Below are 72,089 nucleotides of genomic sequence, written 5' to 3'. Positions count from 1 at the left end.
CTTACCTTAAATGGTCCTACTTAATACACTTAGAGTGCACTAGTGTAATTTATTAGTCAAGATAAACTAATACATAATTACACTATGACTATTCTAATGGTTTGTTCCTTTCCATCTTAGTCGCGAGCAACTGTTTATAATTTATAAAGAACTGATAACATGATCTTCTGTGTGTGACACCACACACCATGTTATCTACAATATAAATTAATTGAACAACTACACTTAACAAATAAATGTAGACATTTGACCAATGTGATCCTTTATTTCAAAATAAATGTTTACAAAAGCTAGGCTTTTAGTATACACTCTAACAATAGCAAGCCGCTCGGCGAGGCGTACGAGAGCTACTTGGTGAAGCATGTGCTAACACTTGTGGGGACTTGTTGCTCTCCGTCCTGGTCTTCGGGTGGTTAAAGTTGACGTCATCCGAATCTCTTCGGCCGTCGTGCAAATCACCGTCATCAAAGCTGAGCACGCGACCACGCTGGGTAATGGCTCGCATTAAATGCGTTTCAATAAACGGGCACCACGTGGCACGAGCGCTGTCATCGTACGACCGAGGCCTCAAGTCTAATGGGACATGCGGCGGTTCGAATTCGACGGTCGGATGCGCGCCTCGACTTCTGCGACCTAAATCGGACGACTCTCCTTGGTCGAGCCCATCCTTATAAATCTAAGAGGCGGCTCCTGTGGCATCGCTTCCATCCTCTGCGAGCTTTGGTGACTTTATGTGCTTGTGCTCCTCCGGCGGCTTTGCGTCTTCGTGCTCCCCTGTTCTGTAAGCTCCTCCTTCTCTCGCTGCATCATTTTGCTTGGCGAGCCAGCTTTCTATTGACCCTACTTTCTACTTTTGCCGACGATTTCCTTGGTCGAACCTTCCATCTTTGTTTTCTGACGATGGCCAGTTCCTTGCAACCAGTTCGACGCAAGTGATGCGGCGAGCTTGGTTGGTGCATTTGACATCCCTTCTAATCATGAGATAGTTTTGGTCTCACCTTCCGACCGGCCACATAGCCCGCCGCGTGGCACAATCTGCTTTTTTCGTGACCAATTCGTGGCCGGTCTGCGGTTCCCCATCCATCCGTTTATTATCGAAGTTTGTAACTTTTTTCGCCTTCCGCTTGCCCCCAACTCTTTCCGCCTTCTGTGCTGGGTTGTCGTACTTTTCACAGTCCACAACATTTCTCTTAGGCCCCAGATATTCCATTATTTCTATTACCCCAAGCGATCCGAGCTGGGCACCTATCTCTTCTAGTCTCGGATCAGCCTAGTCTTCTTTACTAAGATGCCCACCTCCAATAAACATTGCAAAGACTACTTCTTTTGCGTAAGACTCCCGAGTTGTTGCCTTTTTGAACCAAGTGGCAGGTCGGACTTCTAACTCCTCCCGAGCTGAAGAGATACAAGACCCAGCCAAAGTACCTCCATGCGACCAATATGCTAGCCGGCCTGAAGCTCGACATCAACAAGTTGTAGCTTGAAGGTGTGCTGTACATGTTCGGGTTGAGTCCGACCCGGATATATCTCCTGGGCGACATAGGCGAGAAATTTCCTTAGGCTTTTTCCTTTAGGTCTAACTGATTTTCCCTCCTTTTTCCTGCAGCTAATACAATGATGAAATCGGTGGCGCTCGGCCTGCTGAAACTTAAGGCTGCCGAGGCCGAGGTAGCTGCTGCTAAGGAGATGGAGAGGCTCGGGCTTATGCCGGTCGGCTCTCACGAGGGTGAGGGCGAAGAGGCTCAAACTGTTGCTGAAGAATCTGCCGTGTGGACCATCACTACTGAGGCTGCGGGAGAGACTGCTCCAACTGGCGTGCAACCTGTCATTCGGTCTGAGGGAATCGAGTCCTATGGTAATAGAGTCCCCTGAACGGGTGCAAACGAGGCCGAACGGACACACCCACCCGTCCGACCACATCGGCGGTGCGAGTGCCTGAGGAGACGGGTGTTCCTCCAGCTACTCCTGATACCGTGGAGGCCATATCCTCCGATCGGATGCCTTCGCAGTGCGACCTCCCATCTAATCTGGTCGTCATTCCGCCAATTAGGGTTGTAAACAAGCCGAGCCGAGCCGAGCTTTGAGGTGTTCAAGCTTGTTTGATAAGATAACCGAGCCGAGCCGAGCCGAGCTTAAAATGAACCAAGCTTTTGAAATGAGTGTTCAAGCTTGGCTTGGTTTATTTTTTATGAGCTTGAGCTTGTTTAAAGCTTGGCTTGAGCTTGGTTCAAGCTTGGCTTGAGCTTGGTTCGTTTAGATGTTATCAAGCTATCAATTCAAGCTTGTTTGAAACTTTTAATTATTCGATTAGTTATTAAGATTGATAATTTAAATTTATTTTATTTTATTATTTATTTAGCATATTGAAAAGAGTTTTATTAATAAATATGATTCGTGAACATTGTTCACGAACGTTGTTCACGAACATTGTTCACGAACGCTGTTCACGAACGTTAACGAGCTGAACACATATGTGTTCAAGCTTGTTTGTTTAGCTTAACGAGCTGTTCAAGCTTGTTTGTTTAATTAATCTAATGTATATTAAACGAACATAAACGAGCTCTTACCAAGCCGAACGCCAAGCTTGTTCACGAACGCTTAGTTCATTTACAGCCCTACCGCCAATCAGCGTCTTGCCCCCCGCCCGCAAGAAGATCCTTCAGTCAGTGATCCGCTCTACTCCGACCGACCCCTCCTTCGGTCCGGCGGTATCTGCTCTGTCAACCCAATGCGGTCGGTGGTCAATAAAGGCAACTTTGCACCTCCCGACAGAGGAGCTTCTGGCGACTGCCGATCAACCGACTTCTCCTGAACATCATATAGTTATCCGGGGGTCGTTGGCCAAAATTTGGGAGGAAGCCCGAGCCCGGGTTGCGACCATGCCTCCGGGGTTGCTCGGCAATAGTCACCTATCCCACGCCACAGGGGTAAGTTTTATACACCCCGACTTATTTTAGCTTTACCGTCATTCAATCTTTGACATTTCCCCGCCCGACTGCAGTACTGGGTGGAGAGCGTGGCAGTAAGCAGCCACCTAACGATATTGGAGGAGGAGAAGCTCAAAATTTCTGGTGGAGCTCCTTCTCAGGGCCCCACATATGTCGAGCTGCAAGCGAACCTGGCTAAGACCCAGAAGTTATTGGTGGAGGAGCAAAGGAACTCCTCCAGTCTGCAGACTATGGTGGGTCAGCTCGAGGCCCAGGTCAAGTTGTATGACCAGAAGATCGATCTGGCCACCACCAGAAAGAATAGGGTCATCACCGACCTGGTGGCAAAGAACGTGGAGGCCCGAGCCTTGGAGCAAAGGGTCAAGGAGTTGGCGGACTTGCTAACCACTGAGAAGGTTGGTCGTTCGGCGGATGTTACTGCTCTTTGGGAGGAATTGAAGACCTTCCAGGACGCGCTGGAGGCCTCGCGTGTTGCCTTGAAGGAATATCAAGAGGTCGAACCGAGCCGATTTGCCATTCTGAAGCAAAACCACATCCGCTCGAATGAGTTTGTCACGAAAGCCTGTGAGCGACTTGTCCATGCCTTCGATCTGTCTCTCACTGCGACAGTCACTTATCTCAAAGGCAAGGGTCACCTTCTCGAAGCCTATGCCATCCCTGACATGGACCATGCGGAGCTCCTCACCACTATCCCCGATGATATCTTCGACTACTTGGAGTGAGGAGTGTTCTTGTGGGAGGGCTTCGACTGTGTGTATGAATCCTTTTGAGGTTATATATGTATGCATGTCACTCGGCGGGGCTTTCTCTTTAATGTGATGCTTTTTTATCTTGGTGCCAACTTTTTCTTTAGTCAAGCTTGATTTTTTCGGTCGACGTTTGTTACTAGAGAGGCCGGACGAACACCGTACGTGAGGGTTCGGGTCGCCCTTCCGCCTTTGCTCGAAGGTGTATGTTTAAGATCGAATTGACCCTTGGGCTTGTAGTAGCCGCTCGGCGGTCTCCCATGTGGGTTATTTATGGTCGCCGCTCGATGGTCTTCAGCGCGGGGTGTTTATGGTCGTTGCTCCGACCCTGGGGTTTAACATCGCCGCTCGACGGTCTTCAGTGTAGGACATTTATGATCGCCGCTCCGACCCTGGGGTTTAACGTCACCGCTCAACGGTCTTTAGCGCGAGGTATTTATGGTCGCCGCTCCGATCCTGTGGTTTAATGTCGCCGCTCGACGGTCTTCGAGGCAGGGTTTTTATAGTCGCCGCTCCGACTCTGGGGTTTAACATCGCCACTCGACGGTCTTCAGCGCGGGGTATTTATGGTCGTCGCTCCGACCCTAGGATTTAACGTCGTCGCTCGACGGCCTTCAGCGCGGGGTATTTATGGTCGTCGCTCCAACCCTGGAGTTTAACATCGTCGCTTGACGGTCTTCAGCGCGGGGTATTTATGGTTGCCGCTCGACGGTCTTCAGCGCGAGATATTTATGGTCATCGCTCCGACCCTGGAGTTTAACGTCGCCGCTCGACGGTCTTCAGCGCGAGGTATTTATAGTCGCCGCTTCGATCCTGGGGTTTAACGTCGCCGCTCGATGGTCTTCAAGACGGGTTGGCCGCTCGGCATAGCTTTGTAAACCTTTGCTTTAGATTTTAATCCTGCAGCTGAAGGACACAGAAAAAATAGGGATTTACATGGTATAAATTACATCAGTGCACCTTTTACCCATCTCGGTATGACTGGAGGTGGTTTGCACTCCAGGGACGCTCAGCCTTCGCCCATCCTCGTCCTCGAGGTAATAAGCACCCGACTGGAGCTTTTCCACGATCTTGAAGGGTCCGACCCAAGGAGCTTCTAGTTTGGTGGCATCCCCGACTGGCTTCACCTTCTTCCATACGAAGTCGCCGACCTAAAAAGATCTAGGTATTACTCGTCGGTTGTAATTCTGACGCATTCGTTGCCGGTAAGCCATCAGCCGGGCAACTGCTTTAGCACGTGCCTCGTCCACTAAGTCCAGCTCCAAGAGTCTCCGCTCGGTGTTGTCTTCGTCATACTGTTGCACCCGATCGGACCCAATCCTGACTTCAACGGGGATGACTGCTTTGCCTCCATAGACCAAGTGGAATGGGGTTACTCCCGTCCCCTCCTTTGGAGTTGTACGGATCACCTATAGCACGCCTGAAAGCCCGTCCGCCCAGCTGCCACCGACATGATCAAGCCGAACTCGAAGAATTCGCAGAATCTCCTGATTGGCGACTTCAGCTTGTCCGTTGCTTTGGGGATAAGCTACGGAGGTGAAGGCCTGCTGAATCCTGTAGCCTTCGCACCATTCTCTAAGACGTTGTCCGGCGAACTGTCTTCCGTTGTCGAAGACGAGCCGACGCGGAATTCCTAACCGACATATGATGTGCTACCAGATGAACTTCTGAACCATTTGCTCGGTTATTCGGGCGAGCGGCTCAGCCTCGACCCATTTAGAGAAGTAGTCTACTGCGACGAGTAAGAACTTTCATTGGTCGATCGCCATGGGGAAGGGCCCCACTATATCCATTCCCCACTGATCGAACGGGCAGGATACTGTGGAAGCTGTCATCTCTTCTGTGGGTCGGTGCGAGAGATTGTGGTACTTCTGACAAGACAGGTAGGTAGACATTGTCCGAGCTGCGTCTGCTTGGAGGGTTAACCAAAAATTCCGGTCAACAATATCTTTCTCGCTAACGACCGCCCGCCGGGGTGTCCTCCACAAGTTCCTTGATGCACTTCTTGTAGAATGCAATCGATACCCTCGGGTCCGATGCATCTGAGTAGGGGTCGGGAGAAAGCTTTTTTGTACAGTTGATTTCCAATCATCGTGAACCTCCCTACTCTCCTTCGCAACAGGTGGGCTTCCTCCTGATCAGACGGCATAATTCCTTACCGCAGAAACTCTATCAACGTTGTCCTCCAATCATTCGGGAAAGTGAGCCCTTCCATACGATCGATGTGCGCCACTAGAGATACCTGCTCGATCAACTGTGATATAACAATTGGCGAGATGGAGCTGGCTAGCTTAGCCAGTTCATCTCCCACTTGGTTTTCCGCTCGAGGTATCTTCTGAATAACTTCCTCCCAGAAGTTGACTTTTAGCTTTTCAAAGGCCTCGGCGTAGAGCTTGAGTCGAGTGTTTCTTATCTCGAATGTCCCAATGAGTTGCTGGGCGGCTAACTGGGAATCCGAGTGAATCAAGACTCTGATCGCTCCGACATGCCGAGCGGCTTGTAGGCCTGCTATGAGCGCCTCGTACTCGACTTCATTATTAGTTGCCCGGTATTCTAGCCGAATGGATAGATGCATCTGTTCTTCCTGAGGAGAGACCATTAGTACACCGACTCCGCTTCCCTACTGAGTGGACGATCCGTCCACATATATTCTCCAAGTGGCTTCTGGCTCGGGATTATGTACTTTGGTGATGAAATCCGCCAAGGATTGCACCTTGATGGTCGTTCGGGGCTGATACTGTATGTCAAACTCACTAAGTTCCATTGTCCATTTGATCAGCCACCCGAATGCTTCTGGATTGAGGAGGACTCGACCCAAAGGGTTGTTTGTCATTACGATGATTGTATGCGCGAGGATGTATGGTCGAAGCCTCCAAGCGACGAGCACCAGCGCAAAAGCAAGTTTCTTGAGACTAGTGTAGCGGGACTCAACATCTTTTAAGATATGGCTCAGGAAGTACACTGGTTGTTCCTCGCCGTTCGGTCGCACCAACGCTGAGCCGACAGTATGCTCGGTCGAGGATAAATAAATGCGAAGCGGCTCGTCGACAGCTGGCTTAACCAATACAGGCAGAGAATTAAGATATGCTTTCAGTTCTTCAAATGCCTTGTCGCACTCTTCGTCCCATTGAACCTTGGTAGCTCAACGCAAAATTTTAAAGAAAGGGAGGCTCCGGTCGGCAGACTTGGAGATGAATCAAGATAGAGCAGTTATCTAGCCGGTGAGGCGCTAAACTTCCTTCAAATTCCTTGGAGGCAGCATATCTTGCAGCGCTTTTACCTTACTAGGGTTCGCCTTGATGCCCTGCTCGGTGACGATATAGCCGAGGAATTTTCCACCCTTCGTGCCGAACAGACACTTGCTCGGGTTTAGCTTAATTCCATATGTGCGGAGTGTCTAGCAAGTTTCTTCTATATCCGCACAGACGTCAGTGGCTCGGAGGGATTTGATGAGTATATCGTCAACATACACCTCCATGTTTCATCCGATCTGCTGCTGGAACACTTTATTCGAGCCTTTGGTAGGTAGCCCCAACATTCTTCAATCTGAACAGCATTACGTTGTAGCAGTAGGTGTCGTCCGCTGTTATGAAACTCACCTTCTCTTGATCCTACCGTGCGAGCAACACCTGATGATACCCCTGATATGCATCCATCATACATATCATATCACACCCAGCTGTGGAGTCCACCATCTGGTCGATCCTCGGTAGCGGGTAGAAGTCTTTTGGGCAGGCCTTGTTGAGGTCTCGAAAGTCGATGCAGACCCTCCACTTGTTGCCAGGCTTGGAGACCAGGACTACATTCGTGAGCCAGCTCGGGAACTGGACCTCTCTGATGTGGTCGGCCTTCAATAGTTTCTCTACTTCAGCTCAGATGATCTGATTTTACTCAGCGCTGAAGTCCCTCTTTCTTTACTTCACCAGCCTAGCATCCGGTCGGACGTGAAGCTCATGCTGCGTCACGCTCGGGGAAATGCCGGGTAGTTCATGGGTGGACTAGGCGAAGACATCATGATTTCTCTGAAGACATCTTATTAGCTTGGCATTCTGTTCAGTTTGCAGATCGACCGCTATGAAAGTCGTTGCCTCCACCCGGCTGGGATGTATCTGCACCTCCTCTTTTTCTTCATATATCAGAGTAGGAGGTTTTTCAGTTATGGTGTTTACCTCGTGTCGGGGCACTTTCCAAGCGGGCTTAGCCTCCGCCTTTACCATTTCGACGTAGCAATGCCGAACAGCCAGTTGATCTCCTTTGACTTCTCCGACCTGGTTCTCTACGGGGAACTTGATCTTTTGGCAATAGATCGAGACTACTGCCCAGAATTCGTTTACGGATGGCCTGCCTAGGATGGCATTATAGGTTGACAGGGTGTCTACAACGATGAAGGTGGTGGTCCTGGTCCTTCGGAGCAGCTCCTCTCCAAGTGATATGGCCAACCTTGTTTGACCGATCGGCTGGACCGCGTTGTCAGTGAACCCATACAAAGGTGTTGTCATCGGTAACAACTCGGCTCAGTCGATCTGGAATTGGTCGAAAGCCTTCTTGAAGATAATGTTGATCGAGCTCCCTGTGTCAATAAACATGCGATGAACAGTGTAGTTGGCAATTATCGCACGGATGATGAGGGTGTTGTCGTGCGGCACTTCGATCCCGTCAAGATCCTTAGGACCAAAGCTGATCTCAGACCCGTTCACCCTCTCTTGGCTGCATCCTACAACATGGATCTCCAGTCGTCTAGCATACGACTTCTAAGCTCGGTTGGAATCTCCGCTGGTCGGTCCACCAGCTATGATGTTGATTTCACCCCGAGCTGCGTTGCTTCAATTTTCCTCCTCCCGAGCGAAGTTTCCAACTTGCCCATGCGATGCTGGGGTGTGGTCGTCACTCCTTATTTGAGGATGATGTCGTCGCTCGGGTGACTGCCTGTTTTCCTCTCGCTGTCCGGTACTAGGCCGCCTATATTACAGTTCGGGGGAAGGTGACTGTCGTCTATAACTCCTAGGAGTTGGCTAAGTGGCTGCGAGGGCTCCGCAGCAGTCGCGAGTGTTGTGGGTGGCAGATTGATGAAAAGAACAGAACATCGGAGTCCATACCTTCCCCTTGGATCTAGGGCGTTCGACTGCCATGTGCTGGACGACGTGTGGCCTTATTTCTTGATGTGGTCGTGCCACATCGGCTCGGGGCCCTCTCGGAGGCTGGTGGCTAGTCGGTGTCCTCCGTTCGGCGTGCACCATTGGTTCCGATGAAGCTTCTTTCCTTCGGGCCGCCTGAGCTTCTTCGACGTTGATGTACTCGTTGGCCTTCTTTAACATATGGTCTTAATCGCGGGGCGGGTTCTTGATGAGCGAGCAGAAGAAGTCTCCATCGATGAGCCCTTGGGTGAATTCATGCATCATTGTTTCGGACGAGATCGTGGGGATGTCCATGGCCGCCTGGTTAAAGCGTTGAATGTAGGCCCGAAGAGTCTCTCTCGGCCCTTGCTTCATAGAGAACAGACTGACGCTGGTCTTCTGATAGCGCTTGCTGCTCGCGAAGTGGTGGGGGAAGGCTGTCCTGAAGTCCTTGAAGCTCTGAATCGAGCCGTCTGACAACCTTCGAAACCAACGCTGGGTTGAGCCGGACAACGTAGTGAGGAAGACCTGACACTTAACTCCATCCATGTACTGATGAAGGGTTGCAACATTGTCGAATTTGTCGAGGTGGTCGTCTGGGTCAGTCGACCCATTGTACTCGCTGATCGCCAAGGTCGCGTAGTGTCTAGGCAGAGGATCTTGCAAAATTGCCTCAGAGAATTGGCGATTAATCCGCTCGAGGGATGAGTCGGCTTGGGGCGCATTGCCCTTTCTTGCATCCCGAGCGAGAGCTTCGTCTGAGGAAGACCGACCTCTATTCGCTTGCACAATCTCAGAGGGCGTCTGGAACAAGGCCCGATGGAATGGAATCGGCACGGGCGGCGCTTCTGCTTGTGTACCGGTCGGACCTTTGTTTTGACCCCATATGGAGAGCTTCTCCGGTCGGTCCTCGTGCGTCGCTCGACCTCCAGATGCTGAAGTTGCTTGTTGCGCCAGCTGCTCGGCTAGCGCCTTCTGTTGCTGCTCTATCATCTTGGCCGCTCGCGCCTGTATGAGCGCGTCGAGCTCCTCTTGAGAGAGCATCACAGTGTGTTAGCGTCCAACTTCTTCCATCTTCTTGACTCAGATTCAGGTGCGTTCCCACAGATGACGCCAATTTGATCCTGTCCGAGAGCTGAGTCGATGGACGCTGGGGATGTGGCGCTCCTGTTGACTGGTCAAAGACTCCGAAGACGTAGATCTTTTGCTGCCGGGAACCTGCAAACACAGCGCCAAACTGGGGAGGGGTTCCCCGGCGATGGTCCTCCGACGCTCAAGTCAAATCCCCGGCAGAAAGAAGTAGACAAAGAAGAAACGAGAACTGTAGCCACAGTAAAATAGTGAGCATACCTCCGTCGAAGTCTGGGGGTCCTTATATAGGGCTCCCCAGGGGTGTGTGCACGCTTCCCTAGGCATGCACGCTCCTCAAAGCATACTTGGAATGGACGTGTCAAAAAAGCATGCCCGACACCCTACCTTAACAACACGAGCATATCTCTGACGTGACAGTGGAAGCTTCCACCGTACGATTCTCTGTTCGACCAGGCTGCTGACCATGCCTCTTGTCGGCGACACTGGTTCCTAGGAAGATCTTGCCACCTGCTCCCTCTATCCTTTATCGGGTCGAGCAGAGGAATCGCTCGGCTAATGACTTTCCCGGGTCGAGCGGAGGTCACATCGGCTAACCCCCTCTAGGCGGGTGCCCACTCGACCGAATGCCGTGTCTACTGTTAGCCGAGCGTGATAGCCGCTCAGCTTCCATTTCTTCTTGTTTTTTGCCTTATGAGCGTCGGAAACTCGACGTCAGGCCGAGCTATCGAAATGTCGGGTCAGCTATCCTTCCCACCGCTCATGAAGGTAGCTTGCCTGATCGGCCGCCTGCCCTGGATGTTGACTACTTTGACTTCCTACCGGGCAAGCCCCGTCCTCTCACCAGATCACATACTATGGACCATCCACTCTAGTCTACAATTCCATCCTCATAAGAGCAGAGAGAAAAATGAGAGAGAGACAAGTTTTTAATCAAAAACTATTCACCATCTTCGTGGTTTTTTTCTTCTCATCAATATATATATATATATACACACACACACACACTATTGGATTTGAATCAAATCCAAAACCATATTCTTTAACTATAATTCATACCAATAGTCTTAAGTTTAGTTCAAGACCAAATCAGATTTGGTTTAAAACTAAATCATCTTAGTTCAAAACAAAGAAACCCTTTTAATTAAACCAAACCAATTTGGTTTATAATTAAACCAAATTGTTTTCAAAAGACATGATTCATCCTCGCTTCTGTTGCGTCATTCTGATTCTATGTTTGCCCTTCGTCTGGTCCAACCAGACTCAATCTCTCTCAATCTAAGAATCAAATTCTCAAACTCATTTTATGTCTCTTAGATAAACTAACCATTAATTATGAAATGATAATGAGTGACACCTTGTAGTACGTCATGATCCCCAATTAATCGAAAAATCATAAGTTGATCTCGGAACCATTTCTAAACCCTTTAGTAGTTACAGTAAGTCGTGTCATATTTCTTTCACTCGTCTTATACCCATTTGGTTCAGGACATGGTCTATGTGTCAGTCCTCACTAGGCTGATTATGTCACACCTAGCCTAAGTAATACTTCCTCGTTCTGCAGATTCAAATTACTCTGACATGTGTCTAAGAGTCTTGTACTTTTAACATGTGATGCTTTGGCCAAAGACTTTGAGTAATAATCCTAACGAGTGGCCATAGGATATATGTCTCCTTGTAAAGAGCGGTGAATCCTCTGTGGGCTATTCAAACATCTTCGGGTATTTTAACTTATACCTAATCATCCCGGGTCCACATCTCTAAGGAGATGCTTGCTTAAGATGTCAAAGTATAAGCCTCCATAACCAAAGTGACTTGTATACCTCAAGTTAAAGGAAACTTGCACTCAAGCTGCAGTAAGAGCTTCATTGACATATCTACATATGAAGAGAACCATATAAAGTCTTATAGTAGGTCACTTCAATGAACTAGTTACCATAACTAGCATCCACATTTAACTCTCGACATCCCAATGTCTCCAGCTAGTGAGAAACCGCTGCTTGGTTAGATCAAGGAGTATAACTCATGCTAGTCTATCAGAATCGATGATGTCCGAACTCATCAATTCATTGACTAAAGAATATTCCAATACATTCATAATTGTACATGTAGAGATACTCATAACTTGTGATCCAATCACAAGTCCTCTCATGCTATGAATCATATCCCGAACATTTAGTACATGAGTTTAAGATCCAATCATACACATAGAGAATGTGCACTCAAATAGTTAATCTATATTTATCAAATAAATAGGAAAACCATAAGGGCTCACCCGAACCCATCTTCCGGTCTTTTGCTCGAGTAATCTTTCGCTCCAACTTCTCGTCCCTTGTAAATGTCGCGCGCTTCCTTCTCGTCTACCAGCGTACTCTTCCGCAACACCTTGGACGCACCGAGCTTGTCGACTCTTTCCCGTACCATCTTTTTCGCTAGCTGCGTCTTTCGCTCGACTTCTTGTGCTCCTAAGTTCCTGCATAGTTAGACACAAGGATCAAACATAATAGAACCTAACTTGACTTGGTTGATTACACCAAAACTACTATGGGGTAGCTTCAATTAGTTGCACTAAGCCAAATGCACCAGGTCGAAGTCATATCTTCCTAGACATGCATAGACAGAGTTTTCCTAACCTATTATCATCCAAAACTTCACCATTACTTTTGTCAAGTTAAACTATTGTCCCTATTTTAGCTAGTCCTAATTACCCTACTGGGTAAATTATTATTTTGGAGGTGCCAACTAATTTGGAGTCTCCTCCTGAATTATTGAATATTTTGAGTTTAAGTTTTGGGTTTATGTCGATTACTTTTATAGTGTTAGGTTACTTGGTTATAGTTTTTGTTTATATTGTATTTATTTAAGTTAGGTTTAAATAACTTAAGATTTTTCTTTTGTTTTGTATTTATTTTTGAAGATTTAACTTTAGATTTTAAGAGAGAATCTTTTGATTTATTTTGATTTATATAGTAAATTTTATCTTTAGATATATAATATTGATTGAGTCCTACTTATGTGGTTAGACATGCTTTTGGAACTCAAACTTTCCTTTGATTTTTATTTTGGTTAACTAAATATGTAAAGGATTTGTTGGTTGAGCTGGGCTTATATCCGAGTCTGAAATTGTTGTACATAGCTCTTTGTGATCCAAGTATCATATCGAGGTACTTGGATCTAGTTATGAATTTTTGTAGTAACTCTTTTAGTTTAATTATTTCATTTTTTTAATCTGAAATTATCTTCCTCAAGTTTTGCAACTTGAGTTAGAATTTCAGCTTGAATTGGTTCATTCGTTGCACTCAATTTTAATTGTTCATTAAGTTTGTTATTTTCTTTTGTTAGTTCGTTTATTTATTATCAGATATAGTTAATTTTTTATTCAAGCATGCAATAACTTTAAAGAATTTTCTGATTAAACCAAGGTATACCTCATCAGAACCTTCAAAAATGAGTACGGACTCATGGCTTGATTCGGGTTCGGACCCATCTTCTGATTCGTTCTTCGAATCTATTTCGTAAGCCATCAGTGCAAGGTAGTTGGAGTGCTTCGTTTCTCCGTTGTCTGATTCATCTCCGGACTATTCATCCCACGTCTCTTTGAGGGCCTTCTTCTTCTTTAGATTCGGGCAGTCAGTTTTGTAGTGCCCCTTCTTGTTACATCCAAAGCAGGTCACATTTTTGTTGTTAGAGTTGGAGGTGGAATTGATCTCCTGCAAGTCCTTGCTGATAAAGTTCTTCTTTCTCCTGGTGAACATTTGTCTTACTAAGTTCACTAGGTGTTCTTCATCATCTGAGTCTAGGTCAGACTCGACTTCAGGTTCCGGCTTGGTTTTGGACTTGTCTTTTGATGACCTTGCAATAAGAGCAAGACCTTTCTCGAATTTGGTGTTAGTATGTTTGTGTAGTTCTAGTTCACAAAATAATTCATCTAGTTTTAACTTTGACAAGTTCATCAAAATCTTATAGGCATTCATGATGGATGCCCACAGTGGATTTCGAGGAAATGTGTTTAAGGCATACCTTATCAGATCTCGGTTCTCTAATTAGTGGTCGATTGTGTGGAGTCCGTTGAGGATGCCCTTTATCCTCACGTGCAGCTAACTAGCAATCTCACCTTCCTGTATTTTGACATTAAATAATTTATTTAAAAATAAATCTCTCTTTATTACCTTTTCATCGTTGGTTCCCTCGTGTAGTTCTATGAGCTTGTCCCAAAGTTCCTTTGTGTTTTCATATGGGCCAACGCAGTTCAGCTCTTCTTTTGTTAGCTCACACTAAATTGTGTTGAGGGCTTTGAAGTCAATTTGTGTTTTTTTTCTTCATTTTCGGATTCCAATTTTTCGGGTCTATTGGAATTCCGGTGTTGTGGTCGACTGGAGCCTTGTACCATTTGACGATGTTGAACCATTGGTTATAGTATGTTTTTAGGTACACTTCCATCTGCTTCTTCCAGTACGGGAAGTCATCACCTTTGAATAGGGGAGGACAAACAGTGATGTGCCCTTCAAGTTGTGTCATTTCACAACTGTAGAAAAAAAACTTAAACGGGGTACCAAGACTTGGTCTTGGATTAGTAGTGTTTGAGATATATTTAAAAATATAGAAAAATTTGAGAGGTGTTGTACCAATCTCAAATTAAAACCGAACGAAAAAAATTATCTGAACAGGTAAAGTTTTACCAATTCAAATAGAATGCGAAAAACAAAGAAATCTAAAAATGATTCCCTCGACTTGATTGGTGGTTGCACCAATTCAGAGCAGAACATGCTCTAATACCACTTGTTGGATCGATCACACATGAGGGGGGGGTGAATCACGTGGTTTTCAAAAACTCGTCTATTCTGTTTTAAAATCAAAGTACGAACACAGTGGAAAACTAAGAAGAATGATAACACAAGAAGACATGAACGGTTTACTTGGTTCAGAGCCTTTGGCGACTCTTACTCCAAGACCCATGTCCTATAGACCTATCAACAGGTAATCCACTAAAGGCCTCTTCTGGTACCTCCAGAAGAGGAAATCGAGTGCAAAGAAAGTTGAACAAGTGCAACACACTACACTTGTCATTTTTATGTAATTCATTACAAAAGAAAATTATTGACACTTAAATATTAAAGTGGGAGCGCTCGTGTTGATGTCAGTCTGTGGACTACGATTGGGAGTCCTCGGAGTAGTCATCGGGCACAGCAACTTTACAGCAGAGCCGTCGCAGGAGCCCGGAGCAATCGAAACTTCAAATGAACGCACAGTAACTCGTTTAAGTGTTGTTGTCCAATGATTTCTTGATACAGCCTTATAAAAGGTATGGAGGGCACCTTTTATAGCCATGGAAGGTGCCTCCAATGAGGCAAGTTCGATCCCGAACAGCCCGGTGCTTATCCACGACTTTTGCTAAAATTTATCCCGCGGAAGGCGTCTTCTATAGCCATGGAAGGCGCCTTCAGACACTGTTCATCCAAAGACAAATTTACTCCTTTGTCCTACAAAACAACATTAGTCCAATAAACAAAATAATAATATGCAAGACAAATGTGACAGGAACTAGTCAAGGTCTCAACTTAGGGATCCCAAATAGACCTAAACTAGACTGACACTTACTGCCCCTTCAATCGGGGCGCGCCCTCGCTTGGTCACTCTCCTCCAGTGACTTATCTTAACTTACCAGTTTGCGAGACATCCGATCAGCTCGTCGACCTGTCTGACTTTATGCCGGCTATCCAGTCATCACGTTGACCTAGCTGGACTTCTTACCAGATATCTAGTCAGCCCGTCGACCTATCTGGATTTCGTATCAGCTATCCGGTCGGCCTGTTGACCTAGCTGGATTTCGTACTAGCTATCAGGTCGGCCCGTCGATCTAGCTGGATTTCATACCAACTATCCGGTCGGCCCGTTGACCTAGCTGGATTTCCTACACACTTAATCAAGTGGTTAGATCACAATAAAACCTAACTTAACTTACTTGTCATTCATCAAAACCTGAGTTTAACCGTTAGTGCAAAACTGCACCAATATATTTGACCAGAGTTTTGTATTAGGTTCAGTGGATAAAACTATTTGAAAATTTTCGAAGGCGTGGTTACTCTAATGATGTCCAGGTTGTTAATACAGTCTGACCTGGCTGTTGTTTTGATGTTGACACTAATTTAAGTTTGTATCAGATATTAATTAAACTTAGACTGATTAATGATCAAGGTTGATCATGTGGAGAGGAAAAGTCCAAGTACGGATACTTGGCACGCGAAGTCGGAGAGGGCTCGGTAGCTCGTTCTCCGGACTAGGTCAGAGAGGGCTCGGTAGCTCGTTCTCTGCACCAGACAAAGTCGGAGAGGGCTCGGTAGCTCGTTATCTGGGCTAGGTCAGAGAGGGCTCGGTAGCTCGTTCTCTGGACCAGACGAAGTCGGAGAGGGCTCGGCATCTCGTTCTCCAGACTAGGTCAGAGAGGGCTCGGTAGCTCGTTCTCTGACCCGGACATGGAAGTCGGAGAGGGCTCGGTAGCTTGTTCTCCAGACTAGGTCAGAGAGGGCTCGGTAGCTCGTTCTCTGGACCAGGAAAACGTTAGAGTTTAGGGCTGGGAAGCGCTAAAACCAACAGAGGCATTGGATCGGTTTGTTGACCGATCCAGTGATACTTTGGCTGTCTGGATCGGTCTGTCGACCGATCCAGTGACACCTTAGTTATCTGATCGGTCTCATGACCGATCAGTAACCACACAGTAGCTTTCTGTGGGTTATCTGATCGGTCTGGTGATCGATCAGTAACCAAACAGTACTTCATTGTATGTTATCTGATCGGTCTGTAAACCGATCAGAAGGAAGAGAAGGATTCAGAGGACTATAGGGGATCGGTTTGTGGACCGATCCACCTATAGGCTGATCGGTCCACAGACCGATCAGAAGCCTCCCAGACCGATCAGGATATGTCTTGATCGGTCCAGAGAGCTATGGATCGGTCTGTTGACCAATCCACAACGATGTCGTTTATCTTCTGATATTTCTCTACGATTTCTGATTCATCTGATCTAACCATCTGCTGTAAGCTTTTTGAGTTACAGATTGCAGGTGTCGTGCCAATGCTTGAATTCAATCTAAGCACCATCAGAAGAATAAGACCAAGTGCTCTTTCTACTGTGTTTCGCTGCAAATTGTGCAATTGAAGTGTCAACGTTCACTGGCTGCGATCAGTTGACAACAGCTTGACTCTTGCTTATTGGTTCGAGCTCAGAAACACCAGTGAAGACCATGGATGGTATTGGTGTGAGTTCAGAGAACCAGATAAGGAGGAAGAGTGATTGGCAACGCCTGAGTTGGTCGCAGTGATTCGATACAGGTGACAGTGATTCGGCTCTGGCTAAAGACAGTGAGAAAGTAGAGCAATAAGAAGAAGGAAGAAGAGAGGTTTGAAGCAGATTTTTTGAAAAACTCTCTGTCGATCAAGCAAGAGGCTGTGTGTTTGAGCTCTTGGCTGAGGAAATTCTTCTATCTCTGCGTTTTGATTTCATCGTGGTTGTAAGTTGATTGTTCATTCCTTTTGGCCACTAAACTCTGTAAGTCTTGTGCTTCATTTCAATCTTTTCTGAGACTTTGTGGAGAGGTTACTCCACCGAGAAGGAGAAATACTTAGCCGGAATTTGTCTGGGGTGTGATCTACCGAAAGATCAAGGGATCGTCCACCTTACGGACACGCCGAGGAGTAGGGGCAAGTTATCCCCGAACCTCGTACATCCTTGTTGTGTTAGTGGTGGGTTGTTTCTTTTCCTTGCATCAGTTTTCTTTTTGCTTATTTCCGCTGTGCTAACAAGTTTTTGTGAGGAATTAATTGAGTTTTTAGTGGAGGCTATTCACACCCCCTAACAAGTGGTATCAGAGCAAGGCGCTCTTCATCCAGATTAACACCCTAAAGAGCAAGAAGATGGCTATGAAGGAAGGTTTTAGCACCAATCGTCCACCCTACTTCGACGGAGCGGACTTCCAATATTGGAAGAGCCGTATGGAGTATTATCTCAAGACCGACATCTCCATGTGGTTCTCGGTCAAGGAAGGGTTCACACCTCCGAAGGACGAAGAAGGTAAGGAACTAGAGTCGTCAAGGTGGTCCGCCGAGCAAACTCGCAAAGGACAAGCCGATGCCAAGGCGGTGGTCACTCTACAATGTGGGATAGCCAAAGATCAACTTGTCAAGGTAGGTCCATTTGTGAGTGCAAAAGATTTGTGGAACAAGCTCATGGAGCTCCAAGAAGGAACTCGAGACTCTCAGATCGCCAAGAGAGACTTGTTCCTAAACCAACTACAGAATCTCACCATGAAGGAGAACGAAACGGTAAGTGAACTACACGGGAGATTCAAAGAGATCATCAATGGTCTTCATTCCGTAGATGAAGGCGTAGAGAAACGCGATCTTGTAAGGTACGCTCTCAAAGCCTTCCCGAGGAATGCCTTGTGGTCATCTATGGTAGATGCCTACAAGGTCTCCAAGGACCTTTCAATTGTTAAATTAGATGAATTCTTTTGTTAAATGGAACTTCATGAACTTGCTAACAAGGGTCAAAAAGAGAAAGGTATTGCCTTAGTTGCAGGAGAAAAGAGCAAGGATGGAAGAAGGAAGAAAGAAAAGAAGAAGGAGAAAGAGATTCCTACATCCTCATCCTCCTCCGAGTCCGATGATGAAGGTGGATCATCATTGAGCGAGATGGCCAATTTCGTAAGGAGAATCATGAGAAGGAGCCGGAGATACAAAGGGAAAGGTAAGTCTATTGATCAAAATGTTGATAAGACTAACGTTACGTGTTATGAGTGTAGCAAGAAAGGACACTATCCGAGCGAGTGTCCAAAACTCAAGAAGAAGGAGGAAAGGGCCAAGAAGAAGAAAGCTCTCAAAGCTACTTGGGATGAATCATCCTCAAGCTCATCGGAGGAAGAGAAGAAGGAGAAAAGCACTCGTCAATTAGCGCTCATGGCAAAGGAGGAATCGGATTCCGGAAGTGATACATCAGCCGCGGCTTCATCATCTTCAGATGATGAAGAGATAACTTCTCCTCACTTAGAAAAATGCTATAAAACTATTGCACATTTATCTACTTTGCTTAAGAAATCAAAAACTGAAATCAAATCACTAAAAGATGAAGTAGAACACTTGAAGACTCTTAGGGAAGATGAGGTTGATGACCTACATCAAGAGCTTCTTGAGGATGAAAACAAAGCCTTAAAGAGTGAAGTTGAGAAACTCAAGAAAATGCTTGAGAAATTCTCAACTAGCTCTAAGACCTTAGATATGATTCTAAATGCCCAAAGGGCGGTCTACAACAAGGCTGGGTTAGGATATCAACCTAAGGAGTCTAGTTTCATTTCCCTAGTGTCTAGAACCTAATTTCATAGATCACATGCTTCTAGGGTTCATGAGACTAGGAAGGGTGTGACCAAGGCATGGGTTCCTAGGTCTTTCATTGTAGATGCATTAGGTCCCAAGATTTGGGTACCTAAAACATCTATCTTTCATGTCTTGTAGGCATTTGTCAAGGGGGAGCTTCTATCAACTTGGTTTGTTGATAGTGGATGCTCTAAGCACATGACCGGGGACAAGTCACTCTTTACTACCCTTCAAAATAAAAATAGAGGTAATGTGTCCTTTGGTAATAATGGTAGCCTTAAGGTTATAGGAGTTGGAGATATTCATATATCCGAATGTCTCCAAATCAAAAATGTCCTTCTAGTCAAGGGGATGACCTTTAATCTCCTAAGTGTCAGCCAATTGTGTGATACGGGTTACACAATTGAGTTTCATTCAAGTCAATGTCTGGTCAAACACATTGACACACTTGACACGGTACTAGTAGGCACAAGGGTAGATAACATTTATCGAGTATTTTTTAAAAGTACTACTAATGCCTCTGCTAAGTGTTTCATGTCAAAAGAAGAAGAATCATGGCTGTGGCATAGGAGGTTGGCCCATGTGAACATGAAGAATATTCGAAAGCTGGCCAACAAAAGATTAGTGCGAGACTTACCAAGCATCAAGTACCAAAAGATAAAATTATGTGATGCATGTCAAAAGGGTAAGCAAACAAAAGCGTCTCATAAAGGTAAAAGCGCTGTAAGTGCATCTACTGCTTTAGATTTATTGCATATGGATTTGTTTGATTGTAGTAATATCATTTCATTGAATGGAAGTAGATATTGCTTAGTGATCATTGATGACTTTACTAGATATACATGGACTTTCTTTTTGAAAAATAAGGATCAAACCATAGATATTTTTGTTTCCTTTTGTAGAAGAACTGAAAATAAAAAATCAACAACAATTAAAACAATTAGAAGTGATCATGGTGGAGAATTTCAAAACCATAGATTTTTAGAATTTTGTCAAGAAAAAGGATATAGGCATGAGTTCTCTACTCCAAGGACCCCACAGCAAAATGGGGTTGTGGAGAGAAAGAATCGAGTCTTGCAAGAAGCTGCACGAAGCATGCTGAGTTACTTATGGGCTGAAGCTGTAAATACAGCTTGCTATATGCAAAACCGAGTTTTGATACATAGGTTTTTAGGAAAGACCCCCCATGAACTTTGGTTTGGAAAACCCCCTACAATTAAACATCTTAGGGTGTTTGGTTGTAAGGTGTTTATCTTGAACACCAAGGATCATCTTGGAAAGTTCACGGCTAAGGCTGACGAAGGGATACTAGTCGGGTACTCTCTCATCAGCAAAGCCTATTGAGTCTACAACAATAGGACTAAATTGATTGAAGAGTCCTCGGATGTAGCATTTGAAGAAATTCCTAAATCAAATGATCAATCAAGGGATGTAGGAGAAATTCAATTTGGACTTAGAAATCTAAGTTTAAATGATCAAAACATGAAAAGAGTCGAAATTGACTCCGATGATGATGAGCAAAGGCAAGAGAGGGCTCAGTCTGATCCTCTGCCTGATACTGAGCCCTTGCCTGTGTCTAGTGAGACCACTCATGAGGCACCGCCAACACCAAGGCAATCTATGATAGCCTCTAGTCATCCCCAAGACCAGATTGTGGGAGACATTCAACAAGGGGTTAGGACTAGATCATTCTTTAGAAATGAGTCTAATGAGGTCGCCTTGATCTCATAAATCGAACCAAAATTAGTTGATGAGGCATTGCACGATCCTGATTGGATCTTAGCTATGCAAGATAAGTTAGGTCAATTTGAAAGGAGCCAAGTATGGGACTTAGTTCCTAGACCTAAGAAGACCACCATTATTGGAACCAAATGGGTCTTCAAAAATAAGTTAAACCAAAAGGGAGAAGTCGTAAGAAACAAGGAAAGACTTGTAGCCAAGGGCTATAGTCAAGTCGAAGGGCTCGATTATGATGAGACTTATGCTCCCGTGGCTCGATTAGAGTCCATTCGTTTGATACTAGCTTTTGCTGCACATAGAGGTTTCAAACTCTATCAAATGGACGTTAAATCGGCTTTCTTAAATGGTTTCATTAAAGAAGAGGTCTATGTTGAACAACCACCGGGGTTTGTGAATACCGAAGCTCCAAACCACGTGTACAAGCTCAAGAAAGCTCTTTATGGGCTTAAACAAGCACCTTGAGCATGGTACGAAAGGTTGTCAACTTACTTACTAGAAAAGGGTTTTGTAAGAGGTCAAATAGACCCAACACTATTTCTGCGTAGAGATGGTGAAAACATATTTGTAGCCCAGGTGTATGTCGATGACATAATTTGTGGCTCAAATAACAAGGGCTATTTGAATGAATTTATCAATCACATGGAAAGTGAGTTTGAGATGAGTCTGGTGGGAGAATTGACATTCTTCCTTGGACTTGAAATCAAACAAACTCGAGATGGCATCTATGTCCATCAGATGAAATACACTCAAGAGATGCTCAAGAAATTCAAAATGAGTGACTCTAAGGAAGTATCCACTCCAATGGCGACGAACACTCACCTTGACAATGATGAAAATGGAAAACCAGTTGATCTAACGCAATATAGAAGCATGATCGGTAGTCTTCTATATCTCACAGCTAGTCAACCAGACATACTTTTTACTGTGGGCATGTGCGCTAGATATCAAGTATGTGCCAAGGAATCTCATTTAATTGCAGTTAAGAGAATTTTGAGATACCTTAAGGGCACAATTAGAGTAGGCCTCTGGTACCCTCGTACTGAGTCTTTTAATTTGATAGGTTATACCGACTCCGATTATGCTGGGTGCAAATTGGATCGGAAAAGCACTAGTGGGGGTTGCCAATTTTTAGGTCCATCATTGGTTAGTTGGTCAAGTCGGAAGCAACATTGCGTTGCTCTCTCCACAACCGAGACTGAATACATTGCCATGGGAGAGAGTGTATCACAATTGTTGTGGATGATCCACACCCTAGAAGATTATGGATTTTCGTATAAGGGAGTGCAAGTGCTGTGTGACAACATCAGCACAATAAACCTAACGAAAAATCCAGTCCATCATTCAAGGACCAAACACATTGAAGTGCGTCATCACTTCATTAGAGATCACGTAGCTAGGGGAGACATTACGCTCACATATGTTGAGTCAAAATCAAACCTAGCTGATATTTTTACCAAACCTCTTCCGGAAAATGAATTTAGTCATTTAAGGAGAGAATTGGGAATGTGTTTGGCTCAATAGGCCATTAGGACTTCATCATGATCGATAAGGACATTAAAACGACAAGAGGAATTGGGAAATTAACTTGGGCAACTTGGGGACATCTCACACAAACTATAAGGTTTAACAAATTATTTTTGTTTGCTAGAAATGGGGTGAGATGCTAGGATCAGCCGAATTATTCAAAATGTATCATGCATCCCTTGAATAATTAGGTCGAAGAGACATAAATTGAGTATGGGGAAGACCATTACATAATTCATATGTATTTGGTTCCTAGATCTTACTCATATATTCCAACCAAGGAAACTTGGTTGGACCTTTACCTAGAAATTATGTAACTTTGGTTGATGGACTGTTTGATACCTTTGATCGATACTTTTCATGATTTTGATTGAAACTAGGACAAGTCCTTGAAATAATGATAGCAATTTGGTTATATTTTGACAAACTTGAAACTGAACATAACAAGGTCGAAAATCTCAGTTTTCAAGCCTTGAGTTGTCTGTTTTTCTAAATGTCTGAAACTTTCGGACTATAAACAATTTCAGACCATAATCTTTAGGAAATAGTTATGCTTGTAGATTCTTCAGGCTCTAGGTACTGAATTTGGAAGTTTTACTAGAAAAACTTCTACGAATTATCGAACACCTCTACGAATTTCAGTTACTGAAATTACTGGAGAAACTTCAGTATCAGACACTGATCGGTCTACAGCCCGATCAGGAGAAGGTGGATCGGTCTGTCGACCGATCCAAAATCTCTCCAGACCATTCTGTTTGTAATCTGATCGGTCCAGGGACCGATCAGGTTCGTTTTGTATGCCAGGAAGCCTACTGATCGGTCTACAGACCGATTAGGAGTTCCCTGATCGGTCCGGGGACCGATCAGGTCAGTCTGGCACGCAGAGAGGCTACTGATCATTTTCTGATCGGTCTACAGACCGATCAGGAGGTTTCCTGATCGGTCCAGAGACCGATTAGGAGGTTCACTGAACGGTCCGGGGACCGATCAGGAAGTTTCTGATATCTCCTGATCGGACAGTCGTCCGATCATTTCGACACCTGGACACCGATCTCTCTTAAATCTTCCCGATCCTTTCTCTTCTCCTTTCACGCTGAAGCCCTAGCCGACACTTTTCTACACCTCAACTCTTCTCTTCTCTTTGCACGCCGAAACCCTAGCCAAAGCCCTAGCCAAAAGATACTTCAATGGCACCAAGGTAACTCCATACTTCTCTAGAACTACTCACCTTGGCATTTCAGTTTCATTTCTCACCATATCTGTGCATTTTGTTTTGACTTTTGGTTGTTGGTGGCTCCGGTGCTCACTTATTTGCCCCATTGTATCACATTGTTATACCTTAGGAAGAAACAAGTGGGTGAAGGGACCTCTAAGTCGCCTGAGAAGTCTAAGACTAAGGCTCCCTCCCGACCTCAACCATATGTCACCGGGAGATTCCCAAACCACCATTTTGAACAAGCCTTTAAACAACGGACTTTCAAATTGCTCCCTTGTAGGTTTGTGGATCGAAAATTCATGGACGAATTTTGTCCATCTGTGTCAGAAATCATTGCCTATTACAAACTCGATTCACTTGTCTATTTAGAACGAGATATCAATTATGACTTAGTATCTGAGTTTTATAACAACCTTCATCAAACTAATGATGTAAGTTATAAAACAAAAGTTGCTAAGAAGACTCTTGATTTCAGTTTCTCAGCCTTCTTTGATTATCTAGATTGCCGGAGGTGTTCAGGAAATGTCTTTTCTATATATCCTGATCTACCAGACCCCTTACCTTCACCCTTTGATATCTCATCTGACTCTATCTATGAGTATTTCTTCGGACATCCTAGACCGGGTGGGCTAGATGAATTAGATGATGATTTTCCTACTTTTGAAGCCTTGAGATTATCTGCCCCAGATTACATTCTTTTTAAGATTGTCACAAACTGTCTTCTGCCAATCACATCTAAACCCTTGTCTGAGATCCGACCATATCATTGTCTGATGCTTTATGGATTGCGTCGGCGTCTCGACTTTGACATCATGTCTAGCATCTATTCTTCGATCATCTCCTATAGTGAGCCAAACAGCTTCACTGTTTATATGTCTTATGGGCATATAATTACAGATTGGCTCGAGACCCTTCAGATTGATGTCTCCAAGGGTAGAATAGTCAAGATGGTCAGGCAGGACTGCAGACTTGGGAAACGGGCATTTTCCAAGTCTGGAATCATAGGACAGGATGGGGAGGTTCGGTGGAAGGATGGGAGAGCACTAGGTGAGCTACCACGGGCACCTCCACGACAGGTTGCGGCTGTTCCTGTTGCTCCTCCTCCTGCTGCTGCTGCTGACGATGGAGAGGCAGATCCTGATCTGCGCTGGCAGATCACCGAGATGGAGAGCCGCATTGATCGGCACGATGAGCTGCTGGTTGCTGAGCTCCACGGGTTGCGTGTTCGGATTGACCAGCGCTACGATGATCTACGCAGTCAGCAGTTGGCGACACATCAGGCGATTATGGGATGGATGGCCAGATACCCACCTCCGCAGTATTTCCCGGGCTATCCATCCTCGAGCAGCGGCATGCCACCTCAGGGACCCACTCCTCCAGCTGATGATGCTGATGCTCCTCATGATGAGGAGGCTGATTGATACACATTGTTCTATACTGTCATTTTGATTATCTATGTTCTGGATGTTGTTTGTTGGATACTTATGTCTGACATGGATACTTGCTGATTTTATATATTTATGCTGCTCATTTTCTTGCTTATGTTTCACTTCCTATTGGCTATTAGTATGCTGTTCATATGCCATGTCTTGTATGTCTCTTATTTCTTTATCACTGTCTTATAATACACTTAGAGGGCATTCTAGGTGGATTAAGAAAAAGACAGTATGGGTTAAGGGGGAGTCCTTTAACGTTTTCTTACCTAATTCGCACCTTTTCGGTGTTTGACAAAGGGGGAGAAGATAACTAAGTTTAGAGATAAATGAAAGTTTGGCTTTAGGGGGAGGATCTTGATTCCCCTATCCTTATATGGTGTTGTATCTGTCTTAGGGGGAGGATCTTGATTCCCCTAAAATTAGGGAAATATGAACATTTCTGATCTAAACTTAAATCGTGTTGTCAAACAACAAAAAGGGGGAGATTGTTAATACAGTCTGACCTAGCTGTTGTTTTGATGTTGACACTGATTTAAGTTTGTATCAGATATTAATTAAACTTAGACTAATTAATGATCAAGGTTGATCATGTGGAGAGGAAAAGTCCAAGTACGGATACTTGGCACGCGAAGTCAGAGAGGGCTCGGTAGCTCGTTCTCCGGACTAGGTCAGAGAGGGCTCGGTAGCTCGTTCTCTGGACCGGACGAAGTCGGAGAGAGCTCGGTAGCTCGTTCTCCGGACTAGGTCAGAGAGGGCTCGGTAGCTCGTTCTCTGCACCAGACGAAGTCGGAGAGGGCTCGGCAGCTCGTTCTCCAGATTAGGTCAGAGAGGGCTCGGTAGCTTGTTCTCCAGACTAGGTCAGAGAGGGCTCGGTAGCTCGTTCTCTGGACCAGGAAAACGTTAGGGTTTAGGGCTGGGAAGCGCTAAAACCAACAGAGGCATTGGATCAGTCTGTTGACCGATCCAGTGATACTTTGGCTGTCTGGATCAGTCTGTTGACCGATCCAGTGACACTTTAGTTATTTGATCGGTCTCGTGACCGATCAGTAACCACACAGTAGCTTTCTGTGGGTTATCTGATCGGTCTGGTGACCGATCAGTAACCAAACAGTACTTCACTGTATGTTATCTGATCGGTCTGTAGACCGATCAGAAGGAAGCGAAGGATTCAGAGGACTATAGGGGATCGGTCTGTGGACCGATCCACCTATAGGCTGATCGGTCCACAGACTAATCAGAAGCCTCCCAGACCGATCAGGATATGTCCTGATCGGTCCAGAGAGCTATGGATCGGTTTGTTGACCGATCCACAACGATGTCATTTATCTTCTGATATTTCTCTGCGATTTCTGATTCATCTGATCTAACCATCTGCTATAAGCTTTTTGAGTTACAGATTGCAGGTGTTGTGCCAATGCTTGAATTCAAACTAAGCACCATCAGAAGAATAAGACCAAGTGCTCTTTCTGCTGTGTTTCGCTGCAAATTGTGCAATTGGAGCGTCAACGTTCACTGGCTACAATCAGTTGACAACAGCTTGACTCTTGCTTATTGGTTCGAGCTCAGAAACACCAGTGAAGACCATGGATGGTATTGGTGTGAGTTCAGAGAACCAGATGAGGAGGAAGAGTGATTGGCGACGCCTGAGTTGGTCGTAGTGATTCGATACAGGTGACAGTGATTCGGCTCTGGCTGAAGACAGTGAGAAAGCAGAGCAATAAGAAGAAGGAAGAAGAGAGGTTTGAAGCAGATTTTTTGAAAAACTCTCTGTCGATCAAGCAAGAGGCTGTGTGTTTGAGCTCTTGGCTGAGGAACTTCTTCTGTCTCTGCGTTTTGATTTCATCGTGGTTGTAAGTTGATTGTTCATTCCTTTTGGCCACTAAACTCTGTAAGTCTTGTGCTTCATTTCAAATCTTTTCTGAGACTTTATGGAGAGGTTACTCCACCGAAAAGGAGAAATACTTAGCCGGAATTTGTCTGGGGTGTGATCTACCGAAAGATCAAGGGATCGTCCACCTTACGGACACGCCGAGGAGTCGGGGCAAGTTATCCCCGAACCTCGTACATCCTTGTTGTGTTAGTGGTGGGTTGTTTCTTTTCCTTGCATCAGTTTTCTTTTTGCTTATTTCCGCTGTGCTAACAAGTTTTTGTGAGGAATTAATTGAGTTTTTAGTGGAGGCTATTCACACCCCCCTCTCTAGCCATCCGAAGGTCCTAACACAGGTGACTCACCACAACTCAGAAGTTTATCCAAAGAATACCTATTTGTTCAACCCAAAGCTAAACTTGAATCTAACACAAAGTTAAACTAAATCCTGAAATCCAACTTAACTCATCTCACAAAATCATAGGATTCCCTAATTGAAAATATAGATCGGGTGAGATGACAAAGGATCAAATTAAAATTCAAAATTTAAATTTAAATTTAAATTTAAATTAAAAATAAAAATTAAAATTAAAAATTAAAACTCTAAATTTAAATTTAAATCAAAATTAAATAAGATTAACCTCCTAAATTATTTTCTAACTTAACTAATTATTAACTTAAATTAATTTAGAACTTAAACTTGTATCTTAAATTAATTTCTTAACCTAAATTAATTTTTTACTCAAATTAATTCTTAAATAACTTAATTAATTTTTTACTTAAATCAGTATAGTTAATAATGACTCCCACTTTATATAGGAAATCAAGTGAATATTGGATAGTAGTTGTTCAGACACATGACTGGGGATCACACTAAGTTCACTCAATAAATATAAAAAAGCCTAAGAACAGTTGTCTTTGGAAACAACGACAAACTTAAGGTAATTGGGATAGATGGCATCAAAATCAAAACTGACTTTATTGTAAAAAAAAAGTATTACTTGTTGATAATTTTAAATACAATCTACTTAGCATTAGTCAGTTGTGTGATTTTGGATATAAGGTGAGGTTTTTATCCTCTGAATGCTTAATCAAGAACATAGATAACCCTAACATAAACCTAAAAGGGTTTAGGAAGGACAATATCAATGCAATTAACCTAACCATCTCTTCACTTAGGTGTTACTTGACACAGAAAGAAGAAACCTAGTTATGACATAGAAAAATATCTCATAAAAATTTTAGAAACTTAATAAAATTAAATGACTTAGTTAGAGGCTTATCGAAATTATCTGACTTAGATTTAACAATCTATAATGCTTGTCAATAAGGAAAACAAACCAATCAACTCACAAATCAACAAATTAAACTCAAACAAATTCATTACTAGAATTATTACACCTAAACCTATTTGATTCCCATGGAATAAAATCAATAAATGGGAGTATCTATTGTCTAGTAATAATAGATGATTACTTGAAATTTACCTAGGTAAAGTTTTTAAAAAATAAATATGAAACATTTGAAGCCTTCAACAATTTCTACAAACAAATTGAAAATAAAAAAGATCAAAAAATCAAATGAATTAGAAGTGATAATAGAGGTGAATTTAGGAATCCTAATTCTAATACATTTTGACTAAAAAATGACTACCATCACGAATTTTCGTGCCCTAAAACACCCCAACAAAATGAAATAGTTGAAAGAAAAAATAGAACCCTACTTGAAGCCTCCAGGACAATGCTAAATGAATATCAACTTCCTAAATACTTTTGAGCAGAAGTTGTTAGCACAACCTGCTATGTACAAAATAGAACAATAATAAATAAAAATTACTTCATTTAAACTCTAGTATAATAAAATAACCAATATCAAATACTTTCAAGTGTTTGGATGCCCAGTTTATATACTAAATATAACAGAATACTTAGGAAAATTACCTCAAAAGTAGGAAATGGAATTTTTATATGTTACTCATTAAACAGTAGAAGTTACAGAGTATATAACAAAAATACACTAAGAATTGAAGAAATCACAAATGTAAAGTTTAAAGAATTTAACCTTAACTTAGAATAGACTCAGATTAAACCAATTGATTTTATTAGAGATAGCACTAGTCAAGAGAGAGCAAGTGAAAACCTAAGTTAAGAACACGAAGAAGAACATCAATCACAAGAAATGAACACACTATAACTATAAGGGTCAACCCAAATAATCCACTTGAATAAATAATTGGTGACCCAGATCTAGGAGTCCAAAATAGGTCATGCTTTAGAAACCTAAGCCAAATAGCCTCAATTTCTAACATCGAACCCAAAACAATAGAAGAATCATTAAGTGACCCAGAATGGATCTTAGCCATGCAAGAGGAAATGACCCAATTTGAAAGAAATAAAGTGTGGGATCTAGTTCCATTACTAGAATGTAAAAAAGTATTAAAAACGAAGTGGCTCTTTAGAAACAAACTAAATGAAAAATGGGAAGTTATTAGAAACAAGGCTAGATTAGTAGAAAAAGGGTTTAGCCAGATTGGGGGACTTGACTACGATGAAATTTATGCCCTTGTTTCCAGACTCGAATAAATTAGAATGTTGTTGAACTATGTGACCCATAAGGGTTTCAAATTATATCAAATGGATGTAAAGTCGGCCTTTCTCAGTGGATTAATTAAAGAAGAGATATATGTAAGTCAACTCCTAGGGTTTGAAAACTTAGAACACCCTAATCATGTGTTCAAACTATAGAAAGCCCTTTATGGTTTAAAACAAGCTCCCAGAGCTTGGTATGAAAGGTTAACCACATATTTAATCTCAAACAACTTCAAACAAGGTCAAGTAGACCCAACTTTCTTCGTAAAAACAATTGATCAAGGTTTTTTTATAGCTCAAGTCTATATAGATGATATAATATTCGGGTCAACTAACTCAAAACTTCTACAATAATTTATAACATTGATGGAATAAGAATTTAAAATGAGTCTAGTAAGACAACTAATATTTTTCCTAGGTTTACAAATTAAACAAACAAATGAAGGAAACTATGTTTATCAACAAAAATATGCACTTAAATTACTCAAGAAATTTGGAATGGAAAACTCCAAAGATATTAAAACTCCAATGGCCACCAATGTAACCCTAGACAGTGAGCCAAATAGAAAACTTACAAACCTCAAATATTACAGAAGTGTTATAGGTAGCCTACTATGCCTAACTACAAGTCGACCTAATATTTTATTTGCAATCAGTATGTGTGCTAAGTACCAAACTTGCACCAAGGAATCACATTTGGCTAATGTTAAAAGAATTTTTAGATACTTAAAAGGAATATCCAAAGTAGGAATATGGTACCCTAGAATAGCCAACTTCAAACTTATAGGTTTCTCTGACTCATATTTTGCCGGTTGTAAAATAGATAGAAAGAATACAAGTGGTGGTTGTCAACTACTTCGGCCATTGCTTGTTAGTTGGTTTAGTAGAAAGCAATACTATATATATTACTTTATCTACTACTGAGGTAGAATATATAGCAATAGGAGAATGTGTTGCATAACTACTATGGTTGATACACACCCTAAAATACTTCAATCTAAACTTTAAAAATACAAAAGTGTTAATTGATAACATTATCTCAATCAACTTAACAACAAATCTAGTGCATCATTCAAGAACTAAACGCATTGAAGTTAAGCACCACTTTATCAAGGATCATGTCACAAAAGGAGATATTGAACTCAATTACATTGAGTTCAAGTCAAACTTAGCTGATATATTTATCAAATCACTCCTTGGCAGTGAATTTAGCAATTTACATTGATAATTAGGAATGTGTTTCATAGATTAGGACTAATACTTTTAAAAAATATTAAATGGTTTGCAAATTCTAGAAAAAAGTCTTTACTTCTATTTTCTAAAATTCTCATTTCCTTAGATTTTCAAATTTGATTTTAGCCTTAGTCTAGATCAAATTCATAAAATGTATGATCCTATAGATTTAGGACTTAAGCATCTTACAAACACACTAGGTCTCCCTTGATTGTGTATCTAAAAACCTAAAACAGTGTAAGATGTATAGGAAAATTATTTGGACTTAAGATGCTTGTATCAGTGATCAGGTTAAGTAATTCATCTTACTCAAATAATAACTGGATACATGTACTTAGCTTGACTAACTAAGTGAACACTGCTATCTTCTGATAGTTAGTTAGTGGTTAGACATTTAAGGACAATTTCTAGATGACTATTTTTCTTAAATAATATCATGTTCAGGGGGAGAACACTTTTAAAAATATTTTTTTAACTTTCACTATTGAAAACAAAAATTATGTTTTGTTTTGATTTCTTTTACCCAAAATAACTTAAAATCATTTTAAATTCTCTCGAAAGGATTTTTTGAAAATATTTTTTTATTTTGTTAAAGGATCTTTTGCAAAAGTCTTTCGAATTTTTAAAAATTTCCTATAACAAAGGCCTATTTTGAAAATTATTTTGGAAATCTTTACTTAAATTTTTTCCCAAAATAACTTAGGATATTCTTGTTTAAAGCTTTTAAAAATATTTCTAATTTACAAATTCTTATTTAAATTACTTTGAAAATATTTCTAAGTTAAAAATTCTTGTTTCAAAAATATTTTGTAATTATTTCATAGTTCAGAATTTGTGCTTAAAATTCATAGTTTAAGATTATTTTAAAAGTATCGAAAATGCATTTTTGTGGAAAATTATTTGCCTTGAAAACTTTAAATTTGTGATAGTTTTGAAAAATAAGATCACTTTTAAAACTTGAATAATTATTTTAAAAATTCCTTTGAAAATATCATAGAAGCTACTCAAAATTTAAATCTTATCAGTTATTTTGCAAAAGCTAGCTTTCAAAACTTGTTATAAACGGTTAGACTTCTTCCAAATTAAGTGAATTTTCTTTAACATGAAAGTTAAGTGAAATTTTCTAATAAACCTAAAAATTTTGTACTTATTTTTACCAAAGTCTTATTACTTTCCATACTTACTTTGTAAGACTTATTATATTTTTTTCTGTGTATTTTTTGATGAATGTTAAAGGGGGGGGGGGGGTTAGAGTTTAAGTTAGAAAACCAAAGAAAATCAGAAGAACTTAATCCTAAAAAATGATCAAGAGAACAAAACTAACTGTCATATTTTAGATTTCTCTTAAAATCATTTTTTATATATATTTTGCATATTTTTTTCCTAACTTTAACTCAGGTTGTCATTGCATCAAAAAGTGGAAGATTATTGATGTAGTTTACACTAACGGTCTAACTCAAGTTTTGATGAATGACAAGTGAGTTAAGTTAGGTGTTGTTGTGATATAATTGCTTAACCAAGTATGCAGGAGTTGACCGGTCTGAAGGACCTAACGCCAGGCTGAAATCCAGCTAGGTCCATGGGACCCAATAGTTAGTACAAAGTCCAGATAGGTCAAAGGGTCGACTTGATATCTGGTAGGGAGTCCAATTGGGTCCACGGGACCTGAGGACCGGCAGAGGTCTGGTCGGATGAGCCTCCGGGTCGTACCCTAATACTAGGCCCTCATTTTACTAGTGGACGGCCATGTCTGATAGGATCCTTTAAGTCCGATCATCCTGTTGCCACTCACTCGGCCTGTAAGGAAATATGTTGCTAAACATGCAAACGCGCAGCGGTAAAACATATTTCCTCCAAAAGATCCATGCGAAGGGAAAGAGAAATTCTTACATATACTAAGTTTTCTAACATTGCATGAGAGATTATACCTTTGTAGCGTGCTCATGGACTCTCGACAGCTCGGATCACAGCACGATCTCGCGTTCGCGCCTCTACGGTATTCACATGAACAAGCGTTCGTTTGTCTCACAAACTCACAAAAGGAGAAAGGTTGTGCTAGCAACCTTGAAAGTGGATTTCGGCCAAGAGGAGAGGAGCAAGGAGAATGAAGAGAATTCATCCCAAAAATGAAGAGCAAAAAGCTTAAGTATTTTCATCTAATGAAAATACTTAATTAGCATTAATAGCCTTAATGAGCATTTACACTCCATTAAGGACCAAACTTGTAACTCCTCATTTCAAATGAGTGTAACTCTTCATTTAAAATTCAATTTCAAAAATTGAATGAAATGAATAATTGAATTTCGAAATTCAATAATTATCTTCATTAAATCTCACTTGAGTCTAACTCAAGTCTCCGTACTTGAATCTAACTCAAGTCTAATTCACTTGAGTCTAACTCAAGTCTAATTCAATCGAGTCTTACTCAGTTAATCCTCATGCAATTCAAATTCAATGAATCACTATTTCATTAATTCAAATTGACTCCTTGAGTCTAATTTGAATTTGACTTAATCCAACAATTAGATCCAATGGAGTCCAACTCAATAACTCCAATTCGGATTAGACTTAATCCAATGATTCATCATATGAACTCATCTTCAAATCTACTTGTTCTTTATGTGTGACCCAATATGTTCTCGTAACGTTGGCAATCTATCCAAATCGACATTTAGATACATAAGCAACGAGTGACATCTAGCAAAGCATCATTGCTACCCAAATGACGAGAAGGTCAAGATCCAACCTAACTTGTCCGTGGCTATTATCTTGTATGACTTTGTCCCTCTATCCTTGATATTTAGGTTGATCAATGAGGCATAGACCGTGTCATCCTCTTATCAACCTTTGTGTTTCTTGATCTCTAAGTAGACACACTCAATCAAATAAGCTCAATATCTCATATTGACTCATTTGTGCATGGTCATACTTTCTTGTATCCTACTAATCAAGGGGCTCATAGATATCTCTTTCGTTATATGGAAGGGATATATCCCATCTACATCACTCACATCCCTCCGCATAATTCATTCCATACCCAGTGATCGATTTTATTGTCCACCTTGTTACAAGTGACGTTTGCCGATATCAAAGTACACAACTCCTTATATAGGGAACCGTAGTGACTTCAGGTCTAAGGACTATTCATACCAATAGTCACATGAGAATATTTATGACACTCATATAACGATCCATGAAACATTCTCATGGTGGGTCATTCAGTATATATTCTCTAATATATACTCATGTGTCAACCTGATATCTCATATCCATGACTTGTAAGATCAAGTCATTTGTTGACTTACATGCTAGTCTCAACGCATTAATATTGTCCTTGTATATTAATGCTCGACTAGGAACAGTTAAGAGTAGTGTTCTCTACAATATCTCACTATCAATTCAACCAATTGATATATTATAGATAAGAACCTACTACCCAAAGACATTATTATACTTATTCAATTGACACTGAATTGAAATAAATATAATAACCAACTTTGTCTTTTATTAATAATGATATATGATACAAAATGAGCTCTTTACAATCATCTCATAATTGATACTAGGACTAATACTAACACGACCAACTTTAATGATTCGACGATTTCATGCCTTTAATCATCTTAACTTTAATCTCCACATTAACTATTTTTTTACCTTTCACTCGTCCTTAACGGGCTCCTAATACCGCCGCATCACAATATCCTATATTTAGCCAAAGGCTTTGTTCTCGATCGGTTTATTTGGCAAATTCAATCAATTAAAATGAAGGCGCTTAATGCGTGCCTCTCAAAGTTGGATTTCATGGAGGGCATGCCCCCACTTTTTGCTGCAATCTTTTAAAGATATATTCTCTATGATAGAAAATCTTGAAATTACTTGAATCTTCTTCCACTGAACTGGAAAGCGGCCTATCCGGTTTGGATGCATACAATGGTAGGAGGATGAACACTGACAAGAATTTTTTTTTCATCCATTTTTGGATTCAATTTGGTCACGGAAAATTAAAAGATGTTATGCACATGATTGAAATAAAAAATTATATTAAAAAAAGAGGATACCACCTTCTCTTGGTGAAAGTACCACTGCCACAAGACTCTTTGTGATAATATCCAACTTTTAAGTTCCAAGGTGAGTTTAGGTTAATAATATTCTATGCAATTGAAATAGCCTAAATTATATTTAATAGAGATAAATTTAGTGATATAAAAAGATCTAAAAATATATATGAATGGCACAGATCAGATTTATCCACGTTGAGTTAGTTTAATAAAAAATTATTATTTTTTAAATGATTTTATGGACAAGAAAGAATATATCAGTTCTTCAAATAAATATGTTATTTTTATTATTTCATCTGTAATATTTTATTATGTCGATTTAATTGAATTAAATTTTTATTCTTAAATTAATTTATTGGCATGTACAAATGATTCGATTTTAACAACACAGACGGTATCACCGAGTCTTGGAGATGCTTCCTAACCACTATTATTTTTAGTCTTAGAAGCCGCTATTCCACTTCAAATCCGATGTTGAGTTATCAATAAAGAATATATTGCTTTAAAATTGGCCCTACTTCTTAGATTTTTCTCTTCAATAATAACCCCGTTGACAAATTGGATGAGATTATATTTGGGCAAAAATTAAAATTTGCAAAATCGTAAGATGGTACTTCATTGCCAAGTAAAATTAAATGAGCATCTTATTTAATATGAACTGTCTAAAATAATCATTCGGCTTTATAGAAGGTAACAATTAGATTATATGATTATAGAAGCTAGTTGCTATAAAAATTGGATGCTAATTTCTATAATAGTAAATTTATATTATTTTAATTTTATTTTTTTTAGTAATAAATTAGTTAAAACTATATTTAAATGAGTAAAATAAGCATGTAGACTTTTGACATTCATTACATTTCAAATGAATATAATTTAATCATGATTAAATATTTAATTAGGTAGAAACTAGTATATAATTAGTACAACATACAATAGTTAGATACTAATTTTTACAAATTCTAGAAGCCACTTAGTGATAACTTTTTGAATCCATGGATATTTTTGGGATACAAATATACAATCATATAGGGACACTCATTTATTTATTTTTTATTTTTAAAAACAAGGTGCTTAAATAACTTTTATATATATATATATATATATATATATATATATATACGAAAATATTATCCTATAGTATGAATAGTACATTTGCGTGCGGTTTGATTGATCTAGACATGCCACGTCAAAGAGAAAACATGTTAAAGAAAAAAAATGTGAAATCTAGTTTCGCGAGCTCTAGTTCCATCGCTACAAATCTGGACATCGACAAATTGTCCCCTGCCGGATCGAGACCGAATTCTGACCGGATCACGGCCAAAATCTGATTATTTTGTGGTCAAAATCGGCCACAACACTAGGGACGCAACACTGTCAAATCCGGACTTGATCAGATAGGAATTGCCTCGGAACCCCCTAGGACTCAGATTCCCTCAGGGTATAATTTCAGTTTGTGGCGACCGGGTGTTGAGTAAAAGGCCTACGGGCAAGCGGCGATCGATGGTTCTAGAGCTCACGACGAGGTCGGCGAAAAAAATCAGAGTTTTTTTTATAAAAAAAATACATGACATTTTCACGAGGAATGCACCGCACCAAACCATATTTAGAGAACCACAGGATAAATACTATATATATATATATATATATATATATATATATATATATATATATATATATATATATATCTTTTTTATCTTATAAATATATTTAATTGAATTTTTTTCTGTTAGTATCAAAGTTGGAAAAAAATAAATTTTAATTAAATAATTGATAAGATAAAAAAATATAAAAAATTTATAATTTATACACGAGTTAATTTGGACAGTGATTTTTTTAAAATGAATTTATTAAATGGAAGACATCCGAAATATATAGAGATCCTGAAAAAATTCAGGGATAAAGGAATTGAGAATTTGAACAGATAGAAATGCACTTTGTAAGGCCACTTAAACTTTATTTTGATGAGTTATGATCCTTATTAATTATTAATTGTATTTGAAAAATTATTGATAGAATTTTGCACTATAAAATGAAAGCTCCCACTCACTACTCTCCCCCAAGCTCTTCTCTTACATTTCTCGCATTTTGATTGACGACGGTATGTTTCTCCGGCGAGGTTCCTCCTCTCGGAAGCGGAAACTCCGCGCTCCCTCCCCTTCGACTCTGACGTCGCCATCATCCTGGCCGTCCCCCTCTGCACCATAGTATGCATCGTCAGCCTCGCCCTCGTTGCCCATTGCGTATGGCTCCATCCCGCCGCCGCCTCATTCGCCCTCGCCCCCATCCCTGCTCCGCCAAACAAAGGCCTCAAGAAGAAGGCCATACGCGTTCTCCCCATGCTCTCTTTCAACTCCTCCGCCTCCTCCATCACGGACAGCGTCGTTCTGCTCGAGTGCATCATCTGCCTCGCCGAGTTCGCCGACGGCGAGGTGCTCCGCGTCTTGCCACAGTGCGGCCACAGCTTCCATTCCGAGTGCGTCGACACCTGGCTGCGTTCCCACTCCTGCCCCTCCTGCCGCCTGAACTTGGCAGACCCCGCCCCGCAGCAGTGCCCAGCAGTGCGGCTCGAGCTCCGGCGCCAAGGAACACGACGGCAGCGCTTCCAGTGCGTTCTTGCCGTGAGACGCAAAACCCACTAAACAAATTACTCATTTACCGGCGCCAAGGTGCACAACGGCATTTGTTGCTTTGCATGTAGTCGAAGTATTCATTTGTTGTAGACAAATAATATTTTAATTTTATCTTTATTACTCATCAATTAGTTAGCTTCCACTTTAACAGAAGCATGGTAGACTTGTGATTGGGTTATCTATTGTAGAATGAATAAACTTTTTGACCAAACTCACAGTTAAACCCAACCTAGAAAGCATTCAAGGTGCTATGTTTCTTTCTATGTACATAACTATGAAAGATTTGGGGGGCAGGATTGTTACAAAATCCTATTGCAGAGTAACAATCCAAAGTCCTATTGCAGAGTAGCTATGTCAATGGCTCGTTTATGAGGAAAGAAAAAAAGCAATAATTTTTCAACCATACTAAACAAAAATGTCGAACAAAACAAATCGCATGATTAACCAAAACAAAGCAACAACTAAGGATGAACACAGACTCAATTGGTACTAAATTAGATTAATCTGGGCCAAGATAAGTACACTAAATGAGCAGCGAACATCCAAACTATGGCTATTACCATTACAGGCGATGATGATAGCTTATAGGAATCTTCCAACATCAAATAGAAACAAGAACAAAGAAAATGAACAAGGAGAACACAGCATAGATCATCTTTCCTAACGATTTCCTCAGTCATCATCCTCTTCATCCTGTTACAATCAGAATATTAAATGGAATTTGTCAGCTTAGTTTTTTTTTAAAGTCATTACAGTTCTACAAACCTCTTCCTCTTCATCATCTTCGTCATCGTTCACCTCAGACTTGGATTTGTCGGATTCTTCGTCGTCATCTGCTGAAGCAGCAGCGGCAGGGGCAGGACGACTTCCTCCGCCAGACTGTTTTCCCGGCAAAGACGAAGATTTAGATGATCCAGCGCAGGAATTATTGGAGTAACAAAACAAAAGACTTCAAACTCAAGATCGCTACTTACTTGAGCCTTATTGTAGGCGGCCATAGTCTTTGTGTAATCTGATTTCAGCCTGGCTGCCTTGGCGACGTAGGGAGCTTTCTCCTGTAACGAAAGCAGATAAGTTTGATGTTTCTAAAGAATTGTCAATCTGATTGAGAGAAAGGCTACTCACATCCTCTGACAAGGATTTCCATTTGTCTCCTCCTGCTTTACCAACCTATTTGAATCGAAGTAATTAAAGGAAATATAACATCACTAAAAGGGAAGAAAAAAACGAAACTTTTGAACGAGAAACACTGCAGAAAGAAAGAGGAATCTTACTGCCGCAACCGACTTGTTATTCGGGTGTTTTTCCTTGTAAATCTTCCTGAATTCCTCCCTGCGCGTCCAATAAGTAGAATAAACCAACAAATCGATCAAAAAAAATGGAAACAAAACTTCGAAATCAATCAACGACCGAGAGCAATTGATCTCACATAAAGACGAAAAAGGCACTGGGAGGCCTCTTGGGCTTGTTGGGATCCTTGTCGGCCTTCGTCTTCCGAGGCTTCTTCGCCGCCCGTTCCGCTCCCTTCTTCACCGCAAGCCTTTCAGAAATCAGCGTTAGATTATTTATTTTTAATTTGTTAAAAAAACACTATCTTCCGCAATCAATCATCCGCAAAACACTCAAAAGAGGGAAATCGATACTCACTTGGTATCGGCCTTCTTGGGGGCGTCGGCCTTCGATTTTCCCCTCGTCATGGCGAGATCTGCAGCAAAAAAAATCGATCAGATCTGGCGAAAACCGACGGAAATCGCCAATAAAAACCAAAAAAAAAAAACGTAAAAGGAGGAAACTTCACCTTGAGATTAGGGATTCGAGACGGCGTCAATCGACAAGAGGGAGGCAAGAGGATGTTGTAGTGTAGGAAAAGGGGATAAGAAGGGGCAAGGAGTGGGTACGGGGTGAAGAAGCGAGGGCTCGAATCCGACGGCCCGCGATCGAACCGCGGAGACGATGTCGAAGCGAAGGGATTTGGAGGCCCGTGCTTTCGTATTATGACACGTCACCGATCCTTGTGATCGTCGCTAATTGGGTTTCTGCGGTGTGTTTTTGCCACCTCCGTTCCAATCCGAAAACTGCTTCCGGTGGGGCCTGGGGTAACGTTATGTATGTTCTTTTGTTTAATTCGGGTTTGGTTTAGATATTTTTGGTGGATATGATTATGGCGTTCGTTCTTAGCCGCAGTGGTAGGTGCTGAGTAAGGTTTCAACCGTTAGATTTGCATCGGACGGGAAGGAGAGAGACACGTAGAGGAAGTGATGTGTTTCGGGTAGATGAATACGCATGGGCTTAGCAAATGCGCGCTTCGGAGACGTCGGAGGAAAATACCCACGTTGTAATTGGATTGTAGGTTGGAATTCGTGGTTTAGATTCTTGCAGGATCAATAAGGGAAGGATGGGTCCAATTGAAGACAAGGGAAGTAGTTATTGCGAAAATTTAAAGCACATTTATTATTATTTATTTATTTATTTATTTATTATTATTATTATTATTATTATATATAAAATGTCTCATATTATGTGTCATTGGCATTAGCATGCCCCACATGCCCACTAAATGGCGTAGCCAGACTAAGCTTTACCTTGCTCTAGTCCAATGTAGGGGAGCAGCCGAATAATTATTAAATTTAGATGTTGAGATTGAATCTAGCAATTTAATAATTTTAAGATTTTCATCTTAGTTAAATTTAATAGTCCAATAATTTTTAAGCTTATATATTCAATTCAAATTTAACTATCTAGTAATTGTTAGACTTACATATTGAGTCCAAATTTAAAAAGAATTTTCTTTTATTTGTTGTTAGACGTATTTCTAAATCATAAAAAAATACACATAGAATAATAATAGTCCAAGACAGTTGAAATCCTGACTAAGTATTATGCCCATTTTGATCTGGCATTAGCATCAACCTTTGTCTATCATCTGCTACTGCCACGTAGTGAAATCTGGATTCACAAAAATCTAAAGTTTTATATGTTAGGTTTTGGCCTTCCAAGTCCTCGTGAATTGTTTGTACAGGTGACCGTGACACTAACGTATCGATAAGAAATGTTATACCTTCATCAAAATTTAGGCACGGTATTAAATAGATAAACAAATTATATCATACATTGAATAAAAATAAAGGCTAAATAACTTTAAACTTTCTTATGTTTTCCTTTCAAAAGTAGTTTATCCTCCTATATTTAAAAAATGACACTTAGTCTCCCTATGTTTTAAAAAAAAATGACAAAAAAACAATAAATAACCAAAATAACCCTTACCTAAATTATGGCTAAATAACTTTAAGTCTCTTTTATTTTTCATCCAAAAGTAGTTTTTCTTGTATTTAAAAAATGACACTTAGCCCTTATGTTTTAAAGAAAAAAAGGAAAAAAATAGTAAATGATCAAAATAACTCCTTTACTATTCTACATGTTAAAATTATTCTAACTGAAATGTCCTTATTCAAGGTAACCTTAGATTTTTAGACAAAAAGAAAAGTAAAAATAAAAAATCTCACATAATCATTGAAAGCTTAATCTTAACCAAACCTGATTGATATATAGGTAAAAAATTTCACTTATTCATAAAAATACTCTCACAAAATTTTTACTGGTGCATGTATAAATTTTGTGAGAGTTTTTTTAGGAACAAGTGAAATTTTTGACTTATATATAAATCAGTTTTGATTAAAATTAAGCTTTCAATGATTATATGAGATTTTTTATTTTTTTACTTTTCTTTTTGTCTAAAAATCTAAGGTTATCTTAAATAAGGATGTTTCAGTTAGAATAATTTTAACATTTAGAATAATAAATAAGTTATTTTGGTCATTTACTATTTTTTTTCTTTTTTTCTTTAAAACATAGGGGGCTAAGTGTCATTTTTTCAATACAGGAGGGAAACTGCTTTTGGATGGAAAATAAAAGGGGCTTAAAGTTATTTAGCCATAATTTTAACATTTAAATAAAAATAAGGGTTATTTTAGTCATTTATTATTTTTTTTCCTTTTTTCTTTAAAACATAGGGGGGCTAAGTGTCAATTTTTAAATATAAGGGGGCAAACTGCTTTTAGATGGAAAACACAGGGGGGTTGAAAGTTATATAGCCAAAAATAAATATGAATAAAAAATCAATAGTCTAAAATTTATAATAGAGAATATAAGAATTTTTATTGATAAATCAATAAAGATAATAGATATAATAATTAGAGAAAAAATTAGTATTTTGTATTTATAAAAGATAAAATAGATAAACGAGAAGGTAAAGATTATAAAAAAAAATCAGATTTTAAGTTATGGTATACAAGAAAAAATAAAATAAGAAATGAAGTGAGTATTATTGTAGACAGTTTGTTAAAGAATAAAGTTATCGGAGCAGTTAGAAAACGGGACCGAATTATGGCCCTTAAAATATTAGTGACAAAAGAAATTATGAATATAATTAGCGTATATACACTGCAAGTAGGATTAGATAAAGTTATCAAATTAGGGTTTTGGGATGACTTAGATGAAGTATTACAAAATATTTCATCAAATAAAATGATTTTAATATAAAGCGATCTAAATGAGCATGTTGGAGTAAAAATGAGGAATATAAGAGGGTGCATGGGGGTTATGGGTTTGGAACGAGAAATGAAGAAGAGAAACTATATTAAGTTTTACAATAGCATATGACCTTATATTAATACATTTTTATGAAAAGAAGGAACACTTAGTCACATTCAAAAATGGAAATAATAAATCGTAAATTAATTTTCTTATGGTTAGGAAGAATGATAGAAAGATTTGAAAGATTGTAAGGTCATCCTTAGAAAAAGCTTAACTACCCAACATAGGTTAGTAGTGTTAAAACTACATGAAAAAAATATATTAATAGAAAGTTAAAAATTAATGTGTGTTTTTGGAGAAGATTGTTGGAACTTTAATGCACGATTAGAGGGGGTGAATACTAGATCACCCACCTCGATCGCTTCCTATACTTATTAGTGCAGCGAAAATACAAAACAACAAGTATAACAAAAGCTTAACCCTAAAGACTATAACAACAAGAAAAACAAACCACAATACACGTCGATTTATTCCACGGTTGTCCGTAAGATGGATGATCTCTATCCATCGGTGGATTAGTTTCCGGAAACTCCGGCTAGCACAATCCTCCTTGTCGGTGGAAAAACCTCGCCACAAACTCGATCAAGACCTTGGATTTGCTATCAAGATTTGGAGACTTTAATTAGGCTTTAACTAAGTCTAATTTTGTCATCAAGGTCAGCCACTCCAAGCTCCATTATATAGAGTTTAGGAGAATCAGCAAGCTAATTTTACCATTACCAGTCGACGAGCCCTTATACCAATCAATTAGTGCTTGCCAACGTCACTCCACAGAATCCACAATTTTGCCAACGGCTCTTTACCAGTCGACTACTACAGTGTATCAGTCAACTTGCTATAGTACTAGACAACTAGCAACATTGTCAGTTAGCTGGCTACAGTACTAGTCAGCTGGCTACAGTACTAGTTAGCTGGTTACAGTACCAGTCAGTTGGCTACAGTACTAGTAGACTGGTTTTCACAATCGTCGAATATAGAAACATTCTGTGTCCTACCCTAGTCGACTGATAAAACCCTAAACTTAGGATTTTATCCTAAGTATAATCTCTCATACACTCGTCCTCACCCGCACAACCTCGACCTTGCTTCTAACCTCTTCCATCAGTCTTGCATCTCTCGGATGTTTCCCCATCCTTCAAGCCTTGCCTTCAAGAGCTTCTTTCGGCCTTGTCCTTTATTGTCGGGTATTCCATTGCTAAGAGCTCCTTACTCCGAGACTTCAATCTTGCCAAGTCACACTTGGACTTACGTTACCAGGACTACACACTTGGACTTACACCACCAAGATTCCCCCTTAAACTTTGCCTTTGCTAAGATCCCACTTGAACTTTTCTTATTGTACATGTATCCTGCATATTCACAAGCACATATTAAATACAACAATAAACCTAACTTAAACCTTTGCCAAATATCAAAATCTAAGATCACACTGATTGCTTCAATAATTTTCCTCTTTTTGATATTTGATAACCAGTTTAAGTTAGAGAAACATATAACACAATAAACATGCAAACAAAATATGTAATAACTCATGCATAAGCAATAGAATCCAAACCTAGGCTCCCCCTTGAGCTAGAATTTCCCGCAAAGGTATTTAGGTTTTTTACTTAAACCTAAACTTCTCCCCTCTTTGCTACACATCAAAAAAAGCTTCAACAATATCCTAATTATTGGACTCTTATATCTCTAATGATCATATTTATCATGTATTAATCCCCCATAAAATTATATACATGTATATCCCCTATTTGGTCATTTTCTATGGCTGAAAAACAATATCCAGTCGATTGCCCTCGTCGAAAAACCTCACAGAACCATTTTATACTCCATAAACACTGTTACCAGTCGACTGGTACCTGAGCCAGTCGACTGACACCTATTTTTAGCTAAAAATAATATTTCTAACTTAATTCATAAATACACCAGAAAGTCCATAGACCTCCAAAAATGTCTAACTTTTGTGGAGAGGTCTATTTTACCCTTATCGACTTGGGAAAATATATTTAAAAATATTTTTATAAAATATTCTAAGATTGACATAAAATCCAAAACTATTTAAATGATTCAATTAAATCTTAACCTAAAATCCTAGTTTTGACTTCCTCTTGATGTATCTGCCTATACTAAACTATAATGCATCCCTAACATTAATTTATATAACATCTATATATCCAAAATAAATTTTCATACAATTTAACCCAATGTCATATTTTTATGTATGAAACACATCCCATATATGCCAATTCTCTAAGTTTGAGACTCAAGTCCGTCTCTAAACCACTTTGGTACATTTCATAACCCATTTAGAATCCCAAGCAATTCCCACTTGAGATTCATTGACCATAAGTCCCAACTTGACTTTTTGAGCTCCCCCTAGAGCTTTTAACCTTAGTCACCTCCCTAAGTGACTCATCCACTATAGTTAGGCCACATCAGTATACCTCAGGTGACACTTGGTCTACAAACTTGACTTTTTTAACCTTAGACACCTTGTCTTTGGTTAATTTCTTCTTATCCTTAAATGACTTTCCCTTGTCATTTCTTGGCCTCTCATTGCTATAGTCATATGTCACCCTAGCATATGATTCTTTTCTAGCCTTGGATGATTCCTCCTTGCCATTTGCACTTGCAATCATTGCATGTGACTTTCTTTTAGCCTTAGGGAACTCTATTATAGCATACCCACCAAAGTGCTTCATGGGTAACTTCCCCTTACCCTTGTTTGATGAAGATCGATATTCCAAATTAGATCTATCACCATTGGGTCTTTGACTACCCAACATCCTATCATGTCCTTTAGATCCATTAATGAATCTACCTAGGACTTTTTCTACCTTATCAAGCTTCTCCCTCAAAGCTTGATTTTCCAATTCTAGGTTTCTAACCCTAGAATCCACTTGTCCACCATGTACACTCCTAGACCTACCGACCTTTCTAGGCATATGTCTCTCCTTCTTGGAATTAATGTCTTGGTTTTCAGCTACTTTCCTCTCCCTAGGCAAAGTAGTTTGATTTTTGTTAGGTCTAACCTTTGCATATGATTTCCTAAGGTTATCAATCATGTTAGCCATATTCCTATCATTATACCTAAATCCATAATTATGCATGGGCAAATAATCTACATTATTTCTAGCATGCATATCCCTAGAGCTTGAATTAATATCTAAATTAAAGTTTAAGTTATGGTATACCTTTCTACCTACCATTGGAGCTCTCCCTTGACATGAGCATCCACATGACTTCATCCTCTTCCATTGCTTCAATTGCTCCATCTCCATGAGTTCTGCTTTCCTTAGCACTTTGTGTAGTAGTGCCCCCACTTACCACATATGAAAAATCAAATGTATTTCTTCTCCTTGACACCATCCCTATAACCTACATTAGTTTTCAAAAGAACTTTACCGGGTTTAGGGTTTACCTCCTTTACCTTCTTGAGCAATGGACAGCTACTCTTATAGTGTCTCATCTCACCACATTCAAAGTACTTGATGTATGATTTCTCGCTTTTCTCGGTAGTTGAGATTGAGGGTTGAACTTTCAAGACTTCTTCCTCTCTTGTCTTTGACTTTTCTTCCTCACTTGAAGATGTGGATGATTCCACTTCTTCTTCCTCTTTGGATGTTGAGCACGTTTCCACATCTGAATAGTCCTTCTCCTATTCTTGGACCAATAAGCCCTTCTCCTTGGGCTCCTCTCCTCCATGGACTTGTGTAGGGTTTTCATGTAGAGCAACCACCTTGCTCCATAAATCATGGACACACTTGTACTCACCTACACGCGCCATAATATTAGAAGGTAATAAATTCAATGCAATTCTAGTTACCTCCTTATCCGTATTCGATTATTGTCTTTGCTCTTCGGTCCAATACCGAGGTCGGAGATGTTTTCCTTTCTTGTCCGTTGGAGTTTCGAAAGGAACTTCTAATGTGGTCCAATGGTCTCAATCCATTTAGAACCATGTCTCCAATCGCTTCCTCCAATACTTAAAATCATCTCAATCGTATGGAGATGAGATTCGGATATCACATCCTAATGGTCCTTCCGACTCTATCTTCTTCCTCTAGCATTTGCTCCTTTAGGCGATTACTCCTTCAAGAGCGCTCCTTGCTCTGATATCAATTGTTGGTACCTTGATGCCCAGTTAGAGAGGAGTGAATAGCCAATCACCCACTTCGATCGCTTCCTACACTTGTTAGCGCAATGAAAATACAAAACAACAAGTATAACAAAAGCTTAACCCTAAAGACTATAATGAAAAGAAGAACAAACCACAATACACGTCGATTTATGTCTGATGCGGTGATGAAAAGTGGCCCCACCAAAGGTGAGTTAAAGCAAGAAAGAATGGTTGATGTGGAGGTCAAAGTCAAAAAGATATGGTTCATAGATCAGGCGAAGTTGGCCGAGCAAAGCAGCAAGGTCGGACGAACGACATGCCTTGTCCAAGCGAGCTAGAAAGGTCGGATGGTGTGCCTTGTCTCGGAATGTCTGCGATGGAACGATTGAACAATGATAAAATTCTCGGACCATCAGTCCGGCTAATCAGACGACATGACCGGTCGGATGAAAGCCTGCGATGGAGCGAACTTAAGGAAAAGTGCTAGGAACACTTTTTGACATGTATTTTCGTAGGAAATTTTGGAAAATATGCACACACTTTGAGATGCATGCACAAATACTACAGTGACACTATAAAAGGGGAGTTCCTGTCTACAGGTGGAGGGATGCAGAATTTTGTTATTCTACATTCTCTTTGCTACAACATTCTTACTATTCTCCACTTTGTCGGGAACTGACTTGAGCGTTGGAGGGTCAATGCCGAGAATTCCTTCTTGGCCTGGCACTAACGCCTTTGTGTTGCAGGACCACGTGGAGTCTTTACTCTGTCTTTACCACGTTTGTCATCTTCTCTATTTTTAGATAGGATAATATTTGACACTATCTGTGGGAAGTTATCTGTAACCGAAATATGAAGATGAAGGACACTGGACGACTTACTACAGTAATGCTAACATAAGAAGACTTGGAGATGTTGATACAAGCCCAAGCTGTGAAGACGGTATAGCAGCAGTAGACAACAGCTAACTACTGAGCGAAGTCGATAACTAGCCAACAAGTTAAGCCCAGAGCTCAAGCGGAAAACCCCGTCACTTGCAAGCCAAACAATAGGCCGACCGACGCATTTGGAGAGGCATCGAATGCGTTGATCCCTTATCATTGGGCATTATTCCGCACCCCTTTAGAAGAATAAGGCCGAGTGGAGAGGACATAGGGATCCTCTTTAGAAGACGCGCCTGCTTGGGATGAGTGCAAAGGTAAAGCACCCCAGCTTGACGACTCTCCTGAGCACTACAACAAAAATGTTAAAAGACAACATCACAAATACAACAATTTTGGAAGAAACTGTTGTGAATTTGATAAAAGACAACGGTTTTTGATAAAACCGTTGTCTTTGAGCTCCCATAAAATACAAAAGACAACAGTTTTATGAAAACTATTGTCGTTGAACAATTTTATTTTAAATCAACAACGCATTTTACAATAGTTATCTAAAATCGTTGTCTTTAAATATTTTTTAGAGGTTACGACAACAATTTTGTAAACCGTTGTGTTTTTTATATTGTTTTATATAGTCAAAGATAACGGTTTTAATAAACCGTTGTCTTTGACTTTATTGTTTCGCTATTTTTCCCCTTTGCCGTTTTTATTACAGCCGTGCATTTTGCCTTCCCTCTCTGTCAAAATTTTTGGCACCGTATTTCCCCCCTTAGCCTTCCCAAACCCTAACCCATTTTTCTTTCCCTCTCCTTATACAATCTCTTCACGCTGCGAACCCTTGTTGTTTTGTCTTCCTCCTCCTTTCTTGGTCTTTGATCGAGTTGCCCCTCCTCCGTGGTCAGGCTGACTTCCACCAGAATTTTCTCATCTCTGACACCAACTCATCCTGCACTTTCACCTTCAACCTCACCGTCTTCTTGTTAGTCGTGAAGACCATTGCGCTCACCATGAACGTTGTCGGCATCATCAAGGGCCAGCTCCTCATGGCCTTCTCCTGATCCATCATCCGTGATACAATCACCCCGATCTTGTACACCTTTTTAATCAGTGGGCGGGTTTGTTCTTCTCTTGTGTTTTTTTTTCATACGAGGACCATTTAACTAGGGTAATTTTATTTTCGGATCATTTTCACATTCATATTTTGTAGAAATATGATCTAGACATAAGGAAAGAAAAATACAGAGAGTTGGCAGTTACACACGTTTCTAAAATGCATTCATTTAATTTGATTCGACAGTTCCAATTCCAAACCCCTCTCCTTGCCAAGCTTGTGAGATCTCCATCATTCTCCATTTCTTCTCCTTCTCCTTCTCTTCACTTTGATTCGACTCCAATTCTGTAAATGTACTCGCTTGGTAGTTGTGTAGGAGTCTTTTTCTTTCTACGTGATTTTTGCCTTTTTTTTGTTTGTTAATTTCTTTGAAATTAAAGTGAAGAGAACCTGGTTAAATTTTCTAGAAATCTGCTTTTAAAAATTTTTATAGCGAGGACCTGTAGATGTTGCTGGTTGACAGCTATTATTGCAAATTACGACTGAATATTTTTCTACTGAAAATGAAATTTATCATGAAGTGAGGATTTAATTTGGTGTTACATCAATTTATTATGAAAGCTCATCATATTTTACTGCACCTTAAGAAGCTACTCCTAAAGGGGTACTGAAACTCATGAAAGTGGAAGGTTTGGTAATACACCATGTGAAGAGTAATTTACAGGTTCTTTTTGAATAATTATTTATTATATGGCATTTACCATACCATGGTTAATAGGTCATTTTTCGTATTCTCATTTTTTTTTAGAAATATAGTGCAACTCACATAGCTTATATTCATTAGAAGGTTAGTTGAAGTTGTTTGTTTCTGCTTCCATTTTTTTGACCATTTCTTTTGATGTCATTTATTCGTTTTCATATGGTGTTAATATTTGTTTGTTTGTGGTTCTACTGGATAATATTAAGAGATCAAACAAAGTTTGGATTGTGTTATTTTTGAATTTAAATATGTTTTCCTTGATGCATCAGGGATATGAGAAAAGAAGGAAACTCAAAGTGAGGAATTCCCTGCTCTAGATCTCCAGATTTGTTGGTTTTGTCCTTACCATTACCTTGCAGAAGCTTTAAATTTACTGCAGAACCTCTTTGGATCCTCCACTGAAGTCCAAATATAGCGTTGAAGCCAACAAGCATGTGACGGTTCTATTCATTTTAAGTTTTTCTTGCAGAAGCTATGTTTAGATGTTATAGCTGGTGTTAATAAATAATTGCTTTGAAATTTAGGTTTCTCCCGTCCATATTGAATCGGGTAATGCTGATGCGCCAAAGGTATTGGTTTCCTTCAAAGTGTTCACCTATTCCGTGAATGGTGGCAACTATTATGTGGCCACTTGTTATGCACCCCCAGCCTATTTTTATGGAGGTGGTGAATTATGCTTAATATTACTTGGTTATTGCGCTTATCTGCTATCTTTGTGTTCTTATCTATATGATTGTTATTTGTATTGCATTCTTCATGATATAATCATGCTTTCAAAGAGTGGAATGGTTACTCCACATACATGAATGAAGATGACATGCAGGTGTGACATATAACTTACACTAAAAGATGCACAATGTTTATCTAATTCATAGCTGATATGTGCAAATGTTGTAAATCAAATTAGCTTGTTCAAAAACATTAGTTTGTTCTCCCAACTTTGTAAATTATTTTTTATCTAGATTTCTAGAATTAGTTTTGGAGTCATCCTTTGTGAAACACTGTTTTTTTAAGCTCTTCCATAGAGATATTTTGGATGCTATGCTTGGTTTATCTTCTGTTGTATTTTGATCATAAATGTTAGTTTACATAATTAAAGTTATATATGGATAAATTATCTACAAATATTATTTTTGGATTGGAGCACATGGCTTACCTTTGACTCGAGATGTATTGACTTCACTTCCTCCAGTATTAGAAATATGTAGTGAATATGTGAGTACATATTTTAATTTTATTAAGTATTTATTTTAGTCAATAAAACTCTCATATGTCTACTCTTATTGATGTACAAAGGAGCATAAGATTGTTTAATCCAAACAAGGAAAAGAAAAGGAAAAAACATGCTACATGAGAAGTAATAAAGGTATGCATGTCTATTGTTGTAGTTTGCATGACTCATTTTTAATAGATTGTTTTCGACAATTTTACAAAATTTATGCATTGACTATTTGTTTTGTGCATAGTTGTCATTGAATTTTGACTGTCATCGACCCTTATGTGGAGGTGGTTTATTTGTTCGATTCACTTAATCATCACAATCGTCATGAGGACTGGAAATATATAGTGAATATGCGAGTACATATTTTTTTTAATCAAGCATTTAATTTATTACTCATATGTTAAATCTTGTTGTATGAAGGAGCTTGAAATTGTTCAATTCGAACAAGAAAAGGGAAAAAGAAGCCTACGTGGGAAGTCGTAAAGGTTTCTATATTATATATACACACATATGTCTACTTGTGATGAATTAAAAAATATTTAAATGTGCATTATTCGTTGACAATTTTTTATACCAAAACCATTGTTTTTTGCTCTTATCTATTTGTGAAAGCTTATAGAAGTGAATATTAACAATGCAATGGAGAAATATATAATCTTGTTATGGAAGTGCTAATATCATCTGATTTTGCAACATGAGAAGTGCAAAAAAGTAGATTTTGGGTGTTGTCCTTGATTTTTTTTTTGTGGTGAAATAGATAATCTTGTTAGTAGACATGATCCAACCTCAGGGAAAGGAGCTTGATTTGCTCACTGTAATATTTCCTGATAATGATGCTTCTCTTTATGGTATGATGTCTTTCTTGCACTTGATCTTGTTTGACATAACTTGATATTTTTATTTGTTGACAAATATCAATTGGCTGAAACTTTTAGCTTTTATTTTTTCCCTTTCCTTGTTCGCTTTATTATTATATGCCATAGTTATTACAGGTGATCAAAAGCAGATATGTGAGACTGGCCTTGGTTTAGTTTCACAATGTTGTTTGACAAAGCATGTTTTTAGGATGAGAAAACAGTACCTTGCCAATGTTGGCCTCTAGATCAATGGAAAGGTGAGTACATGGAAGGTGGATCTATTTTTCTTGTTTTGCTTTATGTTACTAAGGCTTGATTCATAGGTTGGAGGAAGGGACACAGTTCTTGTCGATGCATTGTCAAGGTGCATTCCTCTTGTTAGCGACCGACCAACTATAATATTTGGTGCTGATGTAACACATCCTCATCCTAGGGAAGATTTTAGCCCTTTTACGCAGTTGTAAGTAATTTTGTCAATCTTCATTTCTTGCTCTATATATAGTTGCCTTGATGTATCCTTACTATCTTGATTATATTTGGTTTGTCAGGTTGTTGCGACTTAAGACTTGCTCGAGGTGACAAAATATGTTGGATTGGTCTGTGCTCAGGCCCATCAAGAATTAATTCAAGATTTGTTTAAGGTCTGGCAAGATCCTCAGCGAGGAACTCTTACTGGTGGCATGATAAAGTATGAAATACAACCTAAAACCAATTTTAAATAGAATGCCCAGATTTATGTACTTCACAATTTGGTTTCTACTGTGCAAAAGATGCAAAGCTGCATAAAGTTTATAATTGTTTATACATGTTGATCAGTGATCCGACGGTAAGAATAGGGACCCCATCCGGGGGAAGTCATCGCCACGTGGAAGTCAAAAGGTCAATTGGCCGATCGGACACGGGTGGACCGACCGGTCGACCGGGTTCTAGACGGAAGCAAAGGCACCCGACGAGGAGTCAGGGTTTCGACGCTCATGTTGAACAGGGTCGTAGGGCCGAGCGGGTGACCCTCTCGGTCGAATGCATAAAGTAGAAATACTGCGAACAGTCTCCACAGAGCACACTACCGGGAATCTCCTAAAGTGGACCAGCACATATGACCGGTCGGACGCTGCCCATGACTGCCGACCGGCCGGACACTCGGCATGGAGTAAGAAGAGACAAAAGGACAAGGAAACATCTTCTGACAGCGGGCATGTTCTACGTCCAGGCCATACTCAAAATCTTACGACAGAAGGATCCGCTGTCCCATCAGAGACATGCTCAGACTGTAGTAGTATTGTGTCAGGTAAGCTCCTCTGACAAGCCCATACTACGGTATGGGAAAGGACACGTGTACACCTCGGTATGTGTGCACTCGCTTCTCCACAGCCCTATATAAAGGCCCTCACTCTTCGCCGGAAGTACACATTCTCTGATATTGAGAGTCACTTCTTTGTTGTCCACTTGCCTGACTTGAGCGTCGGAGGGTTGTCGCCGGGAACCCCTTCCCGGCCCGACTTCTTGCAGGTTCGCCGGAGGTCCGTACGACCGGTCGTAGAGCCACGCCAGCAGTTCGGAGAGCGCCACGTACCCAGCGTCCGTTGATTCAGCGTTCGGACAGGATCAATTTGGCGCCGTCTATGGGAACGCTCCTGCATCCGATCGGAAGCAATGGACGAAGCTGGACGACCGCATACAGTGACGCTCTCCACGGAGGAGCTCGATGCTTTGATCGAGTCAAGGGCAGCTAAGCTTGTGGAACAAAAACAGAAGGCACAAGCCGAGTGGATTGAGCAGCAAGCGACATCAATATCAAGGGGCCAGGCGGAAGCACCTCAGGCCACAGTTCCATCTCCTCGGGCCCTATTCCGCACGCCCCCGGAAGTCGTAGCAGGTAATCGTGATCGAGGATCCTCATCAGATGAAGTGCCAATACGAGACAAGAGAAAAGGCAAGGCCCCCCGAGCGACGCTTCTCCCGAACGGATCAACCGACAATTCTCGGAGGCCATTCTGCAAGACCCTCTGCCAAAGCACTATGTGCCCCCAGCAATCGGTGAATACAATGGAACCACCGACCCGGACGATCATTTGGGTAAGTTCGACAACACGGCTACCCTTCATCAATACACAGATGGAGTGAAGTGTCGAGTTTTTCTAACCACCCTCTCGGGATTGGCTCAACAATGGTTTCAGAGACTGCCGGACGGATCCATCGCAAGTTTCAAAGACTTCCGCACGACCTTCCTCCACCACTTTGCAAGCAGCCGACGTTATCAGAAGACAAGTGTCAGCTTGTTTGCCATCAAGCAGGAATCCAGAGAGCCGCTCAGAGCTTATATCCAGCGATTCAACCAGGTGGCCATGGACATTCCAACGGCCACCTCAGAAACGATGATGAATGCATTCACGCAAGGCCTCGTGGACGGGGACTTCTTCTGCTCGCTCGTGCGAAAGCCGCCCCGAGACTATGATCATATGCTACACGGGGCCAACGAGTACATCAATGTGGAGGAAGCCCAAGCGGCCCGAAGAAAGGAAACTCCAACCGAGCGGGCTCCCCCTGCCGAGCGGAAGCCGCACACTGCTCATCAGCCGCCCAGAGGACCGAGGGCCAAAGCAATCTGCTCCCCCCATGCGAGGTCCCATGTACAAGAGGTAGCTGCCGAGCGGACCAAACCAAAGAAGAAGGTATGGACCCCTATGTTCTGCTCTTTCCATCGGACCGACACGCACAACACAAGAGACTGCTGAAGCCTTCCTCTGATCGCCCACCCCGTGCCCCGGGGTGGCCACCGCCGATCGCCATCATCCGACAGGCGACAACGACCTCGTGAAGCCGATCGGATGATATCCGACAGGCGACAGAGACAGACTCCAGAGCGGCATCATACTCCGAGGCATGAAGACAATCCCCGGATGTCTAGGGAGCGGCCTCGACCGTCCGCTCGGGAAGAAGAAAATAGAAGTAACACTTCTCGAGGCGAAATCAACATTATAGCTGGCGGGCCGACCGGAGGCGACTCTAACCGAGCAAGGAAGGCGAGTGTCAGGCAACTCCAGATCCATGCGGTCGGCTGCAGCCAGGAACGGGCGAGTGGACCCGAAATCAGCTTCGGGCCCAGGGATTTGGAGGGAGTTGAAGTGCCTCATGATGACGCCCTTCTCATCAAAGCGGTAATAGCCAACTACACTATTCACCGCGTTTTCATTGATACAAGAAGCTCGGTCAATATTATATTCAAAAAGGCCTTCGACCGACTACAAATTGATCGAGCTGAGCTGCTTCCCATGACAACCCTCCTCTACGGGTTTACGGGCAATGAAGTTCTGCCGGTCGGACAGGTCCGACTGGCTATCTCGCTGGGAGAAGAGCCGCTCAGAAGGACGCGGACTGCAAACTTCGTTGTGGTCGACTCTCCGTCAGCATACAACGTCATTTTGGGGCGACCGGCTCTCAGTGAATTCCGAGCGGCCGTCTCCACCTTCCACCAGAAAATCAAGTTCCTGGTCGAAGACAAGGTTGGAGAAGTACGGGGAGACCAACTGGCGGCTCGACGATGCTACGTCGAGATGGTCCGAGCTGAAGCCAGTTCTGCTCGGAAGGCGCCTCGGATTGAGGTAAACGCCATCATTGAAAAACCACCCTCTTTGGTTTATGAAGATAAAGAGGAAGTGCAGATTCACCCAATCCGATCGGAGGCCACCACATTCATTGCGGCCGATCTGGAGGCAAGTCAGAAAGAGGAAGTGATCAAATGCCTCCAGAGAAACTGTGATGTCTTCGTGTGGTCGACTCATGAGCTGCCCGGGATTTCACCGAGTATAGCGCAGCACGAGCTCCACGTCCGACCGGACGCTCGGCCGGTGAAGCAAAGGAAGAGGGACTTCAGCGCCGAACAAAATGCCATCATCCGAGCGGAGGTCGAGAGACTCCTGGAGGCCGACCACATACGCGAGGTCCAGTTCCCGAGCTGGCTGGCGAACGTTGTACTTGTCTCCAAGCCGGGCAACAAGTGGAGAGTATGCATCGATTTCCGGGATCTCAACAAAGCGTGCCCGAAGGATTTTTATCCTCTGCCCCGGATCGATCAACTGGTGGATTCCACAGCTGGCTGCAAGTTGATATACATGCTCGACGCTTATCAGGGCTACCATCAAGTGCCGCTCGCCCGAGAAGATCAAGAGAAGGTTAGCTTTGTTACAACCGATGACACATATTGCTACAATGTGATGCCGTTCGGACTGAAGAACGCAGGAGCAACCTACCAGCGCTTGATGAACAAAGTGTTCAAGGAGCAGATCGGACGAAATTTGGAAGTGTACGTGGACGATATTCTCATCAAATCCATCCGATCGGCAGATCTCTTTAAAGACATGGAGGAGACTTTCCGAACGCTGAGGAGGTATGGAGTTCAGCTGAACCCTCAGAAGTGTCTGTTCGGATCAAAAGGTGGGCGTTTCTTGGGCTACATAGTGACCGAGCGGGGCATCGAGGTAAATCCCAGCAAGGTGAAAGCATTACAAGATATGCCGCCTCCAAGAAATCTGAGGGAAGTACAGCGCTTGACCGGTTGGATAACAACATTGTCCAGATTCATCTCGAAGACGGCCGATCGGAGTCTCTCGTTTTTCAAAATCTTGCGCAAGGCTACCAAGTTCCATTGGGATAAAGAATGCGATCGGGCGTTTGAAGAGCCGAAAGCATATCTGAACTCTCTGCATGTGCTAGCCAAGCCAGCTGTGGGTGAGCCGCTCTGTATTTACTTATCTTCGACTGAGCAAGCAGTGGGCTCGGCATTAGTGAGGGCGAGCGGGGAAGAACCCGTGTATTTCTTAAGTCATATTTTAAAGGACGCAGAATCTCGCTACACCGGGCTCGAGAAGCTAGCTTTTGCTTTGGTCCTAGCCGCTCGGCGCCTCCGTCCCTACTTCTTGGCTCATACTATCATCATCCGGACGAATAGCCCATTGGGAAGAGTGCTCTTAAATCCAGAAGCGTCCGGACGACTCATCAAATGGACCACAGAGTTGAGCGAATTCGACATTCAATATCAACCCCGTTCGACGATAAAAGCGCAGTCCTTGGCAGACTTTGTCACAGAAGTGCAAAAAGCCAGAGCCCGAAGCTATGTGGAAAATATTTGTGGATGGATCGTCCACTCGGCTCGGGAGAGGAATTGGCGTATTATTATTATCTCCACAAGGAGAATGGATGCATCTATCCGTTCGGCTGGACTACCGAGCCACAAATAACGAAGCGGAGTATGAAGCCCTCATAGTCGGCCTGCAGGCAGCCCGACATGTAGGAGACGGTCGGGTGACAATTCATTCAGACTCCCAGTTGGCCGCTCAGCAACTCTCGGGCACTTTTGAGATTAACAACGCTCGGCTCAAGCTCTACGCTGAAACCTTTGAAAAGCTCAAGACCAACTTTAGAGAGGTCATTATCCAGAAGATACCCCGAGCGGAGAACCAGGCAGCAGATGAGTTAGCCAAACTCGCAAGTTCAATATCACCGGTCGTCATACAGCGGCCAATTGAACAAGTATCTTTGGTGGCGCACGTCGACCGGATGGAAGGCCTCACGTTTCCGAGCGATTGTTGGACACCCATCATGGAGTTTCTCCGCTTGGGTGCTACATCGTCCGATCGGGATGAAGCCCAGCTATTAAGAAGGAGAGCCGGTCGGTTCACACTTATTGGAGACCAACTCTACAAGAAGGCTTTCTCCCGCCCGCTTTTGAAGTGCGTGAGCTCGGAAGACGCGGCGTATATCCTCCAAGAAGTACATCAAGGATCGTGTGGAGGGCATCCGGGCGGACGATCGCTGGCTAAGAAGATCCTGCTGGCCGGATACTTTTGGCCCACCCTGCAAGCAGACGCCGCTCGGACCGTCGCGACATGCCTTTCCTGCTAGAAGTATCACAACTTCTCTCACCGACCGGCGGAGGAAATGAAAGCAGCTACCGTGTCTTGTCCGTTCGACCAATGGGGAATGGATATTGTGGGTCCGTTTCCTATGGCGACCGGACAGTGGAAGTTTCTACTAGTGGCGGTCGACTATTTTTCCAAATGGGTGGAGGCCGAGCAGCTGGCGAAGATCACTGAGCAAATGGTCAAAAAATTTATTTGGCAGAATATAATCTGTCGGTTCGGCATTCCTCGCCGGTTTATATCTGACAACGGAAGGCAGTTCACAGGGAAGCAGCTCGAAGAATGGTGTGAAAGCTATGGCATTAAACAACACTTTACTTCCGTGGCATACCCCCAAAGCAACGGCCAAGCGGAAGTAACCAATCGGGAGATTCTTCGCATTCTTCGGGCTTGGCTCGATCACATTGGAGGAAGCTGGGTGGACGAGCTGCCAGGCGTTTTATGGGCTATCCGCACGACTCCAAAGGAAGGAACGGGCATCACGCCATTCCATTTGGTGTATGGCGGTGAAGCGGTGATCCCGGTTGAAGTTGGTGTCGAGTCCGTTCGGATCCATAATTATGATGATGATAACGCCGAGCGGAGGAACATGGAGCTGGATTTGGTTGACGAGGAGCGAGCCAAGGCGTCCATCTGGCTGATGGCGTACCCTCAAAGAATGAAGCAGAACTACAACCGGTGCGTGATCCCTAGAGCATTCCAAGTTGGCGACCTTGTCTGGAAAAAAGTAAAGCCGGTCGGCGACGTCGGCAAACTGGAGGCTCCTTGGGCGGGCCCCTTCAAAGTCATCGAAAAGCTCCGCTCGGGTGCTTATTATCTGGAGGATGAAGATGGACGGCGGCTGGACCGACCGTGGAGCGCGAATCATCTCCAGCCGTACCGAGCTGGGTGAGAGGTGCGCTGATGTAATTTTACATATGTTTTGGTCGCCTATGTCCTTGTAATGCAGGAACCAAAAATGATAAAAGGAGGGCAAATAGCTTCGCTGAACGGCAGTGTCAAAATTAGCCTTGAAGACCGTCGAGCTCCGACGTTAAAAATCGAGAGACGAGCCGGCGTCTATAAATCATCCGAGCGGAAGACCGTCGAGCTCCGACGTTAAAAATCGAGAGACGAGCCGGCGTCTATAAATCATCCAAGCGGAAGACCGTCGAGCTCCGACGTTAAAAATCGAGAGCGAGCGCTGCCTATAAATCATCCGGCGAAGACCGTCGAGCTCCGACGTTAAAAATCGAGAGACGAGCCGGCGTCTATAAATCATCCGAGCGGAAGACCGTCGAGCTCCGACGTTAAAAATTGAGAGACGAGCCGGCGTCTATAAACCCTCCGGCCGGAAGACCGTCGAGCTCCGACGTTAAAAATCGAGAGACGAGTCGGCGTCTATAAATCATCCGAGCGGAAGACCGTCGAGCTCCGACGTTAAAAATCGAGAGACGAGCCGGCGTCTATAAATCATCCGAGCGGAAGACCGTCGAGCTCCGACATTAAAAATCGAGAGACGAACCAGCATCTATAAACCCTCCGGCCGGAAGACCGTCGAGCTCCGACGTTAAAAATCGAGAGACGAACCGGTGTCTATAAACCCTCCGGCCGGAAGACCGTCGAGCTCCGACATTAAAAATCGAGAGACGAATCGGCGTCTATAAACTCTCCGGTCAAAAGACCGTCGAGCTCCGACGTTAAAAATCGAGAGACGAACCGGCGTCTATAAACCCTCCGACCGGAATACCGTCGAGCTCCGACGTTAAAAATCGAGTTGCGTTGGTTAAGACAATAAAGTCGACTAATGAGTCGTCTCGTCGATCGGCCAGGTGACCAAAGCTACTTGGCGAACAGCTAGCATAAATTTCAGTTAGCGAAAAAGTATACAGTCATCCGAGCAGACTATCCACGCGAAATACTTCGTAAAAATCCCTTTCGAACACAAGAAAGGTGGGATGAGGGGAGAATTACGAGGAGAAGCATGCGAACATAAATGGTAGTTAGCAATCCGAGCGGACAACACGCATATGGATTAGCAAAGGAAAAGACATAGCATTATAGAAAATAAGGCCGAGCAGCCTAGTTACAAAAAGTGATAGTTTTTTAGCCGAGCGGTAGAATTACATATAGACTCCTATTCTAAATAATCATAAAGCGTCGTCGGGATGTCGTTGAGAAGTGTCGCCTGGTCCTTAGCCGGGATGACGGCAGACTCGGGAAGTTGCCCCTTGGACTTCAAGTATTCCGTCGTGGCATTCATGGCAAGCTCGAAGGCCATGTACATCCGCTTGCAGACCTTCTCCGAAAATTCGGCCGAGCGAACGTATTTCTGTCGTAGGGCAGCAACCCGGCTTGGTTCGGCCTCCTGGTATTCTTTAAAGGCCGCTCGGGAAGCATCGGCGGCTGCCTTGTGTTCTTGTAAAGCAGCCTCGAGCTTTGCCACCTCGTCCGTTCGGGCAACCTTCTCGTTGGGCAGTTGGTCCATCAGCTCTTTAACCTTCTCCTCCAAGCCCCGAGCCTCAACATTCTTCTTCTCTAGATCGGAGATAGCTGTGTTCTTCCGCTCGGTCGCCAGGCTTATCTTGCGATCTAGAGATTTATTCATGTGCTCGAGCTCGGCCAAAGCGTGGGCCTAATCGGCCTAATGTGCTCGAGCGGCGTGGGCCGCTCGGAGCCTTCAGCTTCTTCAATTCTGCGTCCACCATCGCTAGATGACTGCAAATGGCGATCTCCTCCACCCATCTCTGACAAAAGAAAATTTGTTAGAATCTAATCGGAGAGAATGTGTGAAGGACTTGAGAAAATACTCACCCCGGTGGCCTGTTGCATGTGGCTATTGGCCAAGTTGCCGAGCGGAATCATCGCCACACGCGCCCGAGCGTCAGACCACATTTCAGCTAAGGGCCCCTTCATTGTGATCATGTGCTCGGGCGCGGTGGGTCGATCGGCTTCGGGCAGCAATTCTTCGGTCGGGAGCTGAAGTGAGACTCGGACGGTGCGGCGCCGACCGGGGGTCGTCTGGGCGGAAGCCGGAGAAGGATCGGAGGCCGGCGCCGAAAATTGGGATAAAATTGTTGAACATTGGACTCGGCGGGAAGCGGGCGGAAGGACGCTGACGGGAACGACCTCAAGAGGATCTGCCGGCGCGTCCAATTGAGATGGGGTCCGGTCAGACGAAATGGCCTCGACCTCTGCAGCCTTGCCGCGAGCGCTTGCAGTGACCCGAGCGGACGGCTGAACCGCGGACGTGGTGAACCGAAGGGGAGTCTCCACTCGGCGCCTCTTGTGCTGGATAGGCCGCTCTTCTTCCGGAACGGAGCCCTCTCCCCGAGTGGAAGGCTCTTGGCTAGCACTTGCGCCAGTCGCTTGCTCTGGGAGAGAAGCCTGAGTGGTCGACTCCCCAGCGTTTGTCCCGCTCTCTTCTTCATTAGAGCCGACCGGCTGGATGCCGAGCGTCTCCATTTCCTTGGCCACCACGGCTTCAAGTGTCGCCACCTTCCTCTTCAGAATACCAGCCATCACCGACTCCATGACAATATTCGCTGCAAAGGAAAAAGGAAAAAATCAGTTAGCAAGCAAGGCAGATGTACAAGTGAAAATCTTACCGAAGCCGCTCGGGAGGGGTGTTCTGATCGGACTCAGCCCGAATATGTACATAACACCTTCTGGAAGAAATTTGTTGATATCAAACCGCAGACCGCCAAGCATGTTGGCGGCGTGGAGATAATCCGGCCGGGTCTTGAACCTTTTGAGCTCTAGGGAGAGAGGAAGGCCGACCTGCCATTGGGTTCGGAAGGGAGCCCGCTCGGGAAGGCGAATGTAGAAATAGAATTCCTTCCAATGCTTATTGGAAGAAGGTAGTTTATTGAAGAAGACCAAGCCGGGCCGAGCCTGGAACATGTAAGTGCCCAGCTCGGATTGTTTGGGGTAATAAAAGTAATAGAAGACCTCCGGACGGAGGGGAATGTTATGGATTTTAAAAAGGACGACAACACCGCATAGAAGGCGGAAGGTGTTGGGAACTAGGCTTCCGAGCGGAATGCCGAAAAAATTACAGACGTCAATTGATCCTGTCCGAAAGCTGAATCAATGGACGCTGGGCACGTAGCGCTCTCCGGGTCGCTGACGTAGATCGTCGACTGATCGTGCGAACCTCCGACGAACCTGCACAGAAGTTGGGCCGGGAAGGGGTTCCCGGCGGCGACCCTCCGACGCCCAAGTCAGGCAAGCTAACAGTGAAGAAGTGGCTGCAAAAATTGTAGAATGAGTACCTCCGGCGAAGGGTGAGGACCCTTTATATAGAGCTGTGAAGAGGCTCAGGCACATATACCGAGGTGCATACGTGTCCTCTGTCCATACCTCGGTATGAGCTTGTCAGAAGAGCTTACCTGACACCATACTGCTACAGTTGAGCACATCCATGATGGGACAGTGGAATCCTCTGTTGTAAGATCTTGCGTATGGTCTGGTCGTTGAACATACCCGCTGTCAGGAGATGTTCCCCCGATGTTTCCTTTGTCCTTGTCTCTTCTGTTCCCGTGCCGAGCAGCCAGCCGCTCGGCAGGCATAGGTCCGATCGGGCGAGGGTATCGGTCCGACAGGGTGCTCGGCTGAGAGTGTTCCATAGCAACGATGCTTTATGCTTTGGCCGAGCAGGCTATCCGCTCGGCCAGGTGACCCTTTTCACTATGAGCGTCGGAAACCCGCCCATGGTTGGTTGTCTTCTGTCAGGCCCGGGAAGCTCCTGGCCGAATGTTAGGTCGGCTCGGCATCCTTCCTTTCGGCCCGGCATCCTTCCGTTCGGCCCTGCATCCTTCCGTTCGACCCTGCATCCTTCCGTTCAGCCCGGCATGCTTCCGTTCGGCAGGGCATCCTTTCGTTCGGCTCGGCATCCTTCCGTTCGGCAGGGCATCCTTCCGTTCAGCCCGACATCCTTCCGTTCAGCCCGGCATCCTTTCGTTCGGCAGGGCATCCTTCCGTTCGGTCTGGCATCCTTCCGTTCAGCCCGGCATCCTTCTGTTCAGCCCGGCATCCTTTGGTTCAGCCCGACATCCTTCGTTCGGCGCGAACTTGGGGTTGACCTCCATGTGTCTTTGACCCTCCGCCCATGAGGGTCCTCCGTCCTTACCACCGGATAACATGCCTCCCCTTCAAGTCTAGTCGAAGGAGGCGCATAGTCCGACTGACTGGACGTCCGTAGTGCTGAGCGGCGCATCCAAGAAACCATCCTCCGCTTCTCCTTGTTAATCACCTCTCATCCCACCTCTCTTGTGTTTTGCAAGGGATTTCTCACGAAGTATTTTGTATAGCTAGTCCGCTCGGCTGAATATATCACGTTTCGTAAATGGGATTTTCGTCAGAAGTTTACGGGGTACTCTTGGTAACCCGCCCGCTTGCACACATGGTTCGCCGGACTCGCTTAGTTGAATACATGCATGACTTTAACTGGAATTACCGCTAAACAGCATTACTTCCGGCCGGAGGGTTTATAATCGCCGGTACGACTCTCGATATTTAACGTCGGAGCTCGACGGTCTTCCGCTCGGAGGGTTTATAGACGCCGGCTCGTCTCTCGATTTTTAACATTGGAGCTCGACGGTCTTCCGCTCGGAAGGTTTATAGACGCCGACTCGTCTCTCGATTTTTAACGTCGGAGCTCGACGGTCTTCCGCTCGGAGGGTTTATAGACGCCGGCTCGTCTCGATTTTAACGTCGGGCTCGGCGGTCTTCGCTCGGAGGGTTTATAGCCGGCTCGTCTCTCGATTTTAACGTCGGAGCTCGGCGGTCTTCCTCGGAGGGTTTAGACGCCGGCTCGTCTCTCGATTTTAACGTCGGAGCTCGACGGTCTTCCGCTCGGAGAGTTTATAGGCGCCGCCTCGTCTCTCTATTTTTAACGTCGGAGCTCGACGGTCTTCCCCGGAGGGTTTATAGCGCGGCTCGTCTCTCGATTTTAACGTCGGAGCTCGGCGGTCTTCCGCTCGGAGGGTTTATAGATGCGGCTCGTCTCTCAATTTTCAACGTCGGGCTCGGCGGTCTTCCTTCGGAAGGTTTATAGGCCGGCTCGTCTCTCGATTTTTAACGTTGGAGCTCGGCGGTCTTCCGCTCGAAAGGTTTATAGACGGCTCGTCTCTCGATTTTTAACGTCGGGCCTCGACGGTCTTCCGTCGGAGGGTTTATAGAGCTGGCTCGTCTCTCGATTTTTAACGTCGGGCTCGGTCTTTCCGTCGGAGGTTTTAAAGGCCGGCTCGTCTCTCGATTTTAACATCGGAGCTCGGCGGTCTTACGCTCGGAAGGTTTATAGCCGGCTCGTCTCTCGATTTTAACGTCGGAGCTCGATGGTCTTCCGCTCGGAGGGTTTATAGACACCGGCTTGTCTCTCGATTTTAACGTCGGAGCTCGGCGGTCTTCCGCTCGGAAGATTTATAGGCGCCGCATCTCTCGATTTTAACGTCGGAGCTCGGCGGTCTTCCGCTTCGGAGGGTTTATAAGCGCAAACCGTCTCGATTTTAATGTCGGAGCTCGGCGGTCTTCCGCTCGAAGGGTTTATAAAGCCGGCTCGTCTCTCGATTTTTAACGTTGGAGCTCGGCGGTCTTCCGCTCGGAGGGTTTATAAACGGCGGCTCGTCTCGATTTTAACGTCGGGCTCGGCGGTCTTACCTTTCGGAGGGTTTATAGGCGCCCGCTCGTCGCTCGATTTTAACGTCGAGCTCGATGGTCTTCCGCTCGGAAGATTTATGGCCGGCTCGTCTCTCGATTTTAACGTCGGGCTCGGCGGTCTTCCGCTCGGAGGGTTGCTCGTCTCTCGATTTTTAACGTCGAAGCTCGACGGTCTTCCGCTTGGAGGGTTTATAGACGCCGGCTCGTCTCTCGATTTTTAACGTCGGAGCTCGACGGTCTTCCGCTCGGAGGGTTTATAGACACCGGCTCATCTCTCAATTTTTAACGTCGGAGCTCGGCGGTCTTCCGCTCGGAAGGTTTATAGCCGCCGTCTCGATTTTAACGTCGGAGCTCGGCGGTCTTCCGCTCGGAGGGTTTATAGGCGCTCGTCTCTCGATTTTTACGTCGGACTCGGCGGTCTTCCTTCGGAGGGTTTATAGGCCGTCTCGTCTCGATTTTTAACGTCGAACTCGGCGGTCTTCCGCTCGGAGGGTTTATAGATCTGGCTCTCGATTTTTAACGTCGGAGCTGGCGGTCTTCCGCTCGGAGGGTTTATAGACGCCGGCTCGTCTCGATTTTTAACGTCGGGCTCGGTCTTTCCGTCGGAGGGTTTATAGGCCGGCTCGTCTCTCGATTTTAACGTCGGAGATCGGCGGTCTTCCTTTCGGAGGGTTTATAGACGCCCGTCTCTCGATTTTAACGTCGGAGCTCGGCGGTCTTCCGCTCGGAAGGTTTATAGACGCCGCTCATCTCTCGATTTTTAACGTCGGGCTCGGCTTTTCCTTCGGAGGGTTTATAGGCGCCGACTCGTCTCTCAATTTTAACGTCGAGCTCGGCGGTCTTCCGCTCGGAAGATTTATAAACGCCGCTCATCTCTCTATTTTAACGTCGGGCTCGGCGGTCTTCCCTTCGGAGGGTTTATAGGCGCCAGCTCGTCTCTCGATTTTGTCGGAGCTCGGCGGTCTTCCTTCGGAAGATTTATAGACGCCAGCTCGTCTCTCGATTTTAACGTCGAGCTCGGCGGTCTTCCTTCGGAGGGTTTATTGGCGGCTCGTCTCGATTTTAACGTCGGAGCTCGGCGGTCTTCCTTCGGATAGACGATCGGCTCGTCTCTCGATTTTTAATGTCGGAGCTCGGCGGTCTTCCGCTCGGAAGGTTTATAGACGCCAGCTCGTCTTTCGATTTTAACGTCGGGCTCGGTCTTTCCGTCGGAGGGTTTATAGGCGCCGGCTCGTATCTCAATTTTTAACGTCGGAGCTCGACGGTCTTCCGCTCGGACGATTTATAGGCGTCGGCTCGTCTCTCGATTTTTAACGTCGGGCTCGGCTTTTCCGTCGGAGGTTTACGGCGGCTCGTCTCTCGATTTTTAACGTCGGAGCTCGACGGTCTTCCGCTCGGAGGGTTTATAGACGCCGGCTCGTCTCTCGATTTTTAACGTCGGAGCTCGACGGTCTTCCGCTAGGAGGGTTTATAGACGCCGGCTCGTCTCTCGATTTTTAACGTCGGAGCTCGACGGCCTTTACGGCTAAATTTAACACTGATGACATACGCCCTACCGAGCGGCGAGGGGTCTTCGTCTTCAATGACTTGGCTCGGATAATTTTTACGCCCGACCGATCGGCCCAGGGTATTCGACATTGAGTCGGTGCCTCGGATCTTATACATCATGGAGATAGGCCGCTCGGCAGATAATGCCAATTGCGTTTAACATTTTGCTTCCTGCGTTTCAAATATCAGTCAAACGGAAAATATACAGCACATATTATATTGGTGCACCTTTCACCCTGCTCCGGAAAGGCTTGAGATAATTTGCGCTTCATGGTTGATCCAAGTCCCAATCCATCTTCATTCGCTCGGCGGTGCTCTCCCTTGAATGCCGGTTGGATCATTGTCTTGGGGGGAGGTGTCCGCTTGGGGATCATTGCCTCCGCTCGGCCACCTGATGCTGACGTTGTTTTTTGCTTCAGCCGCTCGGTTTGCGCATTCTCTCTCTGTTGCTCCACGAGTTTAGCTGCTCTTGCCTTGATTAGAGCGTCGAGCTCCTTCATGGAGAGCATCACCGTGTGCGGTCGTCCAGCCTCGTCCATTGCTTCCGATCGGATGCAGGAGCGTTCCCACAGACGACGCCAAATTGATCCTGTCCGAAAGATGAATCAACGGACGCTGGGCACGTGGCGCTCTCCGGGTCGCTGACGTAGATCGTCGACTGATCGTGTGAACCTCCGACGAACCTGCACAGAAGTCGGGTCGGGAAGGGGTTCCCGGCGGCGACCCTCCGACGCTCAAGTCAGGCAAGCTAACAGTGAAGAAGTGGCTGCAAAAATTGTAGAACGCGTACCTCCGGCGAAGGGTGAGGACCCTTTACATAGAGCTGTGAAGAGGCTCGGGCACATATACCCAGGTGCATACGTGTCCTCTGTCCATACCTCGGTATGGGCTTGTCAGAAGAGCTTACCTGACACCATACTGCTACAGTCTGAGCACATCCATGATGGGACAGCGGAATCCTCTGTTGTAAGATCTTGCGTATGGTCTGGTCGTTGAACATACCCGCTGTCAGGAGATGTTCCCCCGATGTTTCCTTTGTCCTTGTCTCTTCTATTCCCGCGCCGAGCGGCCAGCCGCTCGGCAGGCATAGGTCCGACCGGGCGTAGGTATCGGTCCGACCGGGTGCTCGGCTGAGAGTGTTCCACAGCAACGATGCTTTATGCTTCGGCCGAGCGGGCTATCCGCTCGGCCAGGTGACCCTTTTCACTATGAGCGTCGGAAACCCGCCCATGGTCGGGTTGTCTTCTGTCCGGCCTGGGAAGCTCCTGGCCGAATGTCAGGTCGGCTCGGCATCCTTCTGTTCGGCCCGACATCCTTCCGTTCGGTCCTGTATCCTTCCGTTCGACCCTGCATCCTTCCGTTCAGCCCGGCATGCTTCCGCTCCCCCTTGAATGTCGGTTGGATCATTGTCTCGGGGGGAGGCGTCCGCTCGGGGATCATTGCCTCCGCTCGGCCACCTGATGCTGACGTTGTTTTTTTGCTTCAGCCGCTCGGCTTGCGCATTCTCTCTCTGTTGCTCCACGAGCTTAGCTGCTCTTGCCTTGATTAGAGTGTCGAGCTCCTTCATGGAAAGCATCACCGTGTGCGGTCGTCCAGCCTCGTCCATTGCTTCTGATCGGATGCAGGAGCGTTCCCACAGACGGCGCCAAATTGATCTTGTCCGAAAGATGAATCAACGGACGCTGGGCACGTGGTGCTCTCCGGGTCGCTGACGTAGATCGTCGACTAATCGTGCGAACCTCCGACGAACCTGCACAGAAGTCGGGCCGGGAACGGGTTCCCGGCGACGACCCTCCGACGCTCAAGTCAGGCAAGCTAACAGTGAAGAAGTGGCTGCAAAAATTGTAGAACGCGTACCTCCGGCGAAGGGTGAGGACCCTTTATATAGAGCTGTGAGGAGGCTCGGGCACATATACCCAGGTGCATACGTGTCCTCTGTCCATACCTCGGTATGGGCTTGTCAGAAGAGCTTACCTGACACCATACTGCTACAATCCGAGCACATCCATGATGGGACAGCGGAATCCTCTGTTGTAAGGTCTTGCGTATGGTCTGGTCGTTGAACATACCCGCTATCAGGAGATGTTCCCCCGATGTTTCCTTTGTCCTTGTCTCTTCTGTTCCTGCGCCGAGCGACCAGCCGCTCGGCAGGCATAGGTCCGACCGGGCGTAGGTATCGGTCCGACCGGGTGCTCGGCTGAGAGTGTTCCACAGCAACGATGCTTTATGCTTCGGCCGAGCGGGCTATCCGCTCGGCCAGGTGACCCTTTTCACTATGAGCGTCGGAAACCCGCCCATGGTCGGGTTGTCTTCTGTCCGGCCCGGGAAGCTCCTGGCCGAATGTCAGGTCGGCTCGGCATCCTTCCGTTCGGCCCAACATCCTTCCGTTCACCCCTGCATCCTTCCGTTCGACCCTGCATCCTTCCGTTCAGCCCGGCATGCTTCCGTTCGGCAGGGCATCCTTCCGTTCGGTAGGGCATCCTTCCGTTCGGCCCGGCATCCTTCCGTTTGGCAGGGCATCCTTCCGTTCGGCCCGGCATCCTTCCGTTCAGCCCGGCATCCTTCCGTTCGGCAGGGCATCCTTCCGTTCGGTCTGGCATCCTTCCGTTCAGCCCGACATCCTTCCGTTCAGCCCGGCATCCTTCGTTCGGCACGAACTTGGGGTTGACCTCCACGTGTCTTTGACCCTCCGCCCATGAGGGTCCCCCGTCCTTACCACCGGATCACATGCCTCCCCTTCAAGTCTAGTCAAGGAGGCGCATAGTCCGACTGACTGGACGTCCGTAGTGCCGAGCGGCGCATCCAAGAAACCATCCTCCGCTTCTCCTCGTTAATCGCCTCTCATCCCACCTCTCTTGTGTTTTGCAAGGTATTTCTCACGAAGTATTTTGTATAGCTAGTCCGCTCGATTGAATATATCTCATTTCGCAAATGGGATTTTCGTCAGATGTTTACGGGGTACTCTTGGTAACCCGCCCGCTTGCAAACTTGGTCCGCCGGACTCGCTTAGTTGAATACATGCATGACTTTAACTGGAATTACCGCTAAACATCATTACTTCCGGCCGGAGGGTTTATAGTCGCCGGGATGACTCTCGATATTTAACGTCGGAGCTCGACGGTCTTCCGCTCGGAGGGTTTATAGACGCCGGCTCGTCTCTCGATTTTTAACGTCGGAGCTCGACGGTCTTCCGCTCGGAGGGTTTATAGACGCCGGCTCGTCTCTCGATTTTTAACGTCGGAGCTCGACGGTCTTCCGCTCGGAGGGTTTATAGACGCTGGCTCGTCTCTCGATATTTAACGTCGGAGCTCGACGGTCTTCCGCTCCGGGTTTTGGGCCGAGCGGAACGTCGCGTCTCGATCTTGAAGGCGAGTTTATAGGGCAATTGCCTCCTTTTTATTGATCTCTTCCGCTCGGAGGGTTTATAGACGCCTGCTCGTCTCGATTTTTAACGTCGGAGCTCGGCGGTCTTCCGCTCGGAGGGTTTATAGACGCCGGCTCGTCTCTCGATTTTTAACGTCGGAGCTCGACGGTCTTCCGCTCGGAGGGTTTATAGACGCCGGCTTGTCTCTCGATTTTTAACGTCGGAGCTCGACGGTTTTCTGCTCGGAGGGTTTATAGACGCCGGCTCGATCCGGTGGTAAGGACGGGGGACCCTCATGGGCGGAGGGTCAAAGACACGTGGAGGTCAACCCCAAGTTCGCGCCGAACGAAGGAAGCATGCCGGGCTGAACGGAAGGATGCATGGTCGAACGGAAGGATGCAGGGCCGAACCGAAGGATGCCGGGCCGAACGGAAGGATGTCGAGCCGACCTGACATTCGGCCAGGAGCTTCCCGGCCCGGACAGAAGACAACCCGACCATGGGCGGGTTTCCGACGCTCATAGTGAAAAGGGTCACCTGGCCGAGCGGATAGCCCGCTCGGCTGAAGCATAAAGCATGGTTGCTGTGGAACACTCTCAGCCGAGCACCCAGTCGGACCGATACCTACGCCCGGTCGGACCTATGCCTGCCGAGCGGCTGGTCGCTCGGCGCGGGAACAGAAGAGACAAGGACAAAGGAAACATCGGGGGAACATCTCCTGACAGCGGGTATGTTCAACGACCAGACCATACGCAAGATCTTACAACAGAGGATTCCGCTGTCCCATCATGGATGTGCTCAGACTGTAGCAGTATGATGTCAGGTAAGCTCTTCTGACAAACCCATACCGAGGTATGGACAGAGGACACGTATGCACCTCGGTATATGTGCCCAAGCCTCTTCACAGCTCTATATAAAGGGTCCTCACCCTTCGCCGGAGGTACGCGTTCTACAATTTTTGCAGCCACTTCTTCACTGTTAGCTTGCTTGACTTGAGCGTCGGAGGGTCGCCGCTGGGAACCCCTTCCCGGCCCGACTTCTGTGCAGGTTCGTCGGAGGTTCGCACGATCAGTCGACAATCTATGTCAGCGACCCGGAGAGCGCCACATGCCCAGCGTCCGTTGATTCAGCTTTCGGACAGGATCATCAATGATAAAGGGATGAATCGGAAATCACAGACCGACCGTGAACTGGTCGTGGAAAACACAAAAAGCTCCACGCGGCGGTTTGTGTGGCCGAGCGGAGTTTGTGGGTAAGATGATTTCAAGGTCGGAGGGAAGGTCAAAACTATTAATCAGGACATCGGCGTCGCGCCGATCGAAGCGTGACTCCATGGTATAGTACCATGGGCCGAGGGTTTGGTCTTCGGGTTGAGAGGAATGAGCCATTGTCCGAATGGACGGAATCAAAAAAGGTAAAGAAAGGTAAAAAGAAGATGGCAACGAAACAGTACTTCGAGGCGAAAACTTGGGAAAGAAATGCAAAGAAAACGCTAGAACCAAAGAGAGAAAGATGAAGAACCTTACAACGAAGAGGAGGATCGAGAGAAGAGCACCGGATATCGCCAGAAATGGAAGCGCAAGATCGCTGGAAATCTGGAACGCAAGAGGAATCGGGAGGCACGCGATAGCAGAAGTGAGGCGAAGGAAAGAAAACGAAGCTTTTATAGGGTGGAGCCCGAGCGGCCTCCACAGTTGGATCCAGGTCGCGAGAATCGGAGCACACATCGCACCATTCATTTCAAACCGCCTCGATCCCGTCAGAACACCACGCCGCTGCCGTACGATGACGGCAGCACCGCCATGTGGCATTCAACCACTGGAACGCATTTAATGAGCGCGTGCTAGACCTTAATGATGGAGATTGGTGGAAAATTCGAAGAGATGCTGAGTAATGTTGGCGTTGACTGGCGTTTTGGCTGCCCTTGTTTCCGAGCGGATCAACCGTTGCAGTATGCCGCTCGGCCCAACTGATGGTCTAGTCAGTCGGACTAATCGCCTCCTTCGACTAGACTTGAAGGGGAGGCAAGTGATCCGACGATAAGAATAGGGACCCCCATCCGGGGGAAGTCATCGCCACGTGGAAGTCAAAAGGTCAATTGGCCGATCGGACACGGGTGGACCGACTGGCCAACCGGGTTCTAGATGGAAGCAAAGGCACCCAGCGAGGAGTCAGGGTTCCGACGCTCATGTTGAACAGGGTCGTAGGGCCAAGCGGGTGGCCCTCTCGGCCGAATGCATAAAGTAGCAATACTGCGAACAGTCTCCACGGAGCACACTACCGGCAATCTCCTAAAGTGGACCAGCACATATGACCGGCCGGACGCTGCCCATGACTGCCGACCGGCCGGACACTCGGTATGGAGTAAGAAGAGACAAAAGGACAAGGAAACATCTTCTGACAGCGGGCATGTTCTACGTCCAGGCCATACTCAAAATCTTACGACAGAAGGATCCGCTGTCCCATCAGAGACGTGCTCAGACTGTAGCAGTATGGTGTCAGGTAAGCTTCTCTGACAAGCCCATACTACGGTATGGGAAAGGACACGTGTACACCTCGGTATGTGTGCACTCGCTTCTCCACAGCCCTATATAAAGGCCCTCACCCTTCGCCGGAGGTACGCATTCTCTGATATTGAGAGCCACTTCTTTGTTGTCCACTTGCCTGACTTGAGCATCGGAGGGTCATCGCCGGGAACCCCTTCCCGACCCGACTTCTTTGCAGGTTCGCCGGAGGTCCGTACGACCGGTCGTAGAGCTACGTCAGCAGTTCAGAGAGCGCCACGTGCCCAGCGTCCATTGATTCAGTGTTCGGACATGATCAATCAGTTTTCTACTTTTGGGGCTTGTTTGTTTCAATTATCACTTTAGTTTGTAGTGATTTATTAGATTGTCCATTTTAATTATTAGTTTGCAATGATTATCAGTTTACACATGCATGTTTCTACTTTTGTCTATAGCTTTAACTATATTTTTTTTTCAGAAACGGGAGAAAGCTGGGTTTGCAAGCTAAGTCTATGAAATTCTGTATGCAGAAAAAGGACCGGTACGTGAAGAATGTTACACATCCTGACTTGATCTATTCAAAAAAAGGACAAGTTTTGCATGGTTGTGGTCTGATTCTATATAAACTTAATATTATGGTCTCATCTTTTGTGGTTGTCATGATTGGATACTACTTGTGGTCATGTTTGGATAGCTTGTAGTAATTGTAGAAGTTTATAAACTTAACTTAAGTGAATGTATATATATTGTACCAGTTTTTGGTTGAGACAGGATGTATAAAAGACAGCTGAATGTATATATATATTGAAAATAGTTTTTGTGAATGTATATATGTTGTACCAGTTTGTGTGCAAAAATAGTTTTATCTATTCGTGATGCATTTTCTAATCAACATAGACAACGGTTTTTTAACCGTTGTGAAAAGTATTTAAAGACAATGGTTTTAAACTAAATTTTGAAGAAAGACAACAGTGTATTTGTTGTCAAAAGCATATCTGCAATCAAAATTATTGCAAAACTGGCAATTACAACGGTTTATACTGCTGCAGAATTGTTGTCTTTGGTATTAAAAGAC

At 43.9% G+C, this 72,089-nt stretch overlaps 1 protein-coding gene, 1 long non-coding RNA gene and 1 pseudogene across 2 annotated transcripts; 2 read left to right on the top strand and 1 right to left on the bottom strand.

Moving 5' to 3' along the window:
- The first annotated feature begins 37,024 nt into the window (after positions 1-37,024).
- LOC121972250 lies at positions 37,025-37,553 on the top strand (annotated as a pseudogene).
- A 476-nt stretch (positions 37,554-38,029) lies between these two features.
- Positions 38,030-39,521, bottom strand: LOC121969573 (DNA-binding protein MNB1B-like). Its single transcript, XM_042519739.1, has 8 exons — positions 39,360-39,521; positions 39,209-39,266; positions 38,991-39,101; positions 38,836-38,893; positions 38,687-38,731; positions 38,536-38,616; positions 38,327-38,440; positions 38,030-38,254 (listed from the first exon to the last, which is right to left on the bottom strand). The coding sequence occupies exons 2-8, from the start codon at positions 39,256-39,258 to the stop codon at positions 38,234-38,236; spliced, it is 480 nt and encodes a 159-aa protein (XP_042375673.1). The 5' UTR covers positions 39,259-39,266; positions 39,360-39,521; the 3' UTR covers positions 38,030-38,233.
- An 8,416-nt stretch (positions 39,522-47,937) lies between these two features.
- Positions 47,938-51,767, top strand: LOC121973149. The gene is made up of 5 exons (XR_006109397.1): positions 47,938-48,267; positions 49,233-49,397; positions 49,488-51,299; positions 51,366-51,502; positions 51,591-51,767. It is a non-coding gene; the product is annotated as an uncharacterized LOC121973149 (long non-coding RNA).
- The last annotated feature ends 20,322 nt before the right edge of the window (positions 51,768-72,089 follow it).

This window comes from Zingiber officinale, chromosome 4A (genome assembly GCF_018446385.1).
Source record: "Zingiber officinale cultivar Zhangliang chromosome 4A, Zo_v1.1, whole genome shotgun sequence".
Taxonomy (NCBI): Eukaryota; Viridiplantae; Streptophyta; class Magnoliopsida; order Zingiberales; family Zingiberaceae; genus Zingiber; species Zingiber officinale.
Note: the sequence above shows the minus strand (reverse complement) of the source record. Positions and strands in the feature narration are given on the sequence as shown.

Excerpts from the sequence above, each read along its gene's own strand:
- LOC121969573 (XM_042519739.1), bottom strand. The coding sequence starts at position 39,258 with ATGACGAGGGGAAAATCGAAGGCCGACGCCCCCAAGAAGGCCGATACC. Across the intron at positions 38,617-38,686 it reads GGAAATCCTTGTCAGAGGAT|GAGAAAGCTCCCTACGTCGC; the intron begins GTGAGTAGCCTT and ends CTTTCGTTACAG. Across the intron at positions 38,441-38,535 it reads CCGCCTACAATAAGGCTCAA|TCTGGCGGAGGAAGTCGTCC; the intron begins GTAAGTAGCGAT and ends CCGGGAAAACAG.